This window comes from Salvelinus namaycush, chromosome 32, assembly GCF_016432855.1.
Source record: "Salvelinus namaycush isolate Seneca chromosome 32, SaNama_1.0, whole genome shotgun sequence".
NCBI classification, from domain to species: domain Eukaryota; kingdom Metazoa; phylum Chordata; class Actinopteri; order Salmoniformes; family Salmonidae; genus Salvelinus; species Salvelinus namaycush.
The window spans coordinates 15,434,990-15,507,078 of NC_052338.1; the positions used below are offsets into that span (position 1 = coordinate 15,434,990).

Sequence of the window (72,089 nt, forward strand, 5' to 3'; positions counted from 1 at the left end):
TTCACTTTAGCGCCAATGGAATTTAAAAAAATGCTCCCCGGTCAAGGGTAGAAGGAACACATCTTCTGGCAGTGCTGCCTTGCATCATGACCCCAGGTCTCTGCCTAAATCTTGTTTTGTGACTGTATTCCGGGGAAGGCTAGTATTGTGTTTAGCGGTGTTCAATGAGCAGTGGCCTTTGTAAAGCAGCCTGTTCCAGTGGCACCCTGATTGAAACCCTGACTGACTGTTATAAAGGAGCCTGTTCCTGACTGAACGGGGACAAAGGAGAAGCCTGGGAACTGACACAGTAGGCGGGGTGGGCAGCGACACAACACTAGATCCATGATACTCTCCCCAGTCCCCAGTCACAGGGAGTCCCAAATAGCACCCTATTCCCATATAGTGCTCTACTTTTTACCAGAGCCCAATGAGCCATATGGAATAGACCATGGAATAGGGTGCCATTTGAGACGCAACCACTGGACTGTGTTTGTCATTATAGTCCTCTATAATGTATCAGGGCCTCTCCTGCTGAGGGTGTAGGTGTAGGATCATACAGGCTCTGTTTCTGCCTCTGAATCTGCCTCAGCCTCTGTCCCTGTCTCTGCCTCTGTTTCTGTTTCTACCTCTGCCTCTGTTTCTGCCTCTGTTTCTGTCCCTGTCTCTGTTTTTGACTCTGCCTCTGTCTCTGTTTCTGTTTCTGCCTATGTTTCTGTTTCTGTTTCTGTCTCTGTTTCTGTTTCTGCCTATGTTTCTGTTTCTGTTTCTGCCTATGTTTCTGTTTCTGCCTCTGTTTCTGTTTCTGCCTATGTTTCTGTTTCTGTTTCTGCCTATGTTTCTGCCTATGTTTCTGCCCCTGCCTCTGCCTCTGTTTCTGTTTCTGCCTATGTTTCTGTTTCTGCCCCTGCCTCTGCCTCTGTTTCTGTTTCTGCCTATGTTTCTGTTTCTGCCCCTGCCTCTGTCTCTGTTTCTGTTTCTGCCTATGTTTCTGTTTCTGTTTCTGTCTCTGTTTCTGTTTCTGCCTATGTTTCTGTTTCTGTTTCTGCCTATGTTTCTGCCTATGTTTCTGCCCCTGCCTCTGCCTCTGTTTCTGTTTCTGCCTATGTTTCTGTTTCTGTCTCTGTTTCTGTTTCTGCCTATGTTTCTGTTTCTGTTTCTGCCTATGTTTCTGTTTCTGCCTATGTTTCTGTTTCTGCCCCTGCCTCTGTCTCTGTTTCTGTTTCTGCCTATGTTTCTGTTTCTGTTTCTGTCTCTGTTTCTGTTTCTGCCTATGTTTCTGTTTCTGTTTCTGCCTATGTTTCTGCCTATGTTTCTGCCCCTGCCTCTGCCTCTGTTTCTGTTTCTGCCTATGTTTCTGTTTCTGTCTCTGTTTCTGTTTCTGCCTATGTTTCTGTTTCTGTTTCTGCCTATGTTTCTGTTTCTGCCTATGTTTCTGTTTCTGCCTCTGTTTCTGTTTCTGTTTCTGCCTATGTTTCTGTTTCTGCCTATGTTTCTGCCCCTGCCTCTGCCTCTGTTTCTGTTTCTGCCTATGTTTCTGTTTCTGCCTCTGTTTCTGTTTCTGCCTCTGTCTCTGTTTCTGTTTCTGTTTCTGCCTCTGTTTCTGTTTCTGCCTATGTTTCTGTTTCTGTTTCTGCCTATGTTTCTGTTTCTGCCTCTGTTTCTGCCTCTGTTTCTGTTTCTGCCTATGTTTCTGTTTCTGTTTCTGCCTATGTTTCTGTTTCTGCCTCTGTTTCTGTTTCTGCCTATGTTTCTGTTTCTGTTTCTGCCTATGTTTCTGTTTCTGCCTCTGTTTCTGCCTATGTTTCTGTTTCTGCCTATGTTTCTGCCCCTGCCTCTGCCTCTGTTTCTGTTTCTGCCTCTGTCTCTGTTTCTGTTTCTGCCTATGTTTCTGTTTCTGCCTCTGTTTCTGTTTCTGCCTATGTTTCTGTTTCTGTTTCTGCCTATGTTTCTGTTTCTGCCTCTGTTTCTGCCTCTGTTTCTGTTTCTGTCCCTGTCTCTGTTTCTGTTTCTGCCTATGTTTCTGTTTCTGTCCCTGTCTCTGTTTCTGTCCCTGTCTCTGTTTCTGTCCCTGTCGCTGTTTCTGCCGTTGTTTCTGTTTCTGCCTATGTTTCTGTTTCTGCCTATGTTTCTGTTTCTGCCTATGTTTCTGCCCCTGCCTCTGTCTCTGTTTCTGTTTCTGCCTATGTTTCTGTTTCTGTTTCTGCCTATGTTTCTGTTTCTGTTTCCGCCTCTGTTTCTGACTCTGTTTCTGCCTCTGTTTCTGTTTCTGTCCCTGTCTCTGTTTCTGTTTCTGCCTATGTTTCTGTTTCTGTCCCTGTCTCTGTTTCTGTCCCTGTCTCTGTTTCTGTCCCTGTCGCTGTTTCTGCCTCTGCCTCTGTTTCTGTCCCTGTCTCTGTTTCTGCCGTTGTTTCTGTTTCTGCCTATGTTTCTGTCACTGCCTCTGTCTCTGTTTCTGTCACTATCTCTACCTCTGCCTCTGTTTCTGTCTCTGCCTCTGCCTCCGTTTCTGCCTATGTTTCTGTTTCTGTTTCTGTCCCTGCCTCTGTTTCTGTCTCTGTCTTAGCGTGAAAAGGGTCACAGTGAAGCTACACACATTCTTTCTTTGCGTGGGTAGTCTAACTGAAGGACTGTGTGTGGGTTAGAGAAAGGTGAGACCAACCATGGTTCAAACCCTAGTGGTCTCTAACACCCACAAGACTGTGTTAGCCCACTGAGCTAAAACCTATCAATCAATCAATCAAATGTATTTAAAAAGCCTCTTTTACATCAGCAGATGTCACAAAGTGCTGTACAGAAACCCAGCCTTATACTCCAAACAGCAAGCAATGCAGATGCAGAAGCATGGTGGCTGGGAAAAACTCCCTAGAAAGGCCGGAACCTAGGAAGAAACCCAGAGAAGAACCAGGCTCTGAGGGGTGACCAGTCCTCTTCTGGCTGTGGCGGGTAGAGATTATAAGAGTACATGGCCATTAAGGCCAGATTGTTCTTCAAGATGTTCAAATGTTCATAGATGACCAGCAGGGTCAAATAATAATCACAATGGTTATAGAGGGTGCAACAGGTCAGTACCTCAGGAGTAAATGTCAGTCGGCTTTTCATAGCTGAGCATTCAGAGTTCGAGGCAGCAGGTGAGGTAGAGAGAGAGAGAGAGAGAGTTGAAAACAGCAGGTCCAGGACAAGGTAGCATGTTCGGCGAACAGGTCAGGGTTTCATAGCCGCAGACAGAACAGTTGAAAGTGGAGCAGCAGCACGACCAGGTGGACCGGGGACAGCCAGGTGTCATCAGGCCAGGTAGTCCTGAGGCATGGTCCTAGGGCACAGGTCCTCGGGGAGGGGTGGGAGGGAGCATACTTAAATTCACACAGGCCACCAGATAAGAAAGGAGAATTACACCAGATATAACAGACTGACCCCAGCCCCCCGGCACATAGACTATTACAACATAGATACTGTAGGCAGGGTCATGGGACACTGTGGCCCCATCCAACGATACCCCCAGACAGAGCCAACAAGGCAGGATATAATCCCACCCACTTTGCCAAAGCACAGCCCCCACACCACTAGAGGGACATCCGCAAACCACCAACTTACTACCCTAAGTGACGCACCCCTCTTAGGGACGGCATGGAAGAGCACTAATAAGCAAGTGACTCAGCCCCCATAATAGGGTCAGAGGCAGAGAATCCCAGTGGAGAGAGGGGAGCCGTCCAGGCAGAGACAGTAAGGGGGGCCCACCCTTGGGCCAGACTACACTCAATCATAGGACCTACTTCAGTAAAGACTTAAAGGTCGAAACCGAGTCTGCGTCTGTCACATGGATAGGCCGACCATTCCATAAACATTTAGTTCTATAGGAGAAAGCCCTGCCTCCAGCTGTTTGAGTAGAAATTCAAGGGACAATAAGAAGCTAATGCAAGTCTTCAGGTCTCAGAAAACGTTACTCATCACGTGAGCCTGGCTCAGAACCACCTCCATTAAAGAGGCAGTATGCCATAGTTAAGAGACCAAAAGAAAGATATGTTTATTCCAGCAAGATATATTTATTCCAGATTGTTTTAACTGGTCCACTGTTCCAAGTTTACAGACAACATGATGTCAGGTCCCGGTTCAGAGCAGGTTCATCCCTAGCAGGAGAGGTTCCATATGTGGACAGTTTATACCAGCAACCTTTCTATCACATTTTCTCATTTAGATTCGAGGGAGTCAACCATCAACAAAAGAAGCGATCCAGAATCAATAACATACAGATGTAGGATTTTAATTTGATCTGCCTTTTCTTGATGAGGATTTTCCTGCAGTACAGGAAATGCAAATATGTAGTGTATTTGATTTTCAAAAAGGCTTCTAAAGTTTGTAACTTCCACTTCCACATATTTTCAATAACAAAAAATGTATCAACACCTACAAAATTGTCCATTAATTAAAATCAAAATAATTCCCATTTCTTTAACAAGTTGGACGCGAAGAATTAACTTCAGACATCCGACAAGGCCAACATCCCTGTCATTCGCAGGAGAAAGAGACAGAGATATCGGGGAAGTAGGTTGGGGTGCCTTGTAAGGATCCGACGGCGAGTGGGTAATCTGCCTCTACCATCAGTCCTATTAGCCAACGTAAAATCATTGGACAACAAAATAGACGAGCTACGATCACGAATATCCTACCAACAGGACATTAAAACGAATATCTTATGTTTCACCGAGTCGTGGCTCAACAACGACATGGATAAAATGCAGCTGGCGGGGTTTACGCTGCATCGGCAAGATAGAACAGCTGCCTCCGGTCTGTGTATATTTGTAAACAACAGCTGGTGCACGAAATCTAATATTAAGAGAGTTTTAATCTATATTTTTCATAGCTGTCTATTTACCACCACAAACCAATACTGGCACTAAGTTCGCACTCAGTGAGGTGTATGAGGCCATAAGCAAACAGGAAAATGCTCATTCAGATGCGACGCCTCACCTAAGGGAAGCATCATGGTCGCCAGGCGTCCTGCGGCTGGAGCCACTAGTCGGGGAGGGGGTACTGTCACGTGTGCTCCCTCTCCGGCCTCTAGGTCACCATCCTCATCAACAAAAGACAGATCAAATTAAAATCCTACATCTGTATGTTGTTGATTTTGGATCGCTTCTATTGTTGATGGTTGACTCCCTCGAATCTAAATGAGAAAATGTGATAGAAAGGTTGCTGCTACAACCGGCTCAACAGGCTTTCATGCCTTCACTGGATCGCCAGGCTCCTCTGCTTCCTCCGGCTCGTCAGGCTCTCATGCCTCAGCCAGATCGCCAGGCTCCCCTGCCTCAGCCGGTCTGTCAGGTTTTCGCACCCCAGCCGACGACAGGTTCCCGCGCATCAGCATTGGTGACCGGTCCGCTCCTGATTCCCGGGATCGTCCCTTTGGTCGGCGTCCTGCGGCTGGAGCCGCTAGTCGGGGAGGGGGTACTGTCACGTGTGCTCCCTCTCCGGCCTCTAGGTCACCAGGCTGCTCGTTATGGCACACCTGTCACCACCGTTACACTCACCTGGACTCTATCACTTCCCTGATTACCTTCCCTATATACGTCACTCCCTTTGGTTCCTTCCCCAGGCGTCATTGTTTTTGTTCCAGTGTCATGTCTGTGTGTTGTTCGTGTTTCTTATTTTGTATTATGTTGTGTTTATTTATTAAAACACTCCCTCCCTGAACTTGCTTCCCGACACTCAGCACACTCGTTACAATAGGCATTGATCTGAAACCTAAAAAGAAAAGGTCAAGTATTGGATTCTTCATACACCACAGTAACACATTATCCCATTATGCTATCTTATTAAATATCTTATTAAATGAAAGCAAGCTTTGCTTTTATACTTACAAGACCATCAGGCTTGATTGAGCTGTTTTGTCTTGCAGTAATGTGGTACATGCCTGTATTTCCTTAAACCTTTATTTTAGCAATACATTTCATTGAAAAAAAAAAAAAATAACATCCCTTTTTGGTCAGTAGGTGCCCAACATAACAACAGGTGGCGGTGTGTTGGACACAGTAGCTCAGAGCCTGTCTGCAATCCTGATTTCTGTAACTATTATCTTACCTGTGTAATATTGACATAAGCTCAGAACCACTTGTTTCAAACATGGTTCTGTTTTATCAGTTGCTGCGCTGATCAATGGACAGCTCATTACCTCTGTCAAAATAATATGTAGCTTAAAGTTATGTTTATACTTGTATTTATTTTTGCAATAAAGATGGTGACGCAACAATAATACACATTTAACATAGGCCTATGACTAGAAATATATATACAGCCAAACGATATATATACTGGTGTACATCATTTTAATAGCTAGACACTAAAGTCCATTATCCCTCTGAAGAGTATGAATTAGGTTGTTTGAGAAGATTTGAATCCTAAGCAACCAGCAATAGGGCCAGGTTCTCTCCCTGGACCCCAGGGCCCTCCAGGTGCTCTGGTATTCCTTCTCCAGCCATGGAGCAGAGCGGAGCGTAGAGACAAGGAATCCTTGGTATGGAGCAGAGAGGATTGTGTTTTGACTTTCGTTTGGCCTGACCTCTCTCTCTCTCTGTCCCGGTGTGACGCAGAACAGGCTTGATATCGCTGCGGTTAAATTCCAATGGCTTATTAACTGAGTCTCACAACGACATTCACAAACAACTTTATTCCTCCTGCTGCCGCAACCGAAGAGAGCAAGTTTATAACACACTGAGACTGTGGCATTTCCTGTGAGGGGGAGGAGGACAGGTCTCTGACGGTCTCGCAGCTCTCTCTCGCACTCTCTCGTGCTCTCTCTCCCCATATTTCTATCACAACCTATCAGCCATTAGCTACCCATAGGTGGTCCTTAAACAGAAACACAGTTCAATAACTCCTTCCCAAAACAGCCGTAAATCTAAGAATCTTTCCCTCTTACGTTCCTTTTCCCTCTCCCTCTCCCTATTTCTCTCTTTCTCCCTCTTCAATCTCTCTCCCTCTTTCCATCTCCCTCTCTCCCCCCCCCCCTCCCCCCCCCATCCCAGTCTCTTTACTCTGCTGTGTACTGAATGTGAGTCCTTCTCCCACAGCAGTACAGCAGCGTTCTGCAGAGCCACATGGACCCTGTGACCCCACCCAGCCACTGAGCTGCTGCTATTATAAGCCGTCCAACTCTCATCCAAACCCAGGGAAATCACAAGCTCCAGCCGCCTCCCTAACTTAACCCTCTGCATACTTCTTCCAGATGCTCTCTCTGCTACCCTGGGAAAAGACTGCACACTAAGAGTCTAGATAGGAATGTTGCATCCATACCATACTGGCTTTAATGTGTTGCTCATAGAGAATCTCCAGGTAACAGCCCTTGGAATGTGTCAGTAGATTGTGCCTTCTACACAAAAGTTAATAGCCACAGCATTTGAACACTGAGCACATTTACCCCAGCCCCACAAACTAGTGCACAACTGTTTCTTCCACAGTATGAGGGACGTCAGAAGGCAAAGGTAGCACTGTAATTCACACAGCATATGTCATTGTTTGACATGACCTTATATGTACTGCCCTATATAAAGATAAACAGATCTCTATGTACTCTAGACCCTCAGATCGCTGTATTCACAGTGGAGGTATGTACGTCCAGTCTGATTTACAGCCAGGGGTTAAACATACTTATATACCTTCAATGAGGACAACAGTCTAATTAAAAAGAGATGGATATAACTTCAAATGAGATGTGGAGAATTTACAAGAAGGTCAGTGGCACACAGTCAGCCATGCTTTGAACCTAGAGAGAGATGGAAGGAGCGAGGAGGGCAGAAGGGATTGATGGGACGTGGAGGGCAGAGGGCACACGCGCATAGGTACACACATGCGCACACACACACACACACACACACACACACACACACACACACACACACACACACACACACACACACACACACACACACACACACACACACACACACACACACACACACAGTCTGGTGATGAAGTGGAGAGGTGGATCAAAGGCATGATTAATGGGTGTTGCTCCTCCATCGCTGACAGTCTCTGACTTATTGAGAGTTGATTGTTCAGGTCTGAAAGGTCAGGTCCGGTAAGAAAAGGGGTTTAATTCACTGGAAGCCACACATGGAAAAATGACTTTACCACCAATACAGTACTCTGGTTCCATTATTTACCCAAAATAGAAAACAACTTATGTTCCTCTCAATAAAAATCAAAGAACAAGCTCTCCAAAGGTTGCTTTCTGACTCTACGTGTGTGCGTGCAATTGTGTGTGTGTGTGTGTCAAATCAAAGTTTATTTGTCACGTGCGCTGAATACAACAGGTGTAGACCTTACAGTGACATGCTTACTTACAGGCTCTAACCAATAGTGCAAAAAAGGTATTAGGTGAACAATAGGTAAGTAAAGAAATAAAACAACAGTAAAAAGACAGTGAAAAATAACAGTAGCGAGGCTATATACAGTAGCGAGGCTATAACAGTAGCGAGGCTATATACAGGCACCGGTTAGTCGGGCTGATTGAGGTAGTATGTACATGTAGATATGGTTAACGTGACTATGCATATATGATAAACAGAGAGTAGCAGTAGCGTAAAAGAGGGGTTGGCGGGTGGTGGGTGGCGTGACACAATGCAGATAGCCCGGTTAGCCAATGTGCGGGAGCACTGGTTGGTCGGGCCAATTGAGGTAGTATGTACATGAATGTGTAGTTAAAGTGACTATGCATATTTGATAAACAGAAAGTAGCAGCAGTGTAAAAGAGGGGTTGGGGGGGCACACAATGCAAATAGTCCGGGTAGCCATTTGATTACCTGTTCAGGAGTCTTATGGTTTGGGGGTAAAAACTGTTGAGAAGCCTCTTGTCCTACAATTTGCACTCCGGTACCGCTTGCCATGCGGTAGTAGAGAGAACAGTCTATGACTGGGGTGGCTGGGGTCTTTGACAATTTTTAGGGCCTTTCTCTGACACCGGCCGGTGTAGAGGTCCTGGATGGCAGGCAGCTTAGCCCCAGTGATGTACTGGGCCGTACACACTACCCTCTGTAGTGCCGGAGGCCGAGCAGTTGCCATACCAGGCAGTGATGCAACCAGTCAGGATGCTCTCGATGTTGCAGCTGTAGAACCTTTTGAGGATCTGAGGACCCATGCCAAATCTTTTTAGTTTCCTGAGGGGGAATAGGCTTTGTCGTGCCCTCTTCACTACTGTCTTGGTGTGTTTGGACCATGATAGTTTGTTGGTGATGTGGACACCAAGGAACTTGAAGCTCAAGTTTGTTTGTGTGTGTGTGTGTGTGTGTGTGTGTGTGTGTGTGTGTGTGTGTGTGTGTGTGTGTGTGTGTGTGTGTGTGTGTGTGTGTGTGTGTGTGTGTGTGAGTGTGAGTCCCAACTTTAGTTATTTTCCACTCGGTACAGTCTGTACAAGCACAATAGTGTTCCCTGTCTGTCTCTCTGGATGACTAGCTGACTAGGAGACTGGAGACAATACCCAAATGGCAACCTATTCCCTTTGTAGTGCACTACTTTTGACTAGGGCCCATAGGGAAATTTATCGTTTGGGACATAACCATTGTCTGAGGCTCAGCTGGAAAGAAGAATGAAACGTTCTCATAAACTGTGCACATAGAGGGATCAAGACGGTTTGGTAAGAGGAACATATTTAGCTTTTCTGATGCTGATGGTAGAGATGGCATGGGGACAATTTTACAATTCAAACATGATGTATTGTAAGAGTACAAGGAACAGGAATGCAACAGATCAGATTGGATCGCAGTCATTGAATGTCAATGTTTGATCTTAACCCCGCACAGATAATGTATTTTACCAGTTCACTTCTTAAAACAATTAGATTTAAACAAATAACTTTGTCTAAATACAAACTACTGGAAGCTGCAATATGATTGCAAAAATATATTCACCCTTTTCTGCTGATATGCCAGTATTGTCTTGGTCAAATCCAAGGCTCAACAGTCTTCCTTCTCTTTCCTTTCCTGGCACATGAACATCTCATCTGGGTTAACTACTGGTTCTGATTGGTCCTATAATCACAATGTTCTGGAGAGCTGCACTTTGATATTATGGTACAAAGGCACACACACACACACACACACACACACACACACACACACACACACACACACACACACACACACACACACACACACACACACACACACACACACACACACACACACACACACACACACACACACACACACACACACAATGGAACTAAGTCCATGATGCTGGGGTTTGACATATAATTCACTGTTTAAAACAGGAGGACGGCAGCTTTCTTCTTTTCTTTAATCTTTACTGATGTTGTTGTTTCCACTGCAATCGGAGTAGCCTCAACTAAGCAAAATCATTGAGAGTGTTTGTACTGAATGTCAAAGTGTTTGGGTAACTTTAGAAGCCACGTATACAGTGTGTATGAGGCCAAAACAATGCTGACAAGCAAACCATAAATATGAGTTTAAGGATTCCAGTAGGCTTGGGCGGCATACAGTACAAACCGTATACCGAGGTATTTGGAAAAAGCCAGAGGATGTTTTATTGTTTTATGTACTTTACCCCATTTTTCAATCTTGTCTCATCGCTGCAACTCCACAACGGGCTCAGGAGGCAAAGGTCTACTCATGCATCCTCCGAAACATGACAAAACCGCACTTTTTAACACCCACCCACCCACTTAACCCGGAAGCCAGCTGCATCAATGTGTCGGAGGAAACACTGTTCAACTAACGACTGAGGTCAGCCTGCAGGCGCTCAGCCCGCCACAAGAGCGCAATGAGCAAAGTAAAGCCCCCCAGCCAAATCCTCCCCTAACCCAGACAACGCTGGGCCAATTGTGGACCGCCCTATGGGACTCCCGATCACTGCCGGTTGTGACACAACCTGGGATCGAACCTGTGTCACACCCTGATCTGTTTCACCTGTCTTTGTGCTTGTCTCCACCCCCCTCCAAGTGTCGTCCGTCTTCCCCATTATCCAATGTGTATTTATACATGTTTTCTCTGTTTGTCTGTTGCCAGTTCTTTTTGTTTCGTCAAGCCTACCAGCGGTTTTCCCTCTGCTCCTGTCTCTTGTTTGTTCCTGCTTTCTAGTTGTCCCTGTTTTGATCTTTCTGCCGCCCTGAACCTGAGCCTGCCTGCCTGACCTGAACCTGAGCCTGCCTGCCTGACCTGAACCTGAGGCTGCCTGCCGTCCTGAACCTGAGCCTGCCTGCCTGACCTGAACCTGAGCCTGCCTGCCTGACCTGAACCTGAGGCTGCCTGCCGTCCTGAACCTGAGGCTGCCTGCCGTCCTGAACCTGAGGCTGCCTGCCGTCCTGAACCTGAGGCTGCCTGCCGTCCTGAACCTGAGCCTGCCTGCCTGACCTGAACCTGAGCCTGCCTGCCTGACCTGAACCTGAGGCTGCCTGCCGTCCTGAACCTGAGGCTGCCTGCCGTCCTGAACCTGAGGCTGCCTGCCGTCCTGAACCTGAGGCTGCCTGCCGTCCTGAACCTGAGCCTGCCTGCCTGACCTGAACCTGAGCCTGCCTGCCGTCCTGAACCTGAGCCTGCCTGCCTGACCTGAACCTGAGCCTGCCTGCCTGACCTGAACCTGAGCCTGCCTGCCTGACCTGAACCTGAGCCTGCCTGCCTGACCTGAACCTGAGCCTGCCTGCCTGACCTGAACCTGAGGCTGCCTGCCGTCCTGTACCTTTGCCTGTCTTGCCTTGTCTTTTGCCTGCCCGTTGCTGCAATAAACATTGTTACTTCGACACAGTCTGCATTTGGGTCTTACCTGAAACGTGATAACATGGGTGTCTCCGGCCTCTAGGTCACCAGGCTGCTAGTTATGGCGCACACCTGTCACCATCGTTACACACACCTGCGCATCTTCAGACTCACCTGGACTCCATCACCTCCTCGATTACCTGCCCTATATATGTCACTCCCTTTGGTTCCTTCCCCAGTCGTCATTGTTTCTGTTTCATGTCTGTGTGCTGTTAGTGTTTCTTGTTTTGTAATATGTTCTGCTTATTTTATTAAAACACTCACTCCCTGAACTTGCTTTCCGATTCTCCCGACTCGCATATCATTACACTGGGTCTGTAGTGACGCCTCAAACACTGAGATGCAGTGCCTTAGACCGCTGCACCACTCGGGAGGACCCCAGAGGATGTTTTTTAAATAGGGTCAAATTTATTTCCTTAAAGTTTTTCAATAAATGTGATTATTTGTAGCTACTTTTTAAGTTAATACCTGCAGTCAACTTTTGCAATATGTTAGGAGATGAAGCAGATTGCATTCTTCATTTCACCTGTCACATTAAATTACAATATGACGCATACCGTAGTTCCCCAGAGCAGTGGAGCCAGTCACGTGTTTGTTTGTAAATAGCACAACGGGAGAAAGCGAGAGCAGGTCCATAGCACTGGAGGCTGCTGAGGGACGAACGGCTCATAATAATGGTCGGAACGGAGCAAATGGAATGGCATCAAATACCTGGAAACCCCAGGAGGTTGGTGGCACCTTAACAGGCTTGTGGTAATGACTGGAGCGGAATCAGTGGAATGGTATCAAATACATCAAACACATGGTTTCCAGGTGTTTGATGCTATTCCATTTGCTCCTTTCCGGCCACTATTATCAGCCATTCCTCCCCTCAGCAGCCTCCCCTGCTGGAAACCATGTGTTTGATGTATTTGATACCATTCCACTGATTCCGCTCCAGTCATTACCACAAGCCTGTTCTTCCCAATTAAGGTGCCACCAGCCTCCTGTGGTCCATAGCGTTCTATATCTATCGGTGAGTATGTGTTGGGCGGCGCACATGAGGTGAGGAAGTTACACTTGTATGCAGTTCACTACTAAATGTTTGCCATCAGATATCTTATAATGGATTTCTGCCAGAAGTCAGAGCTCTGGATGAGTCATCTGGTCATTTTTTCCATGTGCTTCCTACTAGCGTTCTTTTCTCTTTCGTTCTTCTCCTCTGTGCTCCGTGTAGACATGCTTTTCTTCCTTCAGAAAAGCATGCATCACGACATTGTCATTTGTCAAATGACTTTCGGTAGCTACTAGCTATGCTTGTATAACTTTATGAGCTGGATTTGCCTCTCTTTGCAAATTGGTTAATGTTCGTTTTTGCTTGTTAGCATTTGGCTAACAGCGTCTGTGTGATTTCGCTATTAGAGTTTGTGCTAATTTAGCTTTTGTTCACATTCTGTTAATAGAGGCTCAGTGGGCTTTTCTTGATTTTTTTAGCACCCCCTTGTGTGCTATGCCGGTAATAACATACATCCCGGGATGAGAGAAGGATGGTATGACTATATGATAATCTGGATACCGCCCAAGCCTAGATTCCAGTGAGCTCTCTACTATTCCAAGCCATGTCCTGATTGTTGGGACGGGGGGGAGGGGCAGGGGGGCTGGGGGTGGGGAGGGCGGGGGGGGGGGGGGGGGGGGGGGGGGGGACTGAATGTACACATCATTAAATAAAGCTCTGCATGTAAAGTAGTCACACTTCTATTTTGGAGACATTTGTATTTAGAAGATAGGTAAAATATTGCTCAAACGCTAGGAATAAATTGACATAATATGTCAATAAATCATCCCTAACTAATCACTTTCAATTTGTTTATCATTTGTCTTTTTTGCCAAGATATTTGTCAAACTCAAAAGTAAGATTTTATTGTGGATTATTACATATTAGACGCTGTTTCGACTTGATGACCACTATAAAGCCTTCTCACTGGCCTTTTTGGTTATTTTGGTGCAGGGTTAAAACTCACAGCATCTTGCCAATGTCAAACATCACCTCTATACCCCTCAGACACACCACAGCATGTTGCTATCCAAACATATTCAAGCAAGTGTTTCTGATATACAGAACACATATAATCCCAAGATCCAAACACCTAAACCTGTTGGTTTAGAGACCAAATAATGGTGTTTCGGATTTGGAACATTACATGAACAGAGCAAACGTTGGTTGCAACGTGGAATTCTCAGTATTCCCTGGAAATTCCTATAAATTAATTTAGGTTTGAAATGTTCTCTTTGGGATGGAAAACACAGAATGAGAATTTCCAGGTTTAGTTTAGGTCTTTCAAAGATGGCCACCAGCTGGCCTCTTTCCAGAGAAAGGAGGTGTTCAAGCCCATGTAGACTGTAGATGCACTATGTAGACATACTGGAGTTAGTATACATTTCGGTAACACTTCATTTGGATAGTTAATCTGTAGATGCTTTACAAACTATCTACAGACTATAAGTAACATGTGTCACCTGCATGTATGTTGACTTTCAACAAGAACGTGTCTGTAGTCCATCTACAGATATTCAACAAACTGCAGACTATCCACAGCATTTCAACAAGGAATCAACAAGGAAAGGAAGTTTATAGTCCATGCAGTTGAAATGTTGCTGATACTCTGTAGGTAGCTCGTATAGAATCTACTGATTAACTATCCAAATAAAGTGTTACCTACATTTCAATTAAGGATGCAATGTCAAAATCTTTTTTTTTTTCAATCACACCATTTTTTTGGGGGGGGGGGAGATTCCATTTTTACTCCAAGAACAGCTAAATATCTTTAGAAAAACCTTTCTCCTCTCCACCCACTTAACCAAGAAAGAATCAAATATCCATGTGGGCAATCAAAATGGGATGAGTAGGGATTAATCGAACTGTATAGACATGACTATTTCTTCATACTGGGTCGACAGCATAATTTCATTTGGAGAGGTCTTACAGTTACATGAAAGAGATGAGATGAGAAATATTCACCCCCTCCTTGGCCTAGGCCTTGATTGTCTGGCAGACGTCTGATGATGCCTGTTGGAATCTTTCTTCAACATCCTCCCTAACTGCTCTCCACTGGGACAAGCTCACACCACTGTCTGATGTGTGTGTGCGTGCGCGTGTGTGTGTGTGTGCGCGTGCGCGCGTGTGTGTGTGTGTGTGTGTGTGTTTGTGTGTGTGTGTGTGTGTTTGTGTGTGTGTGTGTGTGTGAGTGTGTGTGTGTGTGTATCTGACTGACTGACTGAGTTGATTAGCGTTCATGCAGTCACGGACGGCTCATGCCAAAGATTGGATAAATTCAAACTGCATGGATTTTGTCTCTGTGAAGCAGCCGGGTCATGGTTTTGCATATGGCAAAACTGTTTAACTAGATGAGAGTTGATTCTATCTCGTGTTCGCCGAAGCCAATGGAAAATATAATGGTCTATTATATATTCTGATCACAGATGAGATAAAGCACAAACCCATCTTTTTGGGTTATTAAACCCTTAACTGTATTCCCTTCATGCAGAGCCAATACCAAAAGCATCGCTCTAATAGATACTGCACAAGGATTAAACTACTTTACTACAGTAAATGCAATCTATGTATCAAAGAAGGAGCCTTCTCAACGCACTGCCAAGGAGGAATATTCTCTTGTCGGTTAAAGTACTTCCATTTTATCGAACGAGGATATTGTATATTTCTGTATCCCTATATACAGAATGGAGTTATTTCACCCCCATAATTGTGAATGAACCGTGCACTGGGGATGTGGGACTGGGCTAGGACACACTCTCTCTCTCTCTCTCTCTCTCTCTCTCTCTCTCTCTCTCTCTCTCTCTCTCTCTCTCTCTCTCTCTCTCTCTCTCTCTCTCTCTCTCTCTCTCTCTCTCTCTCTCTACTGAAATATGCAGCCTTACAGGAAGCCGGTCTTACTAATACACCCACTGATCCTTCTTAGGCTGCTGCAGACTTCCATTGCCAGAGAGAGAATGGTGGGAGAGAGACAGGGAGAGTGAGAGTAGGAGGAAAGAGAGGAGAAGAGAGAATGGGTTAGTTCGGAATACTTTTTTCCCCAGAGAGGGACTGGAGCTCAGCATTCCTGGCAATGCCACTGGCCAGCAAACAATCCTGACTGTGAGTCCTAACTCTATCTTCTGTGAACCGGCCGGCTGAATGGGCTTAGTGTCTGCACCAGTTTGCCCAGCGAGGGCCAGCAGCCAACGGGCCAGTGCACTCAGCACTCTGGCCGGACCAGCCCCTGCTGCCCATCCCAAATGGAACCCTATTCCCTATATAGTGCACTACTTTTGGCAGACCCTGATCAAAAGTAATGGACCCTGGTCCAAAGTAGTGCACTACAGAGTGAATAGGGTGCCCTAGCGTGCCATTTGGGCTGTCTGAGACAGGTGGGCCACCACATGGACCGACCAAGGCTGCAAATGCACTCCAGAAAATAAACAGGGTGCGGAGAAAGACGGAGAAAGACGGAGAAGATGAACATGTTTGAAGGAGAGAGGAAGGAGAAGGAGGAGAAGGCAGGGAGGATAGGAGATGAAAGCTAGCTTCACTCTAGATATTTTCCTCGATTCTGAAGGCACCTGTAGGGTGATACCATGTTTATGATTATCAGGAGGAGGAGAATGGTTCAGGAACTTGACTTTGAGAGAGAAAGATAGAGGGAAAGAAAGAGAGAAGTGTATGTTACAGCAGCAGACTCCCTCACCTTCTCTTCCCCATCCCTCACCCCTCCACTGGAATGTTTGCTCTGATATGGCAGTACAGCCTGTCTGTCTGCAGATCCTTTGTACAATAACTCCTCACTTGTCTCTCGGTCTACGACCCAATAAAAGGAAAATGGTTCCTTTCATGCAACAGATTATTCCAGACAGCTGCTTCTGCGTGTTGCTTCACACCCAGGGAAGAAGCACTGCTCTGGAATTCAAACAGGGATAACAGAAGAATGCTTGACAAATGCTCATGCAAACACACAGCTGTAAAGACAGTAGGTGTGTGTGTGTGTGTGTGTGTGTGTGTGTGTGTGTGTGTGTGTGTGTGTGTGTGTGTGTGTGTGTGTGTGTGTGTGTGTGTGTGTGTGTGTGTGTGTGTGTGTGTGTGTGTGTGTGTGTGTGTGTGTGTGTGTCAGATATGAATTTAGGGAATTTAGAAGTGAGTCACCTATTTTTCATCAACCTACTGTATACAGGGTTGTGGAAAGCAATGAACAGGAGTGGTCCTGTTTCTTATTCCCACTAGCACCCGAGCCCCCAAACTGCACACTGAGAGCATACTTCTCTCCTTTCCATCTCTGAGCAGATTGAATGTAATTTTCCCCTGAAACCAAGCCAGGCTAAAACCTCTGCCATGTGGCCGCAAGATCTCCTTCTCTACCCCCGCCATCATACAACCCAGGGAGATCCTATCTTCCTAGAAGAGAAATGAGCCACACTGTGCTGGTTTAGGGGAGAGTGGGGTAATTAGCATCAAAGGTGTAAGTTGAGCCAGCCTTGTTTCTAGGAACCATACACAGAATGTATAATTTGACCAAATATTTAGGAAGTGGTAATCATTTCATGGAAGATACCACATGGATACCACATGGAAAAAGTGGTAAGCAAGTTAGGTCCCCAAAAAATGTCACCAAGTCAAACTCCTTTATTGTGTTGGAGGTTTCATGATGCTTGTATCTAAACCAAAGTAGATAACCTGAGATGTGAAACTAACTACCCCTGCTAGGAGTCCACTCAAGTAGGGAACTAGAGACACTGCAGACAGTATGTTGGTGAGACACATAGCCGCGACTCCTGCTGTGTTAACAAACATACCCCAAACAAACAAAAAACAGACTCTCTGAGAATGAGTACACAACTGGTAATAGTCGCTTATAGACATGTCAGTCAGTCAGGTGGTCGTCAGAGAGTTCTAATGCAGTTCTATTGCAGTAACGTTTAAGGATTCTGGCTGGTATGACTTAGCCAGCTAGAAGGATGAAGTAAGAAGCTAACGTTAAACGGAGCCTACCTCAGCAGGAGCAAAAAAAAGTGACTAAGTTCCCATAATAACTTTGTTTTACAGAGAGTAAGCTACTGAGACAGACAGGGATGTGGCGCTCAGTGGTGAGGCAGGCTGCAATGCATGCAGGAGGTAGCAGAGGAGAGAGAGAGAGAGCGAGAGAGAGAGCGAGAGCGAGAGCGAGAGAGAGGAAGGAAGCAAGCAGAGAGAGAGGTTAGGTTAATACAGTAGTTTCCAGACTTGGGGTCGTGCCCCGTGTGAGAACCCCTGAGAAAATCTGTACTAATCTCATCAAGGAAGTTAGGGGAAAAAAATATATGTTTCTATCTGAACATCTCCACATGACCAATCTTCCCTATAGGCCTGCATTAAAATGCTATCAAAATGCAAGAAATAGAGTTAATAAAATGCATAAGTTTTCATTTTGCCGTTGATAATATGTGTCAATTGTTCATATGTCCCCCTTTTCAGAGGTATAGCATTACAATTGTAAAGCTAGTAGGCTATGTGTTTGTAGATTGACAGAGGTGAATGAACCTACAGAAGCCAAGATGATAATGGTTGGGGTCATTTTTGCTTGTTTTTTCTATTCTCCAAATAGCATTTTGAAGTGTTTTAATTGTATAGAAATGTAGTAAATGAGCTTCAACCTTCCAGATCTCACTAAAACTCAAAACCTGGTTAAGGCCCTGGCTGTGTTGGCTAATATAGTCAAAATGTTTGCCTTGGGGAAAGTTGAGTCAGTGGCCATGGGGTAAGTTGAGCAAATTGAAGTGTTTTGTTCCCAGGCGTAATGCAAGGCATTGTAAGGTAACAACAGGGTCTGGCCTATGTTAAAAGTGTTTGAAAAAGTACAAAGTATTTGTTATGTGTTAAGACTGTTTTAAAATATGCTTAAAATGATTAAAAGACAAAAACACTATTGTGATTGTGTTGAATTGTGTTTGAGAAATAAAGATAGACACTAACCACGTTTATATCCACAGTTTTTATGGAAACAGGAAGTTTCAGTACAATTTTATAAATGCCAACAGATAATATGTTCGTTTGACATGGTGGGATATTTTTGTATCTGTAAAAATGTTTTATACGAGAAATGTCAGTGGAAATGCCTTTATATGCAAATATTGATATATTAACAATCATATCGAAGTAAACTTGGAGCCAAGCGATGATATGGTGTGTGGTCCTCCGACTCCTCCCACTGAAACTCAGGAAAGCATGCAGTTTATTAGGCAACAGATGAAATAAGTGATGATGAACATCACAGGGTGGTGAAAGTGCATGGTGATCTTGATGCTTCTTTCCAATAAATATCGAGGTGACATGATTATTCTGGTGACATGATGATCGAGGCTTGACTGCCGTTTGACAAATATTCTCGCTCTTATCAATAATAATATCATCATGTAGAGTAGCCTAACCGCACAGCCTAGCCGTACTGTAGGTCTATCTGCAAGCTGTTGGCTAGAGCACACGTACCAAGACCAGAGTAGGCACATTTGCTGTTTAACGCAACAGTTTGTGTGACAAAACTATTGGTAGAGTTTAAAATATGATGGAAACACATTGAACTTCAGATTTTTATTTGGTACATGAAAACTTAAGTGAAAAAGTACATTTTGTGTGCACTATGTCATCACACTGATTTGTTCTGCAACAACTCCATTTGGTGCAAACACTGGCAGGCTGCTGTAGGGGGTATTAATGCAACTATAATACATTGGAAACCTATTTGTTTTTCCCAAGATGATTTAGTCAAGTAATCCTGGGTTAAATCAAGGCCATTTAGATAAAGTTTGGTAATGTTTACAAACTGGTACTGTAAGTAGGATATGATAGTTTATTATCGTTTAAATGGTATCATGTCATAATAGCTGAATAGCTATTCCTTATAACCTCGTATGTATTCTGAATGACGTTCTTAAATGGGAGGTCCTTGACCCAATAGACACAAATGTTCGTGCTCAACCACCTGTAGCTATGGAGAGGAGAGGGTGAAAACCTTTCAAACCCAAATTAGGAACATAATGGTTAACATTAGTTCTCCCAAATTGTTCCATATGTTTTTTCTCAACTTACTGACCTATGGTCGTCATGGAGCAGAGACGTATGCTCCTCACCGTCCAACCCAGCCCAGGCCAGCCCAGGCCAGCCTGTCCAGCTCTCACATTGTGGCTTCCAGATGTGGGATAGTTTGATCGCGCCTCAACTCAACACATGTGCAGATGATTGTGAAGGATTCATACTGTAGTAAGGATAGATCTTGTTTTTGCTGTATATTACAAAGCAGCGGAGGGGAGGGAGATGTATAAGATAGACCTCCTGGACTAGGGGCCTGCAGGCAGGACAGGGTAGGGAGATGTATAAGATAGACCTCCTGGACTAGGGGCATGCAGGCAGGACAGGGGAGGGAGATGTTTAAGATAGACCTCTTGGACTACGGGGCCTGCAGGCAGGACAGGGGAGGGAGATGTTTAAGGATAAAACACACATCACGACAAGAGAGACACCACAACACTACATAAAGAGAGACCTAAGGCACCACAGCATGGCAGCAACACAACATGGTAGCAGCACAAAACATGGTACAAACATTGGGCACAGACAACAGCACAAAGGGCAAGAAGGTAGAGACAACAATACATCACGCGAAGCACCCACAAGTGTCAATAAGAGTGTCTTTGAATGTAGGGATGGAGATAAAACTGTCCAGTTTGTGTGTTGCAGCTCGTTCCAGTCGCTAGCTGCAGCAAACTGAAAAGAGGAGCGACCCAGGGATGTATGTGCTTTGGGGACCTTTAAAAGAATGTGACTGGCAGAACGGGTGTTGTATGTGGAGTATGAGGGTTGCAATAGGTATCTCAGATAGGGGGGAGAGCGCCTAAGAGGGTTTTATAAATAAGCATCAACCAGTGGGTCTTGCATCGGGTATACAGAGATCACCAGTTTACAGAGGAGTATGAAGTGCAGTGATGTGTCCTATAAGGTGCATTGGTGGCAAATCTGATGGCCGAATGGTAAAGAACATCTAGCCGCAATTGAGCACCCTTACCTGCTGATCTATAAGTTACATCTCCGTAATCTAGCATGGGTAGGATGGTCATCTGAATCAGGGTTGGTTTGGCAGCTGGGTTAAAAGAGGAGCGATTACGATAGAGGAAACCAAGTCTAGATTTAACCTAAGCCTGCAGCTTGGATATGTGCTGAGAGATGGACAGTGTACCATCTAGCCATACTACGAAGTACTTGTATGAGGTGATTACCTCAAGCTCTAAACCCACAGAGGTAGTAATCATACCGGTGGGAAGAGGGGCATTCCTGTTACCAAACCACATGGCCTTTGTGGTCTTCAGGTCTTCAGAACAAGGTTAAGGGCAGAGAAAGCTTGTTGGACACTAAGAATGCTTTGTTGTAGAGCGTTTAACACAACATCTGGGGAGGGGCCAGCTGAGTATAAGACTGTATCATCTGCACATACATGGATGAGAGTGCTTCCTGAGCTATGTTGTTGATGTAAATTCAGAAGAGTGTGGGGCCTAGGATCGAGCCTTGGGGTACTCCCTTGGTGACAAGCAGGGGCTGTGACAGCAGAGGTTCTGACTTTAAACACTGCACTCTTTGAGAGAGGTAGTTAGCAATCCAGGCCAAAGACCCCTCAGAGACAGCAATGCTCCTTAGCCGACCCACAAGAATGGAAGGGTCTACAGTATCAAAAACTTTGGCCAAGTCAATAAAAATAGCAGAACAACATTGCTTAGAATCAATGGCAATTGTGACATAATTTTGGACCTTTATGGTTGCAGTGACACATCCATAACCTGAGTGGAAACCAGATTGCATACCAGAGAGAGTACTATAGACATCAAGAAAGCCAGTCAGTTGATTATTGACAGTTTTTTCCAACGCTTTTGATAAACAGGGCAAAATAGATATTGTCATATAACAGTTTTATGATCAGCTGATCCCCCCCTTTAAATAAAGGACGCACTGTGGCTGCCTTCCAAGCATTGTGAACCTCCCCAGAGAGGGGAGACAGGTTTAAAAGGTCAGAGACAGGCTCTGCGATGATATGGGCTGCAACCTTAAAGAAGAAAGGGACTAAACCATCTAACACAGATTTTTTGGGGGGTTCATGTTTAAGGAGCTCGTTTAGCACCTCAGACTCAGTGACCACCTGCAGGGAGAAACTGTGTAGCAGGGCAGGTGAAAAAGAGGGAAGAGTATCGGGATTAGTCGCGTTCGAAGGGGTGGGAGATGAGGAAATGTTGGACGGGCAAGGAGGCATGGCTGAGTTAAATAGAAATCCTGACATAATGAAGTGGTGATTAAAGAGCTCAGCCATGTGCTCCTTGTCAGTAACAATCACATCATCAACATTAAGAGACATGGGCAGCTGTGAGGAGGAGGGTTTATTCTCCAGGTCTTTCACCATTTTCCAGAACTTCTTGAGGTTAGACCCAAAGAGAAAGAACTGCTCCTTAAAGTAACTAACTTTAGCCTTCCTAGTATAGCCTGAGTGCACTTATTTCTCTTTTGCCAGAACGACAGCTAGTCAGTCTGAGTATGCGTGTGCTGAGCCTTTCGCCAAATGGGGTTCTTGAGGTGGAGTAACTCTTCCAGATCAAGGTCGAACCAGGGGCTGAACCTGTTTTTCTTTTTCATTTTCTTTATGGGGGCGTGTTTTCTAATAATAACACTGAAAAAAAAGAAGGTCCAAGACCTATCCTACACGTTAAGCTATTAGATCATTCTGTTACATAAAGCAGCCCGAGGTTGAGGCCTATAATGATAAATAAGGTTCTGGACAGGAGGAATGATGAAGTCTACAATCAATCAATCATGATATACTGGAAATATACGTTTTACGGGTGCAGATTCTTCAAGTGGTATATACATTCACACCGTATATAACAGGTGATTAAACTTCTGCTCCTTTTATGACTTACCTGTAGCGATGAAGCATAAATGGAAGCCAAGCCAAGTAAAGCGCTCCCCTGAGCCATAAGACATTCAGTATGCCAGCCAGCCAGCCAGCAGTCTGGCTCCATAAGACTAAACCAATCCATATGCTCAGCAGGCCTGGAGGAAGGAACTCCACATGCCCAGGCAGAGCCACAGTGTCAGGGCAGAAGAGTTCCCAGAGTTCAGTCTGCTTTCCTTTCCCAGGTGTGTTTGTGTGTGTGTGAGTACGTGTGTGTGTGCTCTGCCAGGGGTGGTGGAGTCTCTTGCTGCGTTGAAAGGGAGAAACATGTTAACAGTCGGTGGCTCCATTCACTACAGTGGACATTAATATTGATGAGGACGGGGGCCTAGGGGGAACAAACAGTGCCACCTTTCAGAAGGCCAGTGTTTACTGTGGCTGACAGGAAGCAGGCTGGATAGGGGCGGAGACCCCTCTCCTTGTGGACTGCTCGCCTACCCCCTCACCCACCACCCTCGCCTTTGTGCGTCCATTTCAAGACATTTCCATTTACAGCGACTTTCGAAAACTGTCTGTGGAAGTGCCCCAAATGTCATCCTATTCTCTACATAGTGCACTTCTTTTGACCAGGACCCATAGGACTCTGCACTATGAAGTGCACTATGTTGGGAATAGGGTGACATTTTGGACGTAGTCCGACACACCCAGTGTGCTTCGTTCTTTGTTTGTCCACCTAACCTGTCGTACGGTCTGGTTGTCTGGTTGTTTCTGTTAAGAACTGTGTTCATAATTTTTCAGTCTGGGAATGTTTCAACAGGATAAGACTCAAGGAACGTTCCCTTCCCACCCATATTTGTCATGAGAACACAAAGAAGGGCTCTGTGGAGTATCTATGATGCCAGTCATAATATGTAGGTTAGCTTACGTCTCCCCTGAAGAGCAAACTATGGAGAGAACAGTGATGGTACAGTCTGTTCAGCCAAGGACATAGTGAGGAAGGTCAGAGGTTGAGAAAGCTCTTTCTGGGAAAAGTTCTCATGAGTACACACACGGGCTCCCGAGTGGCATAGCAGTCTGAGGCACTGCATCTCAGTGCAAGAGGTGTCACTACAGTCCCTGGTTCAAATTCAGGCTGTATCACATCTGGCCATGATTGGGAGTCCTGTAGGGTGGTGCACAAGTTGTCCAGGGTAGGCTGTCAGTGTAAATAATAATTTGTTCTTAGCTGACTTGCCTTGTGAAATAACATAAAAAAATGGGGTTCAATAAGCTATTTGAATGAAATAGAGCCTACTATGGTGACTTAACATAACACACTTTGCTCCTTCATACAGTGTGGTCACAGTGAATGTTATATAGAATAACTAAGGATTTCATCCACATTATGGAGGCAACCTAACCTGGTCCCAGATCTGTTTGTACTGTTTTGTCAACTCCTATGCCCGCATGTTAGCTATACAGGACCAACAGATCTGGGACCAGGTTAGATTCAACACTTAGCATTGCATTTCAAGACAACAAATAAACACCATCACCAGGCAGCAACCACTACAAATATAAGTTATGTTCTGCATCTCCTATAAACTGCCCGCCAACAGCCAGGCTGCGTCCCAAATGGCAACCTATGCCCTATGGGGGCTGGTAAAAAGTAGTGCACTATATAGGGAATAGGGTGCCATTTGGCAGGTAGACCATGCAGGGTAAATAACAGAGTTTATAGGAGAACCTCCAGCACCACTTCCTCCATTCTCCACCATGAAGACTGAAATAACTATCAATATGCCAATATGCACCTGTAATTCACTCCATCTTGAAATAGGGTATTTATTTGGTTTTATAATTTCTTTGATTGGGGGATTTTTGTTTTATTGTGTTATTTTGTTTGTTTTATTGTGTTATTTTTTTATTTTTATGACACTGTTTATATTTGATGTACATGATGGTGGCTTCCAAGCTTGATATAAAAGCACAGCTGTCTTTGTCTTGCCTTCTAATTTGCCAATATCCCTCCTCACATTTTAATCACTTTAACCAATTTCCTCCTCTTTCCCTCCTTCGCCCCATCTTTCTCCTGTACTTTTCTTCTTTCTTGGTCACCATATTGCTCGTAAAGATGTGCGGATGGTGGAATTCACATACCCTTCACTACTCCAGGCTTTGACTTCTTCAAGGATGGTAATCAGGACAGATGGACAATATCTCTCAAGTATGTTTGAAAAGACTACTGAACACTACTGAAACAGAACAATATTTACTTTGGATTCCAAGCTAATAACTAATAACTAATTTCACCCTTGGCCCTCAGTTTATCACGTAATGTTATTTCTGATCCTTGTTTGTGGTGATGTGAGGTGTGTTACCATGGAGACCAGTGGCGGTCAGTGCCGTTTAAGATGAGGGAGGACAATTTTTCTTCTTCATGAGCATGGCCTTATTTCTATTACAGCACATTGGATGACTGTCATTCATATTCCATTCACCCAGTTCAATGTAACATCGATAGGTTTAGGCTACTTAGAGCATTGGCCCAGTAACTGAAAGGTTGCTGGATCGAATCCCTGAGCTGACAAGATAAAAATCTGTCGCTCTACCCCTGAGCAAGGCAGTTAACCCACAGTTCTCCTGGCGCCGAAGACGTGGATGTCGATTAAGGCTGCCCTCCGCACCTCTCTGATTCAGAGGAGACATTTCAGTTGAAGGCATTCAGTTGTACAACTGACTAAGTATCTCCCTTTCCCTACTACATGATACTCAAATTTTCCCTTTACCCATCATGACGTTGCTACAATCTAGCCTATGAATGAAAGTTTACAACGTAGGTACACACAGGTCGAGATAAAAATTTGACTTGCACACTCTTGTCTGTATCTAGCTGATATAGGGTGTAGTCATTAGACTGTTAAATAACCATCACTAGCCGGCTACCACCCAGTGACTCAACCCTTCACCATAGAGGCTGCTGTCCTATATACATAGAGATGGAATCGCTGGCCACTTTAATCATGGAAAACTATGTACTGTATTCTATTCTACTGTATTTTAGTCAATGCCACTCCGACATTGCTCATCCTAATATTTATATATTTCTTAAATTCCATTATTTTACTTTTAGATTTGGGTGTATTGTTATTGGACACAAGCATTTCGCAACACCCACAATAACATCTGCTAAAAATGTGTATGTGACCAATAACATTTTATTTGATTAGTCCAACAGTTGCAAACGAGTGTAACGATCGTCTGTGGTGGTAGAAGGAGAGGACCAAAGCGCAGCGTGGTACGTATCCATATTTATTTGAATACTTTTCAAGTATGAACAAAAACAATAAACTGACGAAAACCAACGAAGCTACAGTCCCGAACTAGTGAACACAGAAAAACAGGAACACACGAACAGGAACAAAACAATAAACGAAGTGAACAAACGAAACAGTACCGTGTGGCGACAAACACTGACACGGAAGACAGAACTGTTTCGGTTTTCACGTTTGTTGTTTTGTATTTTGGAATTGTTCAGTTTATTGTCTTTTATTAAACATGATGAACACTAATCACGCTGCGCTTTGGTCCTCTCCTTCTTCCACCGACGAAAGCCGTTACAGAAACACCCACCAAAACCGGACCAAGCAGCGTGGTAACGGGCAGCAGCAGCAGCGGCAGCAGCGGGCGAAATCTGAAGAGGAATGGACATGGGAGGACATTCTAAACGGCAAGGGATGTTACACATGGGAGGAGATTCTGGCTGGAAGGGATCGCCTGCCATGGGAACAGGTGGAGGCAGCCAGGAGAGCGGAGGCAGCAGCTAAAGGGAACCGGTGTGACGAGGGAACACGGCTGGCAAGGAAGCTCGAGAGGCAGCCCCACAAATTTATTGTGGGGGGGCACACGGGGAGTGGTGTTAAGCCAGGTAGGAGACCTGAGCCAACTCCCCGTGCTTACCGTGGAGAGCGTTGTACCGGGCAGGCACCGTGTTATGCGGTGGAGCGCACGGTGTCCCCGGTGCGTGTGCATAGCCCGGTGCGGTACATCCCAGCTCCTCGTATCGGCCGGGCTAGAGTGGGCATCGAGCCAGGTGCCATGAAGCCGGCTCAGCGCATCTGGTCTCCAGTGCGTCTCCTCGGGCCGGTGTACATGGCACCAGCCTTACGCATGGTGTCCCCGGTTCGCCAGCACAGCCCAGTGCGGGCTATTCCACCTCGCCGCACTGGCCTGGCTAAGGGGAGCATTCAACCAGGTAAGGTTGGGCAGGCTCGGTGCTCGAGACCTCCTGTGCGCCTTCACGGTCCGGTCTATCCAGTGCCACCTCCTCGCACCAGCCCAGTACCACCAGTGCCAACACCACGCACCAGGCTTCCTGTGCGTCTCCAGAGTCCAGTACGCCCTGTTCCTCCTCCCCGCACTCGCCCTGTGGTGCGTGTCCCCAGTCCGGTACCACCAGTTCCGGCACCACGCACCAAGCCTACTGTGCATCTCCAGGGTCCAGTATGCCCTGTTCCTGCTCCCCGCACTCGCCCAGAGGTGCATGTCCCCAGCCCGGTACCACCAGTTCCGGCACCACGCACTAGGCCTACTGTACGCCTCAGCACGCCTGAGCTGCCCGTCTGTCCAGCGCCGCCTGAGCTGCCCGTTTGTCCAGCGCCGCCTGAGCTGCCCGTCTGTCCAGCACCGCCTGAGCTGCCCGTCTGTCCAGCGCCATCTGAGCCGCCCGTCTGTCCTGAGCCGTCAGAGCCGCCCGTCTGTCCTGAGCCGCTAGAGCCGTCCATCAGTCAGGAGCCGCCAGAGCCGCCCGTCGGTCAGGAGCTGCCAGAGCCGCCCATCAGTCAGGAGCCGCCAGAGCCGCCCGCCAGTCAGGAGCCGCCAGAGCCGCCCGCCAGTCAGAAGCCGCCAGAGCCGCCCGCCAGTCAGGAGCCGCCAGAGCCGCCCGCCAGTCAGGAGCCGCCAGAGCCGCCCGCCAGTCAGGAGCCGCCAGAGCCGCCCGCCAGTCAGGAGCTGCCAGAGCCGCCCTTCAGTCCGGAGCTGCCCTTCAGTCCGGAGCTGCCCTTCAGTCCGGAGCTGCCCTTCAGTCCGGAGCTGCCTTTCAGTCCGGAGCTGCCCCTCAGTCCGGAGCTGTCCTTCAGTCCGGAGTTGCCCTCAGTCCGGAGCTGCCCCTCAGTCCGGAGCTGCCCTTCAGTCCTGAGCTACCCCTCAGTCCTGAGCTACCTCTCAGTCCTGAGCTACCTCTCAGTCATGAGCTACCCCTCAGTCATGAGCTACCCCTCAGTCATGAGCTACCTCTCAGTCCTGAGCTACCTCTCAGTCCTGAGCTACCTCTCAGTCATGAGATACCCCTCAGTCATGAGCTACCCCTCAGTCATGAGCTACCTCTCAGTCATGAGCTACCCCTCAGTCATGAGCTACCTCTCAGTCATGAGCTACCCCTCAGTCATGAGCTACCCCTGTCCTGAGCTACCCCTCAGTCCTGAGCTGCCCCTCAGTCCGGAGCTGCCCCTCAGTCCGGAGGAGTTTCCTCAGTCCAGAGGCGCCCCTCAGTCCAGAGGTGCTCCTCAGTCCAGTGGGGCCCTTTATTAGGGTTCCCAGGCCAAGGTCGGCGGCGAGGGTCGCCGCTCAAAGGACGCTAAGAAAGAGGACAAAGACAATGGTGGAGTGGGGTCCACGTCCAGCGCCAGAACCGCCACCGCGGACAGATGCCCACCCAGACCCTCCCCTATAGGTTCAGGTTTTGCGGCCGGAGTCCGCACCTTGGGGGGGGGGGGGGGGTACTGTCACGTTCTGACCTTTATTTCCTTTGTTTTGTCTTCAGTCTTCGTGTGTCTGCATCAGACAGAACTGTTTCGGTTTTCACGTTAGTTGTTTTGTATTTTGGAAGTGTTCAGTTTATTGTCTTTTATTAAACATGATGAACACTAATCACGCTGCGCTTTGGTCCTCTCCTTCTTCCACCGACGAAAGCCGTTACAACGAGAGTTTCTATTGGACAAATTGAGGTATTTTTTTTATCCCCGTTTCATTTGCTTCCTTTTAAAAAACGTTTTTCAACAGAATCGGCAGAATGAATACACCCCTGATCAAGCGTAAACACATTTCACTTTCATACCAGCCACGTTGTATTCCTTCTCGCCTCTATGCACTCTTCTCCTCTCACTTTTCCTTTGTTTGTAGACTTCAATGCACAACACTGTATATGTACTGTATGTGACCAGGCGAAAAAACCTTTCCAAGCCAAACCATATCATCGCTACACACAGCCTACATCATTGTCCCCATATTAGGTAAAGTAAATTCCTAGTCAACATAGCCAATAGAACTAATGCGTCAGTAAACCCACTACAATCATGCAGTAACGTTACAGTGTGTAGTCAGTAAGCAGTTTAGCAGTTACACCATCGGGCCCCGGCGGCAATAAATTAATAAAACCAAAAGCTTACCTTGACTTCAAAGAGTTCCAGTGTTGTGATGGACAGTCATAGCCAGCTAGCTAACATAGCATCCCTCTGTTTGAGCCGGGTGTTTGAGTAGGCTAAACTAGCCACCTGCATTTTATAGCTAAGTAAGTGAAACTGAAAGTGGAAAAAAATGACGAAATCTCACTCTGTTGCTTTTCCTTCATTTTTGAAGAAATACATTTTAAGAAAACTGTTCAACTACTGTCTTTCTATCTCTTTGCGTCAACTACTAACCACATGCACTGCAGTGCTTTCAGTACACAATTAATTCTCTGATTGGGTGGACAACATGTCAGTTCATGCTGCAGGAGCTCTGATAGGTTGGAGGACGTCCTCCGGAAGTTGTCATAATTACTGTGTAAGACGATGGAAGGGGGTGAGAACAAAGAGCCTCCTAGGTTTTGTATTGACGTCAACGTACCAAGAGGAGGACAGAAGCTAGCTGCACACGCGCGCGCATGCACGCACTCACACATGCACACACACACAGACACTCACACACACGCACCGAAGAGGCTCTAAACAGCCAGCTAATATTCCTAAGATCCTATCAGCCTGACCAAGACAAACAGACAGACAGACACACACACACATACAGTACACACACAGTGAGGACAGTGGGGTTGGCATCCACAGCAGATGACTCCGCAAGGTCAAATGGAGCTGTACGGTCTGAGAGAGAGAGAGAGAGAGAGAGAGAGAGAGAGAGAGAGAGAGAGAGAGAGAGAGAGAGAGAGATATTTGAAGAAGAAAAACTAGTCAGGCATACCATTTCATTTTATGGGCCAATGTTGAGTTCAGCTGGCATTTCACCACAATTGCCTCCTTGAAAGCCAGCAACAGCAAAGCACACGCCTATATGTAGAGGTCTAACAGAGCTATACACTGTAATGTAAGACCAAACTATGTTCATGGAGACGTATGGTGTCATTGTGTCATTCCGTCTCAGAGAGAGACGAGCCTACCCTCATGGCTGTGTGTAATAGAGGGCAGCCCACCCACGTAGCCCACAGAAGACAGGAGGAGATGAGCAGAAGCTGTTTCTGCTGGGGTAGCGAAGATCAAGACTCCTGGGGACTAGCTACATCCCAAATGGCAACCAAAAAGTACAAAAAGGCACTATGTAGTGCACCATTTCTAAAATCTCAGTCCTATAATAGTGTGCCATTTGGGACGCGGCCTCCGACTGTAGATGCTGTGTAGCCACTGAAAGCCTATTAAGGGGTTATAGTACTGTAGATTACTCTCTGTCATGCAGTAGTCTAATGTTTGTGTGTTGACTTATTCATAGTGACATGCCTTCTGTCAATATTAGTGGTTAGGTTACTGTCTGATGTATCCTGTGCATTCCCAGACAGACATACACATGAATATTGTCTGATTACATATTGATGGCTTAACAGGTGAAAGAAAGTTAAAAAAAACACTGATTGATTCAAATCCTGTAAGATATTCACTTGTTAAATTAGTTTCACTCACAAAATGGCTGAAGTTCTATGGCAGAACTAGACACTTTCACACTGGGTGAAAAGAAAATAGGTAGCCTAATAAAGGACAGAATAGTTCTTTCTCTCTTCCCCATTAGGGAAGTAAAAAAACATCAGGGCAATCCGCCTGTCAGACTCTGTCATGTTTCAGCTAATTGCTATTTCACATTTCTACTCTGGCTACATATTGCTAGCTAACACACACACGCATACATGCACGCACGAACACACAGCTTTGTGGCTGAGTCATAAGGTCCGGTGTACCAAGACCAGAAAGAAATCATCAGTCAGTTAAAGGAGCAGTGAGAAGAAGACACCTTGTGTCTCACTGTCTCAGTGCTGTAGTTTATGTGGGATTTTTCCAGGGGACACTCCAAGGGTGTTCCTACTTTTTTCCTTCTTCTCTTTCTTCTGGCTTCTCTGTAGCTGTATGGGATAAATGAACCAACAGCTTCTGGCTTCTCTGTAGCTGTATGGGATAAATGAACCAACAGCTTCTGGCTTCTCTGTAGCTGTATGGGATAAATGAACCAACAGCTTCTGGCTTCTCTGTAGCTGGATGGGATAAATGAACCAACAGCTTCTGGCTTCTCTATAGCTGTATGGGATAAATGAACCAACAGCTTCTGGCTTCTCTGTAGCTGTATGGGATAAATGAACCAACAGCTTCTGGCTTCTCTGTAGCTGTATGGGATAAATGAACCAACAGCTTCTGGCTTCTCTGTAGCTGTATGGGATAAATGAACCAACAGCTCTGACAGCTATTCCAGAAAGGGAGATTTCCCCCGTCACATTTTCATCTTGCCTCTTTAATCACGATGACAGACTCTTTTCCTCCCAAATGAACTGTAATCTTAACTGTTATAGTAACAGGCCATAGACAAGGGGTTCTGTTTATATCAGATGCAACGTTCATGGGGTGCAGTCGTCCTAATATCCACTGCCAGATGTTGTACTAGGGTTCAGACTTGTAGAACACACCAAGGTCAAAATTCAGAGAAAGAAGTTTTACAGACTCTGCGATAGAAATGTGAAGATCATTTACTGATGAGCTGACATAGGCAGAGTTTACCATGAACGCAGTCTCCACTAAAGCGGAACATTGCCTTTAAATTTTAATCACGTTGGAAAGCTGAACTTCCGTGATTCGGATTGAATAGAGCCCTAGCCTGGTCCCAGATCTGTTTATGCTGTATAGCCAACTCCTATATGGCCAATGGCAAGACAGAAAAAACAGATCTAGGACCCGGCTATAGAAACACCCTGTGTGGGAGACATGGTAAGAATTCAGTGATGAGCGTGGGGAAATGCTTAACATTCATGATGAATGTAAAAAAATCCTGTAAGCTAAAGTTGCCTAGTCCGCAAAAGGCATGCATTGCAATACAATACTAACTCTGGTCAAACGTCTCCATTTTACCACCTGGCCCTCAGCTGCCTGCTTAAACAAAACACACAGAATGCAACTCATCCAAGACAGGCAACAGCCATTTCCTCTTCTCTCCCCTCTATCCAGTGAGACAGGGGGGCAAGGAAACCCCTCATTGGATGTGATGGATGACATGCAGGCGGAACTAAATGGCTAATGTATGGATGGCTATGAGGGCAGAGGGGATTCAGATTCCCATGGTAACGCTGAGGGGGCGGGAACAGAACAGAACAAGGAAGTGTTTGTATGTGTCTTCGGCATTGGTGTCAGACCGATGGGATCATTTGTGTTTCAACAAACAGCAGCCCCAACATTCTATAAAGCTGAGGGATGGGGTATGTGTATGGGTATACCATTAATGGAAAGGACAATTAAACAGCAATAAATATTGCAGATTGCACCTTGAATGTCTCTGTTAAGGCATACAGGTACAGACACTTCACCTACTCGCCCTTCATGTCTGTGTCTGTGTCTTCTCATTCCAATGGGATGTGCTGGAACCTGTTAGAAACACAACATAACCAAAAGTATGTGGAACATTGCTGCTGGGACTTGCTTCCATTCAGCCAGAAGAGCATTAGTGAGGTTGGGCACTGATGTTGGGCGATTAGGCCTGGCTCGCAGTCGGCATTCCAATTCATCCCAAAGGTGTACGATGGGGTCGAGGTCAGGGCTCTGTGCAGGCCAGTCAAGTTCTTCCACACCGATCTCGACAAACCATTTCTGTATGAACCTTGCTTTGTCCACGGGGACATTGTCATGCTGAAACAGGGAAGGGCCTTCACCAAACTGTTACTTCAAAGTTAGAAGCATAGAATTGTCTGAAATGTCATTGTATGCTGTAGCGTTAAGATTTCCCATCACAGGAACTAAGGGGCCTGAACCATGAAAAACAGCCCCAGACCATTATTCCTCCTCCACCAAACTTTACAGTTGGGACTATGCATTCAGGCAGGTAGCATTCTCCTGGCATCCACCAAACCCATATTCGTCTGTCGGCCTGCCAGATGGTGAAGCGGGATTCATCACTCCAGAGAATGCGTTTCCACTGCGGTGGCGAGCTTTACACCACTCCAGCCAACGCTTGGCGTTGCACATGGCAATCTTATGCTTATGTGCGGCTGCTCAGCCATGGAAACCCATTTCATGAAGCTCCCAGCTCCCAGTTATTGTGCTGACTTTGCTTCCAGTGGCAGTTTGGAACTTGGTAGTGAATTTTGCAACTGAGGACAGACTATTTTTTACGTGCTACGCTCTACAGCACTCAGCAGCCCCATTCTGTGAGCTTGTATGTCCTACCACTTCGCGGCTGTGCCGTTGTTGCGCCTAGACGTTTCCATTTCACAATAACAGCACTTACAGTTGACAGGGGCAACTCTAGCAGGGCAGAAATTTTATGAACAGACTTGCTGGAAATGTGGCATCCTATGACGATGCCAGGTTGAAAGTCACTGAGCTCTTTAGTAAGGCCATTCTGCTGTCAATGTTTGTCTATGGAGATTGCATGGCTGTGTGCTCAATTTTATTGTCAGCAACGGGTGGGGCTGAAATAGCAGAATCCACTAACTTGAAGGGATGTCAACATAGTTTTGTATATATAGTGTACATCCAGTACATATAGAACATATTCCTGAAACCATTAGGAATGTGTAGACTGAGAAAGAAAGAAATAATACCAATGTTTCCATTGAAATGTTTTATTATCTGAAAAGGAAACACCCTGACCCTGGATATAGAAATGAACAGTAACCTGGGTGAAATAGATTCAAATACAGTTCTTTCATTTACAGATCAAACTACTTTAAGATGTCGGTTGGTTTTTCAGGCACTTAGAATCACAAAAGTCTGTTTTATTTTCTTCACGCTACACAAGAACTGAATTCTTTGGTCCTTACGTTTTCAAAGGAAAAGGTCAGTTGAAACCACAGTCAGAACAGAATACAGCTTCCTGGTTTCTTATTTACATTTATTTTTATGGATCCAAATATACTTCAAGTCCCTTATCAAGACTGGGAAGCTGAAAAGTTCTTCCGTCACATTTCAACCATTCCACACATCAAAATAGACCACCAGTCTTCATCGTACATATATCAAAAGAAGCCAACGCTTCAGAACAGAAAAGTAACAAACATCATAACAACGGCTCAAATCAGATTTACAGCAGTATTCATTGATATAATTTAGTGGGATGGGTTGCAGCTGAAGATTTGGCAAAAAGATACAATACAATTTTTCCTTTTTTGGTCCTCAGTGGACTGTCAAGTCTCCCACAAGAAGCCATTTTGCTACAGGTGGACTGAACAAAGCACTCTATCGAACTGCTCAGCTCACGTTACTATAAGACAGAGGGTGCGTCTACAATGGCACCCTATTCCCTATATAGTTTCCTGGTAATATAAAGTAGTGCACTACGTAGGGAATGGGCTACCATTTGGGAAACTAGAAGCTTAAAAAAACAACATAGTCCCCTTACGCTCCACTGATCCACATCATTTAGCTACAAGGCAGCCATGTCCTGTGGTAAGAGTTACTATAAGAGCTACTCATGGGCGACTGGACCCGCGCTATGTAGTAGTTACTGAAGTTGACGTCTCTGACATAAGGCGCCGGCTGGTAGTAACAGGTGATGTTAGCCAGGGCCGGGATGGCGTTCTGCTCTGCCATGGCCCGTAGCGCCAGTGCCGAGATCAGTGCCAGTGTCTGGCGGCGCTCGTGCCCCATCAGGCACACGGTGCTCTCGTCCACCACATGCCGCAGCGTCACCAGGCAGTCGTAGCGCTTGTCCTCCATGCCATTGAAGTGGTTCTGGAGATACGCCTCCAGCTTCCGCTGCTGCTCGGCAATGTCCGGGAAGTCGATGAAGAAGCGTGAGCACATATAGCGCTGCAGAAGCTTCATCTGAGCCTCTGAGTCCGGTTTAAACCCCCGCACTAGCAGGTGGCAGTACTTCAGCAGTCCTCCTCCCCGGATCTCCTCGGGGCTGCGCGTGGCTATGGTCCTGGTGCGGAGGTGTCCCAGGGCCTCCTGGAAGTCCCCGTACATGCTCTCTCCAACCACAGTGGGGTGGAAGCTCTCAGACATGGACATGGCCGTCTCTGAGCAGCGGTCGAACAGCAGCAGTGAGTCCAGGCCGATCTGGAACGAGTCCACGCTGAACTCAAACTGCCTTCGGAGGGATTCCACAAACTTCAGCTCCACGTTCTTCCCCGTGTTGTTGGAGAGGGAGATCAGGCTCCAGCGGTCTGTGTCGTTGCACACCTTCACCAGCTTCTGGACGTAGGCCTCTTTGAGGGTCATGGGCGAGACACGGCTGAGCCCCGGAGGTAGGAAGTCCACCAGGCTGTCCAGGACCACGTCTTTGACCACACGAAAGGTCTTGTCATCAGTCCGGTTCAGGCCGAAGATGAGGTCCAAGTCCTTGTAGCCCAGGCCCGTGTCCTGGTGGAGCACATAGCTGGCTGCTGAACCGTTCAGCTTCACATCTCGGACCACCACACCACGCTCCTGCAGTCGCGCCCGAACCACCTGAACAGGAAAGACAGAGACATGGGTGAGTGATCGGAGAGATACTATTAGAAAGACACTTTATTGTCGATTTTCTTTTCCAATCAAATACGTTTTTCGTATTGTTTTTCTTGCAATTGATCTGAGAAAGCAGGTCATTCCTGGAGGACCGAGTGTCTGCTGGTTTTTGGCATTTCCTTTCATTTTGTGTCCAACTAAGACCTAGACAACAGGTGAGGGAAGTTCCTACCAAATCAGTGGCCTTAATTGATTAATCAAGTACAAGGGAGGAGTGAAAACCTGCATACAGCCCTCCATGGAATGAGTTTGACATCTGAGTGATAGAAAGATAACATGCCACTGCAAGTCGAAACGTTGCTATAATGGTCACTACCTCTTCTTTTGAAATGGTAATATTTACATTTCAATCAAGGAATGGTTCCCCTAGCTTTCAGCCAATGTTCATAACAGTAAAGACAAAATACTAGCATAAAATAATTTGTTGTGTGGATGAGAATAGAGAGGGACTCCATTATCTTTTAAGTAGAAATTGTGAACCAATATTGAATTTGAAAAGCCTGTTATATTAAATTAAGTTCCTTATGCCACACTGAGAAGTCAATAAATACTTATTAAACATGTCCCTCCATCAACCCTGTGTCAGTTCTAGGAAGATTTCAACCCACTAAATCCAAAAATGTCTCCAGGTTTCACCAACATTGTTATTTTGTTGCTTTGACAAAGTCATTTCTGAAGATGATGATTTATTTCATGTGATTAGTGATTCATTTACATCTGTCCCTCATTTTAAGGTCAACTCCGTTAAGTGAACTTAACTATCATTTTAATATGGTGAAGCTACTCCTTTTAAAATATTTTTTTTCCACAAGAAATATTGAACATCTAATAGCTGGTTCTACTCTTTTGGTGGAAAACTGAGCGGGTTGAGCACAACACGTCAAGCCTTTTACCTATAGATAGACAGGCTAGAAATGTTTTATCAATTTCATTTAGTTTTTGTGAAGCTTGCATTCAATTGCCACTCCCAGTTGCAAACAACAAGCTTCCATTCCCCCTGTCATGAGGGGATTTATGGCTGATTTATGATGGAATTGGCAATCCTGTTATGGTCAACCCTGCTACTTTACTATTGTCATTTTTTAAATTGAACCTCTTGAGATGGGAAAACATGTTCTTGAACATGTGCTCATTATGACAGAATGCTAAAACGAAATCAAGTTACACTGAATTGGTGGAATGACCCAAATAATGACAAGCAACAACATGAAATAACAAATGTAATCATTCATTTCTGTTTTTCCAACGCACAGCCTTTTAATTTGATCATGAACTCCCTATTTTCATAAAAAATACAAATATCTCTCTTTCTCTTATGCAGAGAGATGACACTGAAGAAATTAAAAGCCTTTGACTGGACAATAATATCCCCTATGTTTGCCAGCTACTTTAAAGTCCCATGTCCTACATATAGTCTCTAGCTTGTAAAAAGCCAACAATACAGAGTTACTGTAGCTCAGCTGAATTAAGATAGGGTGGACCTAAAGTCCCCTTAGTTATGCATGGAGAATCAGAGATTTCTCTGTGGGACACAGCAAGGCAGGCCTTGTATTGTTGTCTCTAACTTCAGGAGGAACTCCAGCTGACCTGAAGATTATCTAGAAGAAAACGTACAAATCTGTGTGACGTAGACAAATGGGGTTGGGTTGTGAACTTATAAAAACTCTGGTATGATTGTGCCAACATACTTGGCAAAGATATGGTTCACGAGCTTATTGGGTCACAGAACAGAACCGTCAGGGGTGGATCCTGGAGTTAAGGGAAACTGCTGGACTAAAGAAAAGGCAGCTGAGATATTTCAAGCTTCCTGACTGTTACAGCACTCCAAAGAGGAAATCAAGAAACTGGGACAATCCTTAACAGGCATGACCATGGTTACCAAGTACACACACTTGGTATCTTTATCCAGACACTGATCCAAGTATTCAGCCAGGTATCTAGTCTGTATACGTACACAATTGCACAATCCCTTCCAGGTCGGATCAAGTTCACAAGTTAAGCCTAAGACAGACATTACAACATAAGCTATTCACTTTCGCTACTATCACAATACCTCTTTCATGCAGTTGTTGTCCACAACTTTGCTACAGTGCCAACATTTCATTAAAAATGTATATCTGTATCAGTCCCCCCCCCACAGTGAAATATGGTTTTAACCAACTCAGGATAGGAATGTTTCCTGACCCACTGGACACACACTGGTTGAATCAATGCTGTTTCCACCTCATTTCAATGAAATCACGTTGAACCAACGTGGAGTAGACGTTGAATTGGCATCTGTGCCCAGTGGGGAGCCTGTACTTTTGTTTCGCAACACACACGCAAGCATGCACGCACGCATGCACGCACGCATGCACACACACACACACACACACACACACACACACACACACTCACACACACAAAGCCGTGTCTGAGGAATTAGGTTATGTTGGCTTCACCACTATGCTAGGAAAGGAGAGTATTCTGCCAAGTCTCTGCTGCCTGACTTATGTAGCTAGATCCCCATTCATGAATTTAGGTAACGGCCTCCTCCCTACCAACCTAAAAACAAAGACAGACTAAAAAACGGACAAATTGAGACATGCATAATATGTGTGTTGGGCTCCTTCTCTTCCCAAACTATTGGATCTTTTCAGGCCTTAATTGTAACCTCCTTTACCCAGACCCAGAAACCCACTGTGTCACTTTGTGATTGAAGGACATTAATATTCAGCTACTGTGACAGGATCCCAAGGGAAGGGGTAGTGGTACTCACAATGAAAAATGACACCCCCATGAAAAGTCTATTGAGGAAAAGGTTCAAAACATAAACTTAAGGTCAAGAAATATAGAATGTTGATTTTCAAAGCCAGTCCTTTTTAGGGGTGGAAATAACAGAGAATTAATTTGCCAATAAAAGCACTTTAAGGAGCCCTGCTGTACACATCCGTGTTGTGTTCCAATGAGAAAAGCAATCAGTTTCTATTGGTAAACCTCTAGACAGATGATACCCTCTGGACAGATGGTCACTAATAAAAACATTCCGAATATTAAAAACATCCTGAATATTCTGTGAAAACTAGAATATATATGAATCAATTCCCATAGTCCTTGTGGAATAATCAACGTTGCATATATAGGAATTTACTGTATGGTTCAATGAATACATATGAATATGTATGTCTATTGGAATTAGGTTGAACTAAGCTAAAAGCAGTATTCATTATACACTAAACCAAAATATAAAAGCAACATGTAAAGTGTTGGTCCCATGTTTCATGAGCTGAAATGAAAGATCCCAGAAATTTTCAAAATGCACAAAAAGCTTATTTCTCTAAAATGTTGTGCACACATTTGTTTACATCCCTGTTAGTGAGCATTTCTCCTTTGCCAAGATAATCCATCCACCTGACAGGTGTGGCATATCAAGAAGCTGATTAAACAGCATAGTCATTACACAGATGCACCTTGTGCTGGGGACAATAAAAGGCCACTCTAAAATGTGCAGTTTTGTTACACAACACATTGCCAGAGGTGTCTCAAGATTTGAGGGAGCGTGCATTTGGCATGCTGACTGCAGAAATGTCCACCAGAGCTTTTGAATGAGAATTGAATGTTCATTTCTCTACCATAAGCCGCCTCCAACCTCAGACCACTTGTATGGCATTGTGTAGGCGAGCGGTTTGCTGATGTCAACATTGTGAACAGAGTACCCCATGGTGGCGGTGGGTTTTTGGTATGGGCAGGCATAAGCTATGGACAATGAACACAATGGCATTTTATCAATGGGAATTTGAACGCACAGAAATACCGTGATGAGATCCTGAGGCCCATTGTTGTGCCATTCATCTGCCACCATCACCTCATGTTTCAGCATGAAAATGTACAGCCCCATGTTGCAAGGATCTGTACACAATTCCTGGAAGCTGAAAATGTCCCAGTTCTTCCATGGATACTCACCAGACATGTCACCCATTGAGCATGTTTGGGATGCTCTGGATCAACGTGTACGACAGCGTGTTACAGTTCCCACTAATATCCAGCAACTTTGTGCAGCCATTGAAGAGGAGTGGGACAACATTCCACAGTCCACAATCAACAGCCTGATCAACTTTATGTAAAGGAGGTGTGTCGCGCTGCATGAGGAAAATGGTGGTCACACCAGATACTGACTGGTTTTCTGATCTACGCCCCTACTTTTTTAAAAAGGTATCTGTGACCAACAGATGCATATCCCAGTCATGTGAAATCCATAGATTAGGGCCTAAATGAATGTATTTTAATTGACTGATTTCCTTAACTGTAACTCAATAAAATATTTTTAATTGTTGCATGTTGCATTTATATTTTTGTTTATATTTTTGTTGTTGATTTTTATATTCAGTATAATAAACAGTAAGAACTGCCTTACTAAATATAGGGTTGGGCAGAGGGTGTCAACCCATGATGAGACCATTCAGATAGTCATACATACTGCTAGCCTGAAACAAATGATGAGGAGGATGTATTTTCCTTATATGGGTTGTATTATATGTTACTGAGTATAGGGACAAGTAGGTCTAACTGAATGGAATAGGTCAACCTGAAAGACCCCCTTATTCTATCTTATAACACAAAAGGATCTCCCAAAATAAGAAGTAACACCCTTCTTCCACCTCCTCTCCAAAAGCAGGCCATTCCATTCCTGCATTACGCAACAAGCACCTGGTGAAGTTGAGCTAAGGCGGAACACTTCCTCTCGACGTCAAGCAGGAGTAGTAGACTTGTAAAAAAGCCACAAACTGACCAGACGGTGGCGTTGACAATGTCTTGGCGAGGCGTTACATACGGTCTCTTTGCATTCCTACTCCAGTCTGGAGGGTTTCCTCTAAATTTAATTTACCTCAGTCTGGGAATAGCCTAAACAGCACCCTGTTCCCTATGTAGTGCCCTACTTTTGACTAGAGCGACCTGGTAAAAAGTAGTGCACTATACAGGGAATAGGGTTCCATTTGGAACTGAACTGAATGTGTTATATTATTTCAGTGAGAAAACAGTCTCAGAAACAGCCGTTAGCCAGCTAAACCCCATGGTCCTCTAAACTCCAGTTAGAGCACTGCCTGGCCTGGACAGAGAGTCACACAAAGACCCAGCCAAGCCAAGTATATGGCATCAGTAAATTCATGAGATGTTTAGTAGTCTATGACCCTGGCATCCGGTCCAGTCAGCCCAGAAGGCAAGCAAAGACAGCCCAGTCATATTATACTCAGTGTACTGTCAGTAGGATAACAGGAACAGATGATGGGGTTTTCCTCAGAGGTGAATGAGTTGCCTTGCTGTGGGTGGTCATGGCACCTGAACCAGCCATTAAACTAGACTAGAAATGGTACAGCATTCATTCATTAAACTAGACTAGTGATACAGTATTCATTCAAAAAACTAGACTGATGATACAGTATTCATTCATAAATCTAGACTGGTATCAGTATTTATTTTCATAAAACTAGACTGGTGATACAGTATTTATTATCATAAAACTAGACTAATACAGTATTTATTATCATAAAACTAGACTGGTGATAGTGTATTTAGTATCATAACACTAGACTGATGATACAGTATTTATTATCATATAACTAGAATGATGATACAGCACTTCATCATAAAAGTAGACTGATGATACAGTATTTACTATCATAAAACTAGACTGGTGATACAGAATTATTTATCATATAACTAGAATGATGATACAGTATTTATTATCATAAAACTAGACAGATGATACAGTGTTTATTATCATAAAAGTAGACTGATGATACAGTATTTACTATCATAAAACTAGACTGGTGATACAGAATTATTTATCATATAACTAGAATGATGATACAGTATTTATTATCATAAAACTAGACAGATGATACAGTGTTTATTATCATAAAACTAGACAGATGATACAGTGTTTATTATCATAAAACTAGACTGGTGATACAGTATATATTATCATACAACTAGAATAGTCCAGATTCTAAAACTACTTAATTAAAGAGACTACATTCTAAAGGAAGGGTCATAATTAGTCTCAAATCTTTCCTTATCTCCGCTCAAATCTTATCTCCAGAGAGAGAGAGAGAGAGAGAGAAAGAGAGAGAGAGAGAGAGAGAGGGGGGGGGGGGGGGGGAGAGACGGAGAGAGACGGAGAGAGACGGAGAGGGAGAGAGACGGAGAGGGAGAGAGAGATATTTGAAGAAGAAAAACTAGTCAGGCATACCATTTCATTTTATGGGCCAATGTTGAGTTCAGCTGGCATTTCACCACAATTGCCTCCTTGAAAGCCAGCAACAGCAAAGCACACGCCTATATGTAGAGGTCTAACAGAGCTATACACTGTAATGTAAGACCAAACTATGTTCATGGAGACGTATGGTGTCATTGTGTCATTCAGTCTCACCAACAATAGACCGAAAGAGGAGTTGGCTTACAATCTGGCAGGGCCCACAACAGAACCAGGTGACTGGGATAGTATTGTGGTATGTGAGTGTGTGAGTGCTTTGGGTCTACTCTTACCACACTGATACCATGCCAACCTTGTCAAGAGTCCTGACCCACCTAGGCCCCTGTTACTGGTGTGACCAACTAGTGAATCTAGTTTCCTTATCCTGCACCAGAAATGGAAGCCATCGCCCCCACCCAGGAAAGAAGAGCTCACTTCCAGTAAGCTCACAATGGTGAAATGAGAACAGGAACAAAACAAAAACATAGGAAAACATCTGCCTCAGGCGTTTGCCCTACTGTGTTCTACTCTATTCTAGAATCTACACCCTGAATTTGATATGAGCAAACCTGGAAAAAGTGTGTTCCCTTTCCTTGACTGGCCAAGCCAAGTAAAACAGATTAGCACCCATAGCTCTACTTCTACTGTTAACATGAAGTAATATCTGATCTGATCTGACAGACTAATAAACATTCAACGTCTGGATATGTAATCTCGGCTGTATAACACCACTGGGTAGGCCTACTGGGTAGTGTGTGTATGTGTATGTGTGTCACAGGAGGTTGCTAAGAGGAGGACGGCTCATAATAATGTTGGGAACAGAGCAAATGAAATGGCATCAAACACATGGAAACCGTGTTTTTGATGTAGAGTACCAGTCAAAAGTTTGGACCCACCGACTCATTCAAGGGTTTTTCTTTATTTTTTACTATTTTCAACATTGTTTAATAATAGTAAAGACAATCAAAACTCTGAAATAACACATATAGAATCATGTAGTAACCAAAAAAGTGTTAAAAAAATCAAAATATATTTTATATTTGAAATTCTTCAAAGTAGCCACCCTTTGCCTTGATGACAGCTTTGCACACTCTCGGCATTCTCTCAACCAACTTCACCTGGAATGCTTTTACAACAGTCTTATAGGAGTTCCCACATATGCTGAGCACTTGTTGGCTTGTTTTCCTTCACTCTGCCGTCCAACTCATCCCAAACCATCTCAATTGGTTTGAGGTCGGGTGATTGCGGAGGCTAGATCATCTGATACAGCACTCCATCAATCTCCTTCTTGGTCGAATAGCCCTTACACAGCCTGGAGGTGTGTTGGGTCATTGTCCTGTTGAAAAACAAATGACAGTTCCACTAAGCGCAAACCAGATGGAATGGCGTATTGTTGCAGAATGCTGTGGAAGCGATGCTGGTTAAGTGTGCCTTGAATTCTAAATAAATCACAGACAGTGCCACCAGCAAAGCACCCCCACACCATCACACCTCCTCTTCCATGCGTCACAGTGGGAACTACACATGCGGAGATCATCCGTTCACCTACTCTGCGTCTCACATAGACACAGTGGTTGGAACCAAAAATCTCAAATTTGGACTCATCAGACTAAAGGATGGATTTCCACCGGTCTAATGTCCATTGCTCATGTTTCTTGGCCCAAGCAAGTCTCTTTTTGTTATTTGTGTCCTTTAGTAGTGGTTTCTTTGCAGCAATTCAACCATGAAGGTCTGATTCACACAATCTACTCTGAACAGTTGATGTTGAGATGTGTCTGTTCCTTGAACTCTGTGAAGCATTTATTTGAGTTGCAATTTCTGAGGCTTGTAACTCTAATGAACTTATCCTCTGCAGCAGAGGTAACTCTGGGTCTTCCTTTCCTGTGGCGGTCCTCATGAGAGCCAGTTTCATCATAGCGCTTGATGGTTTTTGCGACTGCACTTCAAGAAACTTTCAAAGTTCTTGAAATTTTCCGGATTGACGGACCTTCATGCCTTGAAGTAATAATGGAATGTCGTTTCTCTTTACTTATTTGAGCTGTTATTGCCATAATATGGACTTGATCTTTTACCAAATAGGGCTATCTTTTGTATACCACCTCTACCTTGTCATAACACAACTGATTGGCTCAAACGCATTAAGAAAGAAAGAAATTCCACAAATGAACTTTTAACAAGGCACACCTGTTAATTAATTGAAATGCATTCAAGGTGACTACCTCATGAAGCTGGTTGAGAGAATGCCAAGAGTGTGCAAAGCTGTCATCAGGGCAAAGGGTGGCTGCTATGAAGAATCTCAAATATAAAATATATTTAGATTTGTTTAACACTTTTTTGGTTACAACATGATTCCATATGTGTTATTTCATAGTTTTGATGTGTTCACTATTATTCTACAATGTGTGTGTGTGTGTGTGTGTGTGTGTGTGTGTGTGTGTGTGTGTGTGTGTGTGTGTGTGTGTGTGTGTGTGTGTGTGTGTGTGTGTGTGTGTGTGTGTGTGTATGGAGGCCTATTGTAAAGTTCCTCAGGACTGTCAACCCAATGTGGGCTTATCTACCCACAATCCACTGCACTAAATCAGCAACGGTGACACTTCTCTTTTACACCTCCCACGGCGCGCACACACACACACACAACAATATGGAGCCACACCATAAATAGATGTTATCTAGATGACAGTTTTTCAATAAACACTCCCTATTGAGAGCCCTGTGGAATACCTCGAAGAACACATATTTCTGGCCGCAAGGGGAAAAAATGTTTTGGTCCTGGGTTGGATCAGTTGGTCTTCCAGGCAGGAGAGAGAGAGGAAGGGAAAACGTCACTGAAGATATGTACTATTGCTTACTGCCGATGGTATGGGACTGGATGGCCAGCCAGAGCCTACTGGAGACTTTTCCAGCCTGGGTGTTTTCTACTAGAACAACATGGATACAGCATACATCCTCACATATGTCTGACCTACCAATACAGATCACAGGCCTACATTTCATTAATGAAAGCTACACGAGACAAGAGGAAACTTTTCCATTCTCAATTTCTCTATACTCTGCCCGATTGTAATTCAATATACAGTACCTTACTTTCTGTCCCTCTATGTGTAAAAGTTGTATTGTTTTGTAGACCAATGAAATGACTCTGGTCGCAGAAGGATTGGAATGAGAAAGTGTAAAATGGCAGATAAAGCATTAGATCATCTGCTCCTTGAGATCTCCTCCTGTCTGTTAAAGTGAATGTAAATAACAGGATTCACAAGTCATGATTCAATACAATGGGTGGATATTCAAATATAGGCTAACAAGGCACCCCAGTATATTTCCAATACCTTTAGTAGACTATTGTAAAAATACAGTGTATGAGCATGCCAAAAGGACTGGCACAGAAGCAAATTCACAGATAGTGTCTGACCTGATTTTGAAGAATATTGGAGCTTTTTATCCTCATCCACAGCACTGACAAATGTGCTATTATTATGCTATTACATAAATACGACATGGTTAGCCTTGGAATGCTCCCAAAACACACCGCCTTCCTGACTCTACTTACTTCTCAAATTCAACTGTACAGTGCGTGTGCGTGTGTAGCCTATGTGCGTTAAAGTGTGCAAGCGTGCGTGCGTGCGTGTTTAAAAAAAATATTTAACACACATTCCTGAGTTGGCTATTCATTCACTAAATCAATTTATGATGAGACTGAATTAAATAAAGATTGAACTATTTAAAAAGAAAAGGAAAATAACAGTTAGGCTATATGTGATGAGTTTGGAAGTAGGCTAGAGAAAAGTATCGTCCCTCATTATCAGACCAAAGCCGTTATCTCACCTGGACTATCTGCCGAGGCTGTACGGAAAGCGTCGGGAAGTTTCCGCGTCCGTGAATAGGGACGCTCTCTCCGAGGATGGAGTCCAACCTCTGCACCTGCTCCCAAGACAACACACAGAACCGCCGACTCTGCTCCGACTCATCCCCGGAGGACATGATGGGACGGGGAAAGGTAGTAAAATCTTCGGTAGTGTTGGTGGATGTAGGCTATTATGGACAGTACCAAAGCAATTCCCAAAATAGGTGTTTCTTTTGAAGTTGGAATGAAACTTGAAATCTTCAATAAATCATACAAAATCGCCCTTGTTGCGTTTCTCAGATGTCACTTAGAACATACGTTTCAAAACAATCTAGGCTAAAGGTCCGAGAGTTCTGCACATATAAAACATAGATCGGTAAACTAAACCGTTTGTCATCTCCAAAATTCTCCTGCGCAGTGACTGTGATACACTTCTAACTGTAATCCAGTTGGAAGCATATTGACGGGTTTAAAGAAAATGGGATTAACATAAGCGTCCTGATTGGTTGCGCGGGAGGTTTATGAATACCTCAACATACAGAAGACTACAAGAGGCCATGCGCACACGCCCACTTCCCTTGCGTCAGTAGAGGCTAGTCTGCTGCTTTCATTGGATACTTCAGTCACATTTTAGCAGCACATGCATAGAGCCCCACATTGGAGCTGTCATAATACCCATTACACTTAGTGGTCAAACAGGGAAATGGTTCCAATCGTTTTCCACAATTCATTCTTCCCATAGGGGATTTTAGAAACACTTAAAATAAGGGCTGTGTTTCGTATGGGTTTACTCTGGCATGACGTTTTGATAACCATGTAGATCTCTCTCCGACAAGGTGACTTTTATCAATATATTTGTCTCTATTTACTCTTAGATTCAAAAAGGCTATTTAGCATCAAAGTAGACATCATGCAAAACTACAAATCTCTGCAAACTCCTGCATGTCATCTCTAGCTGACACCTTTGCTAACAGGTATTGTGCCAGTTTAAAACTTGCACAAGACAGTTCACAGAATTGTCCATTAAAATAAATGTAGCCAAATGATTCATTACTATATTTAGCTAACATTAGATAGTTAATCCAGAGATTCTTACCGTTGCCTCGATTCGTCAGTCTCGTCCAGATCATCGTGGCCTTTGTAGTTTTTTATGATAGCCACACTAGCAGCTAATTAACGTTTCATTTGTTGGGGTAAATACAGGTGAATATATTGATAAATGTCACCTTGTCCTAGAGAGATTTACATGTTTATCAAAACGCCACACCAGGGTAAAAGATTAGAAGTATTTGTTTCTGTTACAGTGTAATCTGTATCTCCATTATGTCTTTATTGGCAACCTATCATTCACACTTTTCAAAAGTCCCCTGACCAGCCATCAACCTCGCACTCTACAGTATAATTCAGTGGTTCTCAAACTTTTTGGATACGGGGACCTTTTGTGATAGTAAATTAATCAAGGACCCATCATCAGAACTTGAGTTTGATAAAGGAGTTTTACTATGACTTTGGCAGTGCATGGCCTGATGAACCAAGTCTCAGGCCCTGGGAAGGAACATTGCAGCCCTTTCCTGCAGTCAAATGATGTAGTGGCCTCATGGGTTGAATGTTAATGATATTTTTTCATAAACATTAATGACATTATTTCATAAACATTGTTTTTTAAAAGCCACAGAAAATCAGGTGTTTCTATATCAAAAGGTTTTGTTATAATACAATCTTCTGTGATGTATATAAAGTGTAATATTGGGATGTAAACTCAAAATGTAGTACATTTTAAGCCCATAACCATGTGTGGGAGGTGTATACTTTTGTTGCAAAGTAGATTTGTTTAACGGGCTAGGGTCCTTTTTTCTGAATTTCCGCCTGACTGACGTGCCCAAAGTAAACTGCCTGTTACTCAGGCCCAGAAGCCAGGATATGCATATAATTGGTACCATTGGAAAGAAAACACTTTGAAGTTTGTAGAAATGTTAAAATAATGTATGAGACTATAACACAATAGATATGGTAGGAGAAAATCCAAAGAAAAACCAACCAGATTTTTTTTTTTTGAGAGCCCATGCTCTTCCAATGGAACGTGTAGGGTCATATCCAAATCCAGCTCCCAGATTGCAATTCCTATGGCTTCCACTAGATGTCAACAGTCTTTGTTCAAGGTTCCAGGCTTGTTTCTTCCCAAACGAGGAAGAATTTTGAGTTTTAGTACTAGGAGTCAGAGTTGGAAATCAGTCTGTGCGAACACGACAAAGAGCACCTGATAATTTTACTTTCCTATTGAACATACTTCTTTCCGTATGAAATATTATGGTTTAATTACATTTTAGGGTACCTGAGGATTGGATAGAAACATATTTTGACTTGTTTTAACAAAGTTTAGCGGTAGCTTTTTGGATTCCTTTTTCTGCATGTTGAACGAGTGGATTACTCAAATCGATGGCGCCAACTAAACAGAGTTTTTGGGATGTAAAAGAAGGATTTTATCTAACAAAACGACCATGCATGTTTTAGCTGGGAACCTTTGGATTGCAAGTCAGAGGAAGATCTTCAAAAAGTAAGTGAATATTTAATCGCTATTTGTGATTTTATGAAGCCTGTGCTGGTTGAAAAATATTTTGATTTGGGGCGCCGTCCTCAAACAATCGCATTGCATGCTTTCGTTGTAAAGCCTATTGTAAATCGGACAATGCAGTTAGATGAACAAGATTTTAATTTTTTAACCGATATAAGACACTTGTATTTACCTAAATGTTTAATATCCATAATATTTAAGATTATTTATTTGAATTGCGCTCCTTCCAATTTCACCGGAAGTTGTCGACAGGTGTCCCGCTGGCGCCTAGCCCTAAGAAGTTTTTAAGGCTACCAAGAAACACTCTGTGTGCCCACTGCAGTAAAATGTTAAAGGCCCGGCTCTTGACATCGGAGAGAACATTTAGCAATTTTCAAGTTAATTTCCTTCAATTCTACACTATTTTGTCATGGGGCAGAGAGATTTTTTGTTGTTACAGGTTTAAAGCTACAGTAATATCCTGCAATTCTACACATTTTTCCATGAGGCAGAGAGAAACTGTTGCAGTTTTAAAACTTAAATTACATTTTGTCATGGTGCAGAGAGATTTTTTGTTGTTACAGGTTTAAAGCTAATATCCTGCAATTCTACACATTTTCCCATGAGGCAGAGAGAAACTGTTGCAGTTTTAAAACTTAAATTACATTTTGTCATGGTGCAGAGAGATTTTTTGTTGTTACAGGTTTAAAGCTAATATCCTGCAATTCTACACATTTTACCATGAGGCAGAGATAAACCGTTGCAGTTTTAAAACTTAAATTACAGTGAATGTATGTTAAAAAAAGAAAACATTTTTGTGAATACAAGAAAAAATGTGGATAATTGGTGGAATACCAATATCCCAGTTAGCCTCCAGGTCCAGGGTTAAGAACATCAATTGTAGATTAATAATATTACATTATATTGCACCTTCTAAACTTATTCCACTGATCACTTAGTGAAAATGTGTTAAATTTGTTGTTGTTAATCAATGTAAAAATGTATATATTTTGGGATCTGGCGGCGAACCCCCTGCAGTCCGCAGACCCCACTTTAATAACCCCTGTTATAACCCCTGCTGTAACCCCTGCTATAATGAAGTGTCTCAGAGTGTGAGCATGCTTGCTTGTTTATGGAAGGTGTCAGTCTCCCCCTACCAGCCCCCCCTTACCAGTCTCCCTCTACCAGTCTCCCTCTACCAGTCTCCCTCTACCAGTCTCCCTCTACCAGTCTCCACCTACCAGTCTCCACCTACCAGTCTCCCTCTACCAGTCTCCCTCTACCAGTCTCCCTCTACCAGTCTCCCTCTACCAGTCTCCCTCTACCAGTCTCCACCTACCAGTCTCTCTCTACCAGTCTCCCTCTACCAGTCTCCCTCTACCAGTCTCCCTCTACCAGTCTCCCTCTACCAGTCTCCCTCTCGAAGCTTATGAATATGAGGGGCCCTGATGAGACTAACCAAGTTGAGACAACAAGAGGAGAGGGTGGCATCATCACGGGGTATCATTGACCTGAGCAGCTTATTGTCAACATATTCATGGTTTCCCTGACGTGGGGAAGGCACTTGCGTCAGTAGGCTAATAATAACCCAGAACCAGGGGCAGGAGGGCCTCTCTGTATTCTCTTCTCCCCCTCCCTCAAAGAGAACCACTTGACATTCTGTCGTGACAGTGAGTGCTGGTTAACATCCGTGTCCATGTTGTTGTATGGAAGAGCACACCTAAAGGGGAGCACTGCAGGAGAGAGTGAAGATTTAAAGGCAAAACACATGCTTGGCCGGTGTGTCTAAAGAGAAAACAGGTGTGTGTGTTTGTGTGATTTGAATGAGGAAGTGACAGTAGGTCATAGTTACAGATACTTCAGGTCATGTTAGTTACACTTCCTTTATCGTCAATTGGAAACCAGGATTTACACAGGCATCAGGAGAAAAGAGTAGTACCATCATGCTGGCACTTGTATTCATATAGGTCATTATCAGCTGCCTGGTGGCAAGGTGCCAACACTAGAGGCTGGAGGATGGGTCTACAGTATGTATGCTGTCGTAACCTGCTCCTCTCAAAGAGGTAGAAAAACATCATCTGAAAGGAAGGACACGTCTTTAGACCTCAGAAACCTATCCAATGGACACGTTCCATTGATGAAGATGGATGCAACGTTATTGAAACGTACAGTTTTGACGATACCACAGTGGAGAGTGTCATAGCGGGGCATAAAGTTAATGGATTATGTAATAGTTCCACCAAAACCATGGAAACGTCAGGTACTCGTCCCCCCTTGGGAGATAGATCCAGAATCTCCTCATTGTCACCCATCATAATCAGCCCATATTTAGTCTATTGTTTATATGTGTATTTCTCACTATGTTGGGAGTAAAATCGGACTATAACGCTTGTATGGGTGTCATTCCCAATAGATTGTAATGTCATCGTCACCAATTAGCGTTCCATTGATATTTTACCTAATGTATGGCAAAGCCATTATACACTGAGTGTACAAAACCCATTATACACTTGGGAAACTGTTGAGCGTAAAAAAATCCAGCGGCGTTGCAGTTCTTGACACAAACCGCTGCGCCTGGCACTTACTAACATACCCCGTTTAAAGGCACTTCAATCTTTTGCCTTGCCCATTCACCCTCTAAATGGCATGCCACCTCATCTACACTGATGGAAGTGGATTTAACAAGTTGCATCATTAAGCGATCATAGCTTTCACCTGGATTCACCTGTTCAGTTTATATCATGGAAAGAGCAGGTGTTCATAATGTTTTGTACACTCAGTGTATATCCCTTCTGTACTAAGAGTTCAAGCAGAGTCTGTATGCTGTGTGTGTGCATGTGTGTGTGGGTTGGGGGAGGGGTGGAGTTGGATTGATGTGATGAAATAGTTCCTTGAACTATAAATCAGACACCAGTCATCATGTTCCTAGATCAAACACACATCCTTACTCAACTTCGCTTGTCCCCAAAACACACATACGCCACAGATACACAGTTCTGTTTTCCTAGAATTAGTGATTGTCACATTAGCTTCATGTTGCACTACAGGATACCATGGCAGTAAAACAAACACACAACCTGGAAGGACAGAGGTGTTGGGATGATAATGTACGGTAGTGCTGGGCGTTGAAGGAATAAGGTGTTGTCCATGCTCTGTTTGGCTTGAGGCCTCATCTGAGAGAGGATGTTACCCAGAGAGCTATGGAATAAGCAAATCAAGACCAAGTCTTACGTAACCAAAGGGTAGATGAGGAGAACGGATGATGGGTGGATGTCTTTTAGTAATATATTTCTTCTTCTGTACTGTTCCCCTGAAGGCAAGGACGGAATGTGAACAGCATGCTAACGTCATTTACACACACACGCATGCACACCCACGCGCGCAAACGCACGCACACACACACACACACCCGCGCGTGCACACACACACACACACACACACACACACACACACACACACACACACACACACACACACACACACACACACACACACACACACCCGCGCGTGCACACACACACACACACACACACACACACACACACACACACACACACACACACACACACACACACACACACACACACACACACACACACACACACACACACACACACACACAACGACATGGAGCAGTGCCACAAACAGATGTTAGTGGGATTTTAGTGTTGACAGGTAAAACGAGGAGGTTATCAACAGAGTTTTTGTTCAAAGGAACAAAGTGGATACAATAACCGGCAATACAAGCTTACATCTCAAGGAGATAGAGAGTGTAGCCAGACAAGTTTCACATTTTGTCCTGGTTTTATTTATAGCATCACAAAACAAACAGGTTGTTAGCTGGTGATTGATCTGTCACAGCATACAGATAAGATCATGTCCTGTTATGTTGTACCTGGACATCAAGTGACATTTAGTTTGGTAATTTCTCACTGGAATTAACACTTCTCTATGGGCCTGGTTCTATTAGTCTGGTCTCACTTCTCCATGGGCCTGGTTCTATTAGTCTGGTCTCACTTCTCCATGGGCCTGGTTCTATTAGTCTGGTCTCACTTCTCCATGGGCCTGGTTCTATTAGTCTGGTCTCACTTCTCTATGGGCCTGGTTCTATTAGTCTGGTCTCACTTCTCTATGGGCCTGGTTCTATTAGTCTGGTCTCACTTCTCTATGGGCCTGGTTCTATTAGTCTGGTCTCACTTCTCTATGGGCCTGGTTCTATTAGTCTGGTCTCACTTCTCTATGGGCCTTGTTCTATTAGTCTGGTCTCACTTCTCCATGGGCCTGGTTCTATTAGTCTGGTCTCACTTCTCTATGGGCCTGGTTCTATTAGTCTGGTCTCACTTCTCTATGGGCCTGGTTCTATTAGTCTGGTCTCACTTCTCTATGGGCCTTGTTCTATTAGTCTGGTCTCACTTCTCTATGGGCCTGGTTCTATTAGTCTGGTCTCACTTCTCTATGGGCCTGGTTCTATTAGTCTGGTCTCACTTCTCTATGGGCCTGGTTCTACTAGTCTGGTCCCACTTCTCTATGGGCCTGGTTCTATTAGCCTGGACTCACTTCTCTATGGGCCTGGTTCTATTAGTCTGGTCTCACTTCTCTATGGGCCTGGTTCTATTAGTCTGGTCCCACTTCTCTATGGGCCTGGTTCTATTAGTCTGGTCTCACTTCTCTATGGGCCTGGTTCTATTAGTCTGGTCTCACTTCTCTATGGGCCTGGTTCTATTAGTCTGGTCTCACTTCTCTATGGGCCTGGTTCTATTAGTCTGGTCTCACTTCTCTATGGGCCTGGTTCTATTAGTCTGGTCCCACTTCTCTATGGGCCTGGTTCTATTAGTCTGGTCTCACTTCTCTATGGGCATGGTTCTATTAGTCTGGTCTCACTTCTCTATGGGCCTGGTTCTATTAGTCTGGTCCCACTTCTCTATGGGCCTGGTTCTATTAGTCTGGTCTCACTTCTCTATGGGCCTGGTTCTATTAGTCTGGTCTCACTTCTCTATGGGCCTGGTTCTATTAGTCTGGTCCCACTTCTCTATGGGCCTGGTTCTATTAGTCTGGTCTCACTTCTCTATGGGCCTGGTTCTATTAGTCTGGTCCCACTTCTCTATGGGCCTGGGTCTATTAGTCTGGTCTCACTTCTCTATGGGCCTGGTTCTATTAGCCTGGACTCACTTCTCTACGGGCCTGGTTCTACTAGTCTGGTCTCACTTCTCTACGGGCCTGGTTCTATTAGTCTGGTCTCACTTCTCTACGGGCCTGGTTCTACTAGTCTGGTCTCACTTCTCTACGGGCCTGGTTCTATTAGTCTGGTCCCACTTCTCTACGGGCCTGGTTCTATTAGTCTGGTCCCACTTCTCTATGGGCCTGGTTCTATTAGTCTGGTCCCACTTCTCTATGGGCCTGGTTCTATTAGTCTGGTCTCACTTCTCTATGGGCCTGGTTCTATTAGTCTGGTCCCACTTCTCTATGGGCCTGGTTCTATTAGTCTGGTCTCACTTCTCTATGGGCCTGGTTCTATTAGTCTGGTCTCACTTCTCTATGGGCCTGGTTCTATTAGTCTGGTCTCACTTCTCTATGGGCCTGGTTCTATTAGTCTGGTCTCACTTCTCTATGGGCCTGGTTCTATTATTCTGGTCCCACTTCTCTATGGGCCTGGTTCTATTAGTCTGGTCTCACTTCTCTATGGGCCTGGTTCTATTAGTCTGGTCTCACTTCTCTATGGGCCTGGTTCTATTAGTCTGGTCTCACTTCTCTATGGGCCTGGTTCTATTAGTCTGGTCCCACTTCTCTATGGGCCTGGTTCTATTAGTCTGGTCTCACTTCTCTATGGGCCTGGTTCTATTAGTCTGGTCCCACTTCTCTATGGGCCTGGTTCTATTAGTCTGGTCTCACTTCTCTATGGGCCTGGTTCTATTAGTCTGGACTCACTTCTCTATGGGCCTGGTTCTACTAGTCTGGTCTCACTTCTCTATGGGCCTGGTTCTATTAGTCTGGTCTCACTTCTCTATGGGCCTGGTTCTATTAGTCTGGTCTCACTTCTCTATGGGCCTGGTTCTATTAGTCTGGTCCCACTTCTCTATGGGCCTGGTTCTATTAGTCTGGTCCTACTTCTCTATGGGCCTGGGTCTATTAGTCTGGTCTCACTTCTCTATGGGCCTGGTTCTATTAGTCTGGTCCCACTTCTCTATGGGCCTGGTTCTATTAGTCTGGTCTCACTTCTCTATGGGCCTGGTTCTATTAGTCTGGTCTCACTTCTCTATGTGCCTGGTTCTATTAGTGTCTCACTTCTCTATGGGCCTGGTTCTATTAGTCTGGTCTCACTAATAAAGGATGTTTAGTCTGTTGAGAGACAGTCAATGACATATTCAGATGAATTGAAATGATAGATCAAGTAGGTCATGTTAGTAATACATGGAAATCTTACACATTAAACAGCAAGAAAGTTCAGGATAAGTACAATAATCATATACACAGGGCTCGATTCAGACTTAGGAAACGCACGCCTTTCCTATGCACTTCTCAGTAATTGTTATTCAGACTTGACTTAACGAAGGTGCATAACAGGCTTTGAAGGCATGGTTCCCTTCCCTCCCTAGGTTTAATTCAACCGCTGAAAACCCTTCCACTTGCTAGCCAACAGATTTTCTCATGGACTTTTCATTCAATAGGATTTTCAGTAACTTTATCTAAAGCCATCCCTTTAAAACTTCTTAGGGATAGGGTGCAGTATTCGGAAGTTTGGATGACTGAGGTGCCCAAAGTAAACTGCCTGTTACTCATGCCCAGAAGCTATGATATGCATATGCATGGTGGTATTGGATAGAAACCACTCTAACGTTTCTAAAACTGTTAAAATAATGTCTGTGAGTATAACAGAACTGACTTGGCAGGTGAAAACCCGAGGACAATCCATCCAGGAAAAAAATGTTTTGAGGTCATTGGATTTTCCAATGCTTTTCTATGGGGAATCCAAATTATTAGGACCCAGATTGCAGTTCCTATGGCTTCCACTAGATGTCAACCGTCTTTAGAAATTGTTCAATGTTTTTTTTGTTTTTTTTTATGAAGAAGTAGTCGTATTCTTTCTAAGTGTCACTCAGGTGGACTCTAGTCTTTTGGTGCTTGTGAATGAGAGTGTGCTCCTTGTTTTTTTTCTCCGGTATTGGAAACAGTTTATTCCGTCTTAAATTTAATCGATTATTTACATTTTAGGGTACCTGAGATTGGATTACAAACGTTGTTTGAAATGTTTGGACCAAGTTTACAGATAACTTATTAGATCCTTTGTAGGCATGTTGGGCGAGTTGGAACCGCTGTATTTCTGAATCAAACGCGCCAAATAAACTGACATTTTTGGGATATAAAGAAGGACTTTATCGAACAAAACGACCATTCATTATGTAACTGAGACCTTTGGGATTGCAAAAGGTAAGTGATTTATTTTATCGCTATTTCTGACTTTCGTGATTGTAACGGCGTTCCTCCTCCTCTTCATTCGAAGAGGAGGAGCAGGGATTAAACCAAAATGCAGCGTTGCGATTTGACATGATATTTATTAAATAAACCGAAAACACAAAGAACACTTGAAAAAATACAAAACAACAAACGACGTAGACTGACCTGAAAGTAAGAACTTACATGACACGAAGAACGCACTAACAGGAAAACAGACTACACAAAACCGAACGAACAAACAAACCGAGACAGTCCCGTGTGGCGCGACAAACACAGACACAGGAGACAACCACCCACAACAATCAATGTGAAAACACCTACCTTAATATGGCTCTCAATCAGAGGAAATGAAAACCACCTGCCTCTAATTGAGAGCCATATCAGGTCACCCTTTAACCAACATAGAAACACATAACATAGACTACCCACCCAAACTCACGCCCTGACCGTCAAACACATACAAAAATAACAGAAAACCGGTCAGGAACGTGACATAACCCCCCCCTCAAGGTGCGTACTCCGAACATACCACCAAAAGTCTAGGGGAGGGTCTGGGTGGGCGTCTGACCACGGTGGTGGCTCAGGCTCTGGGCGAGGTCCCCACCCCACCATAGTCAATCCCAGCTTACGTCTCCCCCTTAGAATGACCACCCTCATCTTACACCCACTTAATTTAACTGGTAACCTTAAGATAAGGGGCAGCACCGGGACAAGGGGCAGCACCGGGATAAGGTAGCTCAGGACAGAGATATAGCTCAGGACAGAGAGATAGCTCAGGACAGAGAGGTAGGTCAGGATAGAGGGGCAACTCCGGACTGAAGGGCAGCTCCGGACAGAGAGACAGCTCTGGACTGAGGGGCAGTTCTGGATAAATAGCAGCTCTGGGCTGAGGGGCAGCTCATGGCTGGCTGACGGCTCTGGACGCTCATGGCTGGCTGACGGCTCTGGACGCTCATGGCTGGCTGACGGCTCTGGACGCTCATGGCTGGCTGACGGCTCTGGACGCTCATGGCTGGCTGACGGCTCTGGACGCTCATGGCTGGCTGACGGCTCTGGACGCTCATGGCTGGCTGACGGCTCTGGACGCTCATGGCTCGCTGACGGCTCTGGACGCTCATGGCTCGCTGACGGCTCTGGACGCTCATGGCTCGCTGGCGGCTCTGGCAGATCCTGTCTGGTTGGCGGCTCTGGCAGATCCTGTCTGGTTGGCGGCTCTGGCAGATCCTGTCTGGTTGGCGGCTCTGGCAGATCCTGTCTGGTTGGCGGCTCTGGCAGATCCTGTCTGGTTGGCGGCTCTGGCAGATCCTGACTGACGAATGGCTCTAGCGGCTCCTGACTGACTAACGGCTCTGACGGCTCGGGACAGATGGGCGGCTCTAATGGCTCGGGACAGACGGATGGCTCAGACGGCACTGGGCAGACGGATGGCTCAGATGGCGCTGGGGAGACGGATGGCTCAGATGGCGCTGGGGAGATGGATGGCTCAGATGGCGCTGGGGAGATGGATGGCTCAGATGGCACTGGGCAGACGGATGGCTCTTGCCGGATGAGGCGCACTGTAGGCCTGGTGCGTGGTGCCGGAACTGGAGGCACCGGGCTAAGGACACGCACCTTCAGGCTAGTGCGGGGAGCAGGGACAGGGCACACTGGACTCTCAAAACGCACTATGGACCTGGTGCGTGGTACCGGCACTGGTGGCACCGGGCTGAGGGCACGCACATCAGGACGAGTACGGGGAGAAGGAACAGTGTGTACAGGGCTCTGGAGACGCACAGGTGGCTTAGTGCGTGGTGCCGGAACTGGAGGCACTGGGCTGGAGACACGCACCATAGGGAGAGTGCGTGGAGGAGGAACAGGGCTCTGGAAACGCACTGGTGTAGGCACTGGTGGTGTAGGCACTGGTGGTACTGGGCTGGGGCGGGGAGGTGGCGCCGGAAATACCGGACCGTGCAGGCTTACTGGCTCCCTTGAGCATTGAGCCTGCCCAACCTTACCTGGTTGAATGCTCCCCGTCGCCCGACCAGTGCAGGGAGGTGGAATAACCCGCACCGGGCTATGTAGGCGAACCGGGGACACCATGCGTAAGGCTGGTGCCATGTAAGCCGGCCCAAGGAGACGTACTGGTGGCCAGATATGTAGAGCCGGCTTCATGGCACTTGGCTCAATGCTCAATCTAGCCCTACCAGTGCGGGGAGGTGGAATAACCCGCACCGGGCTATGCACACGTACAGGAGACACCGTGCGCTCTACTGCGTAACACGGTGTCTGCCCGTACTCCCGCTCTCCACGGTTAGCCTGGGAAGTGGGCGCAGGTCTCCTACCTGCCCTTGGCCCACTACCTCTTAGCCCCCCCCCAAGAAATTTTTGGGGTTTCTTCTCGGGCTTCCTTGCTAGCCGCGTACCTTCATATCTCCGGTCTTGAGCTTGATTCTCCGGCTTCCAGCCACGTCTCCTTGCTGCCTCCTCATATCGCCGCCTCTCTGCTTTCGCTGCCTCCAGCTCAGCTTTGGGACGGCGATATTCTCCCGGCTGTGCCCATGGACCTTTTCCGTCCAATATTTCCTCCCAACTCCAATAATCCTGTGTAGCAGGCCACTGCTCGAATTCACGCTGCTTGGTTCTGGTTCGGTGGGTGGTTCTGTAACGGCGTTCCTCCTCCTCTTCATTCGAAGAGGAGGAGCAGGGATTAAACCAAAATGCAGCGTTGCGATTTGACATGATATTTATTAAATAAACCGAAAACACAAAGAACACTTGAAAAAATACAAAACAACAAACGACGTAGACTGACCTGAACGTAAGAACTTACATGACACGAAGAACGCACGAACAGGAAAACAGACTACACAAAACCGAACGAACAAACAAACCGAGACAGTCCCGTGTGGCGCAACAAACACAGACACAGGAGACAACCACCCACAACAATCAATGTGAAAACACCTACCTTAATATGGCTCTCAATCAGAGGAAATGAAAACCACCTGCCTCTAATTGAGAGCCATATCAGGTCACCCTTTAACCAACATAGAAACACATAACATAGACTACCCACCCAAACTCACGCCCTGACCGTCAAACACATACAAAAATAACAGAAAACCGGTCAGGAACGTGACAGTGATGCATCTGTTTGGTTGGAAAATGTTTTTCATGCTTTTGAATGAGGGGCGCGGTCCTCAGATAATCGCATGGTATGCTTTCACCGTAAAGCCTTTTTGAAATCTGACAAAGTGGCTGGATTAACAATAAATTAATCTTTAAGCCGATGTATAACACCTGTATTTTTTATGAATGTTTATTATGGCTATTTCTGTATTTTGAATTTGGCGCTCTGCAATTTCACCGGATGTTGTCGAGGTGGGTCGCTAGCGGAACGCCTGCGCCAGAAAGGTTAAACATTTTTTTATATAAAAAAATATATATATTTCACCTTTATTTAACCAGGTAGGCAAGTTGAGAACACGTTCTCATTTACAACTGCGACCTGGCCAAGACAAAGCAAAGCAGTGTGACAAAAAACAACAATACAGAGTTACACATGGGATAAAGAAACGTACAGTCGATAACACAATAGAAAAAGTCTATGTACAGTGTTGCAAATGTAGTAAGATTAGGGAGGTAAGGCAATAAATAGGCCATAGTGGTGAAATAATTACAATTTAGCATTAACACTGGAGTGATAGATGTGCAGATGATGATGTGCAAGTAGAGATACTGGGGTGCAAAAGAGCAATAAATAAATAAATAACAATATGGGAATGAGGTAGTTGGGTGTGCTAAACTGTTATGTATGGTCTGAGCTAGGCTCCAGGTTTAAACTGCTATGTATGGTCTGAGCCACGATCCAGGTTTAAACTGTTATGTATGGTCTGAGCCAGGCTCCAGGTTTAAACTGTTATGTATGGTCTGAGCTAGGCTCCAGGTTTAAACTGCTATGTATGGTCTGAGCCATGATCCAGGTTTAAACTGTTATGTATGGTCTGAGCCATGCTCCAGGTTTAAACTGCTATGTATGGTCTGAGCCATGATCCAGGTTTAAACTGCTATGTATGGTCTGAGCCAGGCTCCAGGTTTAAACTGCTATGTATGCTCTGCGTTTTATAATCATTCAAATAGACTACATGTCCCAAATTATTGCACAACAGCTGTCCTGAGTCAAATATCTTGAACTCTTCAAACCATCCCATCCTGTTATGTGTCTCAAGTCACCGTACACTACTCTCATCACCCCACTGGAACCATCAGCATGGCTGGCGTATCTTCAAATTAGCAGCTTCAGGTGCGAATGGAAGAGTGAACTCTATAGTTCTGTTCAGGACTACATGACGAATAAGGGCAGTCACAAGTAAATACATTCATGATTTCTTATTCGAAACGGGTGGCGGTTCGTGTACAAAGTATATGATTAATGTGAGAATAGTTATAGAATGTGTCCACGATAAGTGTCTCTCTCTCTTCCCCTCTCTTTCTCTCTCCATGTTGTTGGTTAATATGCCATATTGTGTTAGTCCGCTAGGGACCTTTGTACCATGTAGTACGTGTGTGTGTGTATTCTGTGTTATTATTTAGTTAGCTAGTAAATAAATAATTTGTTGTGTATGACATAAGACCAGGTATACTGTAAGAAAATAAAGGTTAGAGAAACTGCATTCTGTCCAAAGATGGGGCCTCTAAAGTGTTGTGTCACAACAGTACTTTAGAACCCACTCTCACCTACAGCCAGCTGGTCCAGTCTAGTCAACCAAGTCCTGCTATTCATATTTACGTCTGCTTTACGTACCTTAACACACTGTATACTAACGTTGGCATAGAAACTACTGGATAGGATAGCAGGAGTAAAAATATGGCCAGCAATACACACGCAAATATACAGTATGGCCATAAGTAAGTGTATGTCTATTTACATTATAGACTATTTATAATACTGTTATTCCGTTTGGGTGAACAGTGGAAATATGGCCATATGTATGTATGCAGATCTGTTTACAATCATTGACTGCTTTGATAAGATACTGCAAATGTGAACAGTCAGTGAAAATATGGCAATGCGTACGTACAGCAAATATGTCGGTTTACATTTAGAATGGCTATTTGGTTATAATACGGAGGTACTATAATGTGAGGGTGGGTGAACAGTCAACCGCCCCCTGAAAACCTCATGACAGCAATAAAATATACGCATGAAACAGGAATCCTAAAATGCCATATCGCTAAATAATGAAATATGTCTACACTCATGACTGGAGCTGATGTGGTCCAGAGACACTGAGTGTGAGATCCCACATGGAGAGTAAGACAGTGGGCCTGTTTTTACTCTTCTGAAGAATACTGTCAGACTTCTTGGAAGAGTACAGAGCTCAGGTGTTTAAATATTGTACATTCAGTCACCATCATCATTGGGCTGTAGTACAGAACATTGAGCATCAAGAGACAACACCATCTGTCTGCTCGACCTCCTCACAGCATTACAGCTAAACGTTGTATAACATTGCATCCATCTGAACAGACCTCAAACAGCAGCCAGAGCTCAGGCGTATTGGGATGTTTACATACTGTACTGCACTGTATATTCAGTATCCAGGGAGACCACCTGTCTCTCCAACCCTCCATCCTCACAGAGAGAAAGCAGAGCTCAGGTGCAACAGAATGTTTATATTCAGTCATCATCATCATCATCATCATGGTTCAGCTGCAGAACAGAATAGAATAGAACATTCAGTATCAAAGGGATAGAAACGGCACCTGTCTCTTCTCTCCTCCTCACAGCAATACTCAGGTCAAACACAAGCCACAGAGCAGTTGCCAAGGTGCTGAACTGGCCAAGCTGTTGTGACAGAGCTCAATGGAGATACTGTAGTATACAAGCCTCTGGTAGTGTAATCCAGTTTGTCTGCCCCTGAGATTAATACGGCAGTATTACACCTGTTGGGTTAAGGCCATTCCTTTCCATTCAGCCCTGAGTCAAGTCTGATTTCTACTCTATATCCACCTGGCTTTCAGATAGCACACACACACACACACACACACACACACACACACACACACACACAGTCAACAGATGATCTGTCTAACTGATCATTACACTTTTTATTTGTTTAATATTTTATCCCCTTTTTCTTCCCAATTTCGATCTTGTCTCATCGCTGCAACTCCCCAACGGGCTCGGGAGAGGCGAAGGTCGAGTCATGCATCCTCCGAAACATGACCCACCAAACCGTGCTTCTTAACACCCGCCTGCTTAACGCAGAAGAAAGCTGCACCAATGTGTCAGAGGAAACACAGTTTAACTGACAACCTTGGCTCATCAGAGCGCAATGAGCCAAGTAAAGCACCCCTGGCCATACCCTCCTCTAACCCGGACGGCGCTGGGCCAATTGTGCGCCTCCCACTGCGATGCAGTGCCTTAGACCGCTGCACCACTCAGGAGGCCCCACTCGGAAGGAGGTTTTATCTGTTGTTGTCGAGCCTGCCATTCTGCTGTCTCAGATGGACTTCCTCCAACACGTCTGTTATGATAATTATCAGTATGACATCATCAACTGGGCTGATAAGGAATGGAGTGAAGCTGGTTATGACATAGAAACTCCACAGTCACATGATAGGGAATCCTCAAAACACCAAGGATTTCTGAGTGAGCTGCCATTCCCATATCCTTAACAATATTATGTGTGAGTAATACATGTGCTATGGAGTCTTTATAGGTACCTAATAGCGTGAGATTAACTACAATAAAAAAGAGAATCAACAGGACAGACGAATAGTATCAGCATCAGTGAAGAAAGTTAGAATATGACACATGAAGGTTGATGATCCAAAAAGTAGCATACTAAAACCTGTACACCAACAGTAGCGGTGCGTGGGTGAAATCACTGGGGAAACCAAGCCACAAGAAAATGCCATATTACAACCTATGTGTTGTGATAATTGCTTTGTTTGCTCTATAACCTGTTAGTTTATCTGCCTTGACACTGTGATATACAGGCCTAAGGCTGAGACAATAAGAAGACACAGTGGCAGAGTAAATTCAACCACACCTTGGTTTCATTACAAAACCGGAGTGCAACAAACAAAACCGTTACAAAACCGGAGCGCAAAACAAACAGTCATTACATAACCGGAGCACAACAAACAGTTACATGACCTACAGTATGGTCAAGCAAGGTAATGTTTCTCACATTTTCTGACTACTAAACAACTATTGGTTTAGAACCACAGAGAGTTAGGAAAATAGAGAAAATAGAGAGTTAGAAAATAGAAGCTGCCTCCACTATTCCAGCACCATTTCAACTTTAACATTTCAACACCATCACCTATGCTTAGTCTAATACCGTGACAATTAAAAGATATAAAAAACTATTTACTCCAATCAACGTAAGCTAAATATGATGTGGCTGTCCATGGTACTGATCTGTATGTGTGTGTGTGTGTGTGTGTGTGTGTGTGTGTGTGTGTGTGTGTGTGTGTGTGTGTGTGTGTGTGTGTGTGTGTGTGTGTGTGTGTGTTTGTGCGCGTGTGTGTGTGTGTGTGTGTGCGTGCGTGCGTGCGTGCGTGCGTGCGTGCGTGCGTGCGTGCGTGCGTGTGTGCATTTGCAAGTAGACAAAACACGTTGACTCACCCTACTTGTAGAGAAAAGCCAATGCCATCCTCCTCTCTTTCATGTTGACGAAACGGTCTATGACTGTCATACATTACACGCTTTACACGGCTACCCGGCTATAATCCTTGCTCACTAGCCTAACTTCCTTTCATGGGCAACGATGAGCCAGCTAGTTAACATTAGCCTACTACATCTAGCTACATATTAATCTTCTATCCTCTCAGGCAAGGGGTACAATGTATGAATTTTTGGTTGGATCAGAATTGGCGTTATAATCATTGGACTATACGGAGAATGAAGTAAAACCTCAAGTCCAAATCCCTATTTCCATCCATGGCTAATTTAGGAAAGGGCCAAGTTTAACTAGCTAGCCATCGGAGGCTAACAAACAACACAACGATATTCAACAATTCAAGTTTTTTCTGTAAATGATGTTTGGGTTTTGATGTGATGTGATTGGTGTGAAGCCAAACTGGCTCTCCTTGACAATTTTATTTGGTGCTCCAGGACCATTCACAGTTGACCTCGGTTGGTTTAGCTCAACGGTGATTGGCTATTATTTTATACGTTTTTATCAAAGGAGGCAAAATGCTCGCCGGCTTCTCTTGCATTTAATGCTACGGGCGGCAACAATATCATACTATTTTTGACCAGACAGCATTAGATAGATGGCCAACACATACTGAGACTGAGAGGTGCTTTCGCTCTCTTGGATGTTTTCTCCGGTGAAATACATTCAGCCTCTTGTGAATTGAAGGAAAATTCTAAAACACAGAGAGACGAAAAATACATTATTTGATGTTTTTTCCTTTCTGTTCTTGGTCAATTTTTTTGGGGAAGCCTCACTTCCCTTGGCATCCATGAATACATGCCACTTTAAAGACACTGAGCTTTCCTTCCATGAGAGTCCGTCAGTCACATCCCTACCCTCTCTCTCTTCTGTTTCGTCGTCCTCTTTCTTGTCTGTCTTGTTCTCTTCATTTTGACAGAGAGTCAGTACTCCCTCCCTCACCTCACCAATGATGTCCTGACGCTGTAGCATATATGATAACACTCAGCTGAATGTGTAGTCATAGTGCCATTTAGAGAGATAGGGGAAAACTGGAGTGGACAGAGATTGAGTGGAGCTGATTGACACAGAATGAGATTAGAGGATAGAGAAAGCTTGGCTATTTGACAAGCACACACACACACACACACACACACACACACACACACACACACGCACACGCACACGCACGCACACGCACGCACGCGCACACACACACACACACACACACACACACACACACACACACACACACACACACACACACACACACACACACACACACACACACACACACACACACACACACACACACACACACACACCTCTGTGGTTGTTATTGATTATTTAAAGAGGCATTAACACAGAGATTCAGAGATCCAACACTCAGGGGGGTGGTGATGGAATGAATACATGCCCATACAGCATTCTCCACCTGCAGACTCCCCTCCCTTTCTCGCTCCATCCCTCCCTCGTCCCTCCATTCGTGGAGAGATTAGTTCTGAGAGAGGGGGTCAGAGTGTTAATGCATCTTTTAATGGCTGAAAGGCCTGCTGTTTATCAAGGCTTTGGTAGCACCCTGGGGCCCTGTAGCTGATCCTATTACACACAGCTATTACCTAGTAGAGAGGTGGTGGAGAACGAGATAATGAGTTTGGTTGGCACCCAATAACAATCACCACCACAGCCCTTACTGACTTGTAAGCAAGCCTGACTAGATATACTGCTTCAGCGTGGCATTGTTGTTGACAACAATCCATGTTTGTGTTCATTAGATAAACAGACACATTCTAAAACATTTCAAACATAATTTGTATAGACGGGTTGGCTTACAACATCACAAAAATGATGCGAGCGCATCGATGGGGCCGGAAGCTGTGCTTTGTTGATTCTGAACTGTCAGATCTCTAGCAACGATGACGCTGCCATGGGAGGAATCTCATCTTCAGATAGTTTTATCTTGTTCTTGATACCATTTTGTTTTGAGGTGTTTTGACTAATTTCATGTCAATGCTAATATGGTACAAATGTGCTAGATAGCTAAACAACAACTGTAACGATGTATTTAAGAGACAACAAGTGGTCATTGTGCAAATGTATTTAGGTTTTCAATAAACATTTGGAGACTAAATTAAGTGTACATGTTGTCAACTATTAAAGCCAACCCTGTCTGTTCTGCCCCGTAGTTGCGCACGTGGCGGTTTTGTTGCTAAACAACTAAGCCGACTAGAGGAGGACATCAAGAAGGACAGGTATAAATAGTAGTCCCAAAGTGCCAAAATACAGCAAATTAAGAGTATTTACTCATGGAAAAAGTGCCACCGTCATGTGATATATTCAACCATGCTGTTTAGCGTCACGTTTAATAACAGAATGATTCGATATACGTATTCCAATAATGCACCTTGACCTTGACTACGGTATGACAACATGCACGTACCAATATTACTATTAACTATAATATGCATTAGTATAATTAACAATGTAGTTCTTTAGGTGAAAAGGGGCGGCTGGTAGCCTAGTGGTTAAGAGCGTTGGGCCAATAACCGAAAGGTCGCTGGTTTGAATCCCAGAGCCGACTAGGTGAAAAATCTGTCCATGTGCCCTTGAGCAAGGCACTTAACCCTAGTTGCTCTGGATAAGAGTGTCTGCTAAATTACATAAAATACACTACACAAGTGAACAACACTTCCTTGTCGTTGTGCTGCACTGTGTCATAGAGCTGCACTGTGCTATAGAGCAAAGAGGAGCCTTATAACGTGTTTGGTTTGTACAAAATGAAAAAAAAAGCTTTTACAATCTTTTGATCCTTTTCTTTATCCATTTCCTTGTGGGATGCTTCATGAGAAGGACAGACCAAGTGGCGTCTTTAGTTTCAAATGCAAAGGACAGATTGCTCTTTCAGTTATCAAGGAAAGCATAGAAGGCAAAGTACCAATTAGTACTGTGCCTTCTAATTGGTACAGTTAGAGTACTTTCAAATAGTATGCTGTTTATAGGAAATTATTTGTTGTAATTCAAGGAAAGGTATTGGCATAAATTCAATGCTAGACAGACGGAACAGTAAACAGTCCAACTAGTTAAACAGTCCCTTCAGAAAGTATTCACCCCCCTTGACATGTTCCACATTTTGCTGTGTTACAACCTGAAGTTTAAATGGTTTAAATTGAGATTATGTGTCACTGGCCTACACACAATACCCAATAATGTCAATGTGCAATTATGTTTTTAGAGTGGTTTACAAATTAATTAAACATGACAAGCTGAAATGTCTTCAGTCAATAAGCAATTAACCCCTTTGTTATTACAAGTGTTGCTTACCAAGACGACATAGAATTGTGTGTGGCCTAGTTACAGTTTTGACTTACAGTACCAGTCAAAAGTTTGGACACACCTACTCATTCAAGGGTTTTTCTTAATTTTTTTTTTTCTACATTGTAGAATAATAATGAAGACATCAAAACTATGAAATAACACATATGGAATTATGTATTAACCAAAAAAGTGTTTAACAAATCAAAATATATTTTATATTTGAGATTCTTCAAAGTAGCCACCATTTGCCTTGATGACAGCTTTGCATACTCTTGGCATTCTTTCAACCAGCTTCATGAGGCAGTCACCTGGAATGCATTTCAATTAACAGATGTGCCTCGTTAAAAGTAAATTTGTGGAATTTCTTTCCTTCTTAATGCGTTTGAGCCAATCAGTTGTGTTTGTGACAAGGTAGTGTACGGAAGATAGCTCTATTTTGTAAAATACCAAGTCCATATTATGGCAAGAACAGCTCAAATAAGCAAAGAGAAATGACAGTCTATAATTACTTTAAGACATAAGGGTCAGTAAATTCCGAAAATTTCAAGAACTTGGCTTGGCTCTCATGAGGACCGCAACAGGAAAGGAAGACCCAGAATTAGCTCTGTTGCAGAGGATATGTTCATTGGAGTTAACTGCACCTCAGATTGCAGCCCAAATAAATGCTTCAGAGATCAACTAACAGGCACATCTCAACATCAACTGTTCAGAGGAGACTGCATGAATCAGGCCTTCATGGTCAAATTGCTACAAAGAAACCACTACTAAAGGACACCAATAATAAGAAGAGACTTGCTTTGGCCAAGAGAAACGAGCAATGGACATTATACCGGTGGAAATCTGTCCTTTGGTCTGATGAGTCCAAATTTGCAATTATTGGTTCCAACAGCCATGTCTTTGTGAGACGCAGAGTAGGTGAACGGATGATCTCTGAATGTGTGGTTCCCACCATGGAGGAGGAGGTGTGATGGTGCTTTGCTGGTGACGCTGTCTGTGATTTATTTAGAATTCTAGGCACACTTAACCAGCATGGCTACCACAGCATTATGCAGCGATACGCCATCCCATCTGGTTTGTGCTTAGTGGGACTATCATTATTTTTTCAACAGGACAATGACCCAACACACCGCCAGGCTGTGTAAGGGCACCAAGAAGGAGAGGGATGGAATGCTGCATCAGATGACCTGACTTCCACAATCACCCGACCTCAACACAATTGAGATGGTTTGGGATGAATTGGACGACAGAGTGAAGGAAAAGCAGCCAACAAGTGCTTAGCATAATCCAGGTGTGCAACGCTCTTAGAGATTTATCCATAAAGACTCACAGCTATAATCGCTGCCAAAGCTGTTTCTAAAATGTATTCACTCAGGGGTGTGAATACTACTTATGTCAATGAGATATTTATGTATTAACATTTTTTATGCATTTAAGATTTCTAAAAACATGTTTTCAACTTGTCATTATGGGATGTTGTGTGTAGATGGGTGGGGGGAAAAAAATATTTAATCCACTTTGAATTCAGGCTGTAATACAACAACATGTGGACTAAGTCAAGGGGTATGAATACCTTCTGAAAGCGCTGTACATGATGGCAGTGTACTGATGCTACAGAGAAAAAGAAGTCGTCCATTGACTGATAATCAAGGATAAGAAAAAACAACAACAATGACCAAAAGTAAAACAATCATTACCTCGTCTACAGCTATCAACGTCGATGTGGGTGTTGTACATCAACATGTAACCATTGGTCAGTCAGTGCTTGAGGAAGTTGAGCCATGGTGAATTGCATTGGTCAGTGCTAGCTGGAGCTCACCCAAGGAAAATTTAATCGCACCACAATAACAGCTTGAGCTGTAGCAGATACGACCCTCACAGTTACAACCACCTAGAGGACCTGACATCCCATCCACGACAGTGGAAAATATTAAATAGTAATTAGCTGAGATTCCTATACAGATGTAGGATCTTAATTGAATCACCCTGTTGCAGGATGACAGGGTGATTAAACATTTGTAGTGTATTTGAGGTTTAAAAAAGCTTCTGAAGCTTGTAATTTCCACATAGAATTTTCAGACTTGATTTTCTCTTATGAAAAATGTATCAAGACCTACAAAAATGTAAATGTATTGTAATCCACATAATATTTCACATTTCCTGTTGCTGCAGGATTATTTTCCTGCTGTAGCAAACTGGATCAAATTAAGATCCTACATCTGTGTGTGATAGCTACAGTGTGACTATCCTGGTTTAAAAGTGTAAGAGTATGTAAGTGACGTGATGCACATTGCAAACTTTCACACCGGCACTAATTCACTCACACTTAAAATGGATCATCACATAAACACAAGTGCTTTCGTCTAGCCTGGACCACAGACAGCATTCCTGGCTGCAGTTGTCTAAAGTGCAATCCAGAATAATATGATTGCTTCTAATTAGGATTCATTTCATGAACACCGCAACTCCAAACATTCTTTAGAATCGAGATGTAGTGGTGCTTTTCAGAGGGATGATTTTCCATCAAATACACTATATTCTACTACATACCATCTCTCTGATGTAGGCCCTATACACTCAGGCTCAGCCAGACCTGAAGCCCCTCCGTCTGTAAGCTCCACACTAGGGACCAGCCCAGGGGAGGTTGAAGATCCCAGAGGCTGACACATGTGCACACCTGCTGGGGTCTTTGATGAGGAGGTGGTTGGCCGGGTGGGACATCTCTCAGGGGCTCTGGTTCTGGCTGTAGGCCTACACATCTCTTTACACGTCTCCCTGAGGTGATCTAGGCCCCCATCAGAGGAGGATTAGCTACGGCTCCTGTTATGGGTCCAACCTTGATCACACATCTGGTGGGGAAGTTTATGTATACTGTCTCAAGGGTAGGACTCTTCTTACTACCAGCTGTGAAGGTGTGCCATATAATCTTATGTATATTGATGTGCTGTCCATTTCCTGTGCATCTGTTTATTTACGTGTATGTTAGCTTTTTATACAGCTGAAATCAACTTGCCCAGCAATGGGACGATAGATATATTCAGAGTATTATCTAGCTCTGTTTACTAACCACCACAGGGTATTGTGTCATAACAGTCCTCTCTCCAGGGAGGTAATGGATGGAAGAGGGAAAACACTGACATTTAGGCCCCATGCGGAGCATAAAAGATAGCTCCAGTATCATCTATCAGCCGTGTAGGGAAGATTTCACTACTATGTCGCTGGAAGTGTTTCATGACAAACCCTTCTATGAGAACACGGGTGATTTACCACATCAAAGAGGTCAGAAGGGTTAAGGCTATATAACAGATGACATTGCACACACACCGAACCAGCTGAGGCCTGACTGAGGGTATTTCAGACTACAGGGCAGTGTAGTTCAGAGGCTGTTTGCTGACCAACAACCACCCAAGTGATGAGTGCCCTTTGGTGAGAAGGGTTGCCAGGAGACCCCACGTTTATGTGTGCACCTGCATCTGATGGAGCCCCAGTGTACCCTGAGCTTACACGTGAAGCTTGTGATCAAATCTCAAACTTGACTATGCTGAATGCACCTAAATGTTTCTGTACAAGGTTCTATGTTCTAGCCGGTGCTAAACTTAGGGCCAAAGGTTTACCAGCTAGCTCGAGCTTGCTGATGCTGATACTCTGTGTCAACATCTAAGATGTGCTCGCTGGCCCAAAGCTTGTTTGTGTTCTGTGTACAACTCAATACGCTTGTGGATTCCCTGTTTCTTCAAGTGTTCTCCTCTGTGTGAGCAGTATCCAGTTTCATACAGTCTACCATGATCTAAGCTTTGCCCTCTGATCCTGGTTTTACAGTAGCCGACCCTCAGTCTCGCCCAGTCATCCCCTGAAGTTTTTCAGGAGTCCCACGGTCCATAATGGTACCTGAGGCCCCCTACCTGGCTCCCCCTTACCTCCCCTCTTCTCTTCCATAAGAGAGAACAAAGAATCCATTACACACCGCGGTAAAGATTGAGCACAGATGTCAAACAGTTTGGGCTCGGACCAAAAATCCTCTTTTATAGCCACATAAATAGTTTGCAGCCAGAGCGTTTGATGTAGGGAAGAGAAGTGTGCGTCACGGGATGGACTGGTTGGAGAAGCCTTTGAAGTTAGGGTTGGTAGAAATTAGGGTTAATACAGTGCATTCGGAAAGTATTCAGACCCCTTGACTTTTTCCACATTTTGTTACATTACAGCCTTATTCTAAAATGGATGAAATTGTTTTTTCCCCTCTATGTACACGTAATACCCCATAATGACGAAGCAAAACTAGGTTTTTAGAAATTTTCGCAAATGTATAAAATAAAAAACGTAAATATCACATTTACATAAGTATTCAGACCCTTTACTTAGTACTTTGTTGAAGCACCTTTGGTAGCGATTACAGCCTCGGGTCTTCTTGGGTATGACGCTACAAGCTTGGCACACCTGAATTTGGGGAGTTTCTCCAATTATTCTCTGCAGATCCTCTCACGCTATATCAGGGTGGATGGGGAGCGTCGCTGCACAGCTATTTTCAGGTCTCTCCAGAGATGTTTGATCGGGTTCAAGTCTGAGCTCTGGCTGTGCCACTCAAGGACATTCAGAGACGTGTCCCCAAGCCAATCCTGCGTTGTTTTGGCTGTGTGCTTATGGCAGTTGTCCTGTTGGAAGGTAAACCTTCGTCCCAGTCTGAGGTCCTGAGCTCTCTGGAGCAGGTTTTCATCAATGAGCTTTCTATACTTTACTCCGTTCATCTTTCCCTCGATCCTGACTAGTCTCCCAGTCCCTGCCGCTGAAAAACATCCCCACAGCATGAAGCTGCCTCCACCATGCTTCACCGTTGGGATGGTGCTAGGTTTCTTCCAGACGTGACACTTGACATTCAGGCCAAAGAGTTCAATCTTGGTTTCATCATACCAGAGAATCTTGTTTCTCATGGTCTGAGAGTCCTTTAGGTGCTTTTTGGCTCCAAGCGTGCTGTCATGTGCCTTTTACTGAGGAGTGGCATCCGTCTGGCCACTCTACCATAAAGGCCTGATTGGTGGAGTGCTGCAGAGACGGTTGTCCTTCTATAAGGTTCTCCCATCTCCACAGAGTAACTCTGGAGCTCTTTCAGAATGTCCATCGGGTTCTTGGTCACCTTCTCCCCCGATTGTTCAGTTTGGACAGGCGGCCAGCTCTAGGAAGAGTCTTGGTGGTTCCAAACTTCTTCCATTTAAGAATGATGGAGAGTACTGTGTTCCTGGGGACCTTCAATGCTGCAGAAATTGTTTGGTTCCCTTCCCCAGATCTTTGCCTCGACACAATCCTGTCTCGGAGTTCTACGGACAATTCCTTCGACCTCATGTCTTGGTTTTTGCTCTGACATGCACTGGTCAACTGTGGGCCCTTATATAGACAGGTGTGTGCCTTTCCAAATCATGTCTAATCAATTGGATTTAACACAGG

General features: G+C 44.5%; 1 protein-coding gene across 1 annotated transcript; it reads right to left on the bottom strand.

Annotated features, from left to right (window-relative positions):
• Positions 1-33,715: 33,715 nt before the first annotated feature.
• LOC120027016 (terminal nucleotidyltransferase 5A-like) lies at positions 33,716-46,181 on the bottom strand. The gene is made up of 2 exons (XM_038971857.1): positions 45,671-46,181; positions 33,716-35,559 (listed from the first exon to the last, which is right to left on the bottom strand). Exons 1-2 carry the CDS (start codon positions 45,824-45,826, stop codon positions 34,528-34,530), a joined length of 1,188 nt encoding a protein of 395 aa, XP_038827785.1. The 5' UTR covers positions 45,827-46,181; the 3' UTR covers positions 33,716-34,527.
• Between the last annotated feature and the right edge of the window lie 25,908 nt (positions 46,182-72,089).

What these genes read in the sequence shown, in the direction of transcription:
- LOC120027016 (XM_038971857.1), bottom strand. Translation starts at nt 45,826, where the DNA reads ATGTCCTCCGGGGATGAGTCGGAGCAGAGTCGGCGGTTCTGTGTGTTG. An exon ending in AGCCTCGGCAGATAGTCCAG is followed by an intron (nt 35,560 to 45,670) that starts GTGAGATAACGG and finishes TTTCCTGTTCAG; the next exon opens with GTGGTTCGGGCGCGACTGCA.